This window comes from Lathyrus oleraceus, chromosome 7 (genome assembly GCF_024323335.1).
Source record: "Lathyrus oleraceus cultivar Zhongwan6 chromosome 7, CAAS_Psat_ZW6_1.0, whole genome shotgun sequence".
NCBI lineage: Eukaryota > Viridiplantae > Streptophyta > Magnoliopsida > Fabales > Fabaceae > Lathyrus > Lathyrus oleraceus.
In genome coordinates, this window is record NC_066585.1 from 247,624,986 (window position 1) to 247,697,074 (window position 72,089).

Genomic DNA, 72,089 nt, shown 5'->3' on the forward strand with positions numbered 1-72,089 from the left:
GTAGGAACTCTATCCACATTATTGACTCGATAGATCTTGGGTTTTGATCTCAATGCTACAACCATGTAATGGGAGCAAGGAGAAGACTCACTGAATAGTAGGGGATAGGTTGCTTATCCCTTTGATCTACCAATTGCCTTATTTGAAGGACTTTTCCTGCTTGGGACAAAAGTAAACACACACAAGCATTGCCTCTTAAGGAGGACTTCAGACAGTTTGCCCGGCCAAGTAACAGGCCGGGTCTCCAGACTACATGAAGAAAGAGGGATTACCTCAAAGCAAATTGCTAAATAGCAAAGCAAAGCAAGTTCAAAGAACTTAAGCAACTAATGGTACCTGAAATAGTCAAACAAAATCAGTACACCATTTAAAAGTCAAAGTAAAAGGAGGATAGAATTAACAGTCAACATAATCAGATGAATGTGCAAAGCACAAGACTCAAATCATATGAGTCAAGCCACCTACAAAACAAAGGTTAGCTCATGATAAACAATCAAGCTTAATCAACTTGCAAAAAGTTTCTTTGAAGCATTTGCAGCTCAATCCTGAAACAATGAACTCAAACATAAGCCAGGAGACCCCTAGGACAAGCCTAGGGTCAAAAATGAATGAGAAAGTCAAAACAGCAAAGGAAAGTCAACCCAAATCAAGTTCAAACATTTAAGAAGCAAACCCAATTGACTTCATGTTCATATCATGCATCATCATCATTTTATAGACAAAAGAAGTCAAAGCATGGCAAATGAGGGCTCATTGAAGTCAACAGAAAGACTTGCATCAAAAGTCAACTCAAACATTTTCAAAAATCACCAAATAATTCATGATCAATCCTAACACCTAGCATGGTAAGCATGTAAAATTTCAGCTCATTTGGATCATGGGAAGATAGTCAATTAAAATCAGGAAGTCAAAACAATTTCAAGTATGCACAAAGAAGTCAAACAAACATGTATCAACTTCAAAAAATCATAACTTCATGCCAACAGATGAGAAATGGATGGGATCAACACCAATGCAATGCTCAAGATGTCTAGTATGCACATGTAAAATTTCATGATCATCCAATAAGGTATGAGAATTTCACAAATGAAATGGCAAGATGTATCACACAAAGTCAACAATTGACTAGGCAGGGGAGAAAAATCTCAAACAATTAGGAAATGGCATAATTAATTCCAGGAAAAATCACAAGTCAACTAACATATAATAGAAGGATCATGCAAAATTTCACATTAATTGGGAGTCAGGAAGCATGTCAACAAAAATCATGAAATTTCATATCATTGGTGTGACACAAATTGTCACACCCTAGTTCAAAAATTCATATCTCACAAACCACATATGATAAATTCAAAAACTCTACATCAAAACAAGTATGAATGAGTGTAGATTAACCACAAAAAATTTCAGGGGCATTGGATACATCATCACAATTTCACAATGGTTTTGGCAAAAGGTACAAAATGAGCATACATGTCAAGAAACCTAAAACCATTAAAAATCCAGCCAACCAAAAATTCAGCAAAAATCATGATAAAATAATAGACATTCAACAGGACATGATGCAAAAAATTCCATGATTTTTGGAGTTGAAACGAGTGAGAAATGATTTTTAGAAGTTGAGTAACAATTTGGAATAACATGAGCAAAAGAACATGGTTCAATGGTCAAAGGTGGTTGACCGATGGCAATTTTGTGAATAAGGCCTCATTAACCAAAACGGTGCGCATCAGCAAAGGCAAATGAAATGTTCTGATTGGCTATCACCAATAGAACAGTAACAACACGTAAAAAACAGATTTTCTGGAAATAGCTAGGGTTTGCTACAGCAACAGCATTTCATCTTCATGCTCAATCAACATCAAACGAATTTCAAACAACATTACACCAACAGCATGGCAGTGGAACAAAGATATTCATGCAACATTAAACATCAGCAAACCAAACACGGTTGGGGAAGGAAAACTGGAAAAATGCTAGGGTTAGTAAACTACAGTAGAGCTTCATCATCCACATTCAAATCGAAATTTCCAACATGCCCAGAAATAAAAATCAAGCACACCATTCGAACAAGTGAAGCAAGTACATGCATAATCCAAGCATGGTTTTCATGAAATCATCATCATCAAAGCAAATCGACTGAAAACAAATTTGAGCATACAAATGAAAAACCAGATTTCTCATGCATGACACAACCATTTCAAGCAATCCATAGTTCATTAGAATCAGCAAAGAGTAAACTATCATAAGCATAGCATGGATTAGAGAAAGAAGGTGGTCGAAACATTACTTGTTTTTGAAAAAATGGAGGAAGCAGTTGTTATTTTGATGAAGCAGCTCGAAACAGATGAAGCTCTTGGTTTGAAATGATGGCTGGAGGGTGGCTTGAAGCTCAGCAATTCTTGGAAACACCAAAATCGAAAATCACCATTGTTGTGGCTTCATGTAGCAGCAGCATGAAATGATGTTACAGCAAGGAAACAGGGCCCCAAACAAGCTCAAGATTGTTGGTGAATGATGAAAATACCAAGGGTTGCTCGAGGGTTTTGAGAGTTTTGCTCAAAAAATGCAATATGTCAAAATGCAAATTTGAGAGAGAATGAGTTTTTCTGTTCGATAGAGGCTGCAGCTAGGGTTGGAACGTGCAGAAAATGTCTTTAAATATCTCTGTTTAAGCTTTGCTAAGTGGATGGTAATCATGCTTTGCTCATTTTAACCAATTTGCTAATCTTGCAATTTTGACCAAATGGTGGTATGTGGTAGCATGCTGCTCGAATTTTGGGCCATGGCAAGTCAGAAATCATGTTTTGAAACAATTCCAAATGGCTAATGTGGTAGGAAATGCTTAAAACAAAACTTCAAAAATACACCTCACTTGAAATTCAACCATGTTAGGTTCAAAAATGCCATTTTGATTGGCAATGTTTTGGCACATGAAATTTATATTTTTGGAAAGAGGAGGTAAAATGTGGTTTGTAGGAAAAAACCCCACCAAAATTGGCCAAATGGTGCATGAGATATGGCCTTTTGAAGTTCAAGAAATTGTGAAAATGAATTGATCATATCTTGCCAACCATTCATGGGATTTGAGAGTTCTTGGACTTTTTGGAAATGGGAAAACAAGATCTTCAACTTTCATGTTGGGCAAAAATTCATTTGAAGCTTGTATCGTCATGTAAGTTTAAGATCAAGAAGTTTCCATTTTTGGCAGTTGAAATTACAGGTCCAGTTTCTATTTCTGGAAATTTTCTGTTTGACCTCAAATTCTTCCATGATGAGGTTGGACATGATACATGAGGCTTATATGGACATGAATGAACTCCTTCAAATCAATTCCATCCATCAAATCACTGATTAAATCCACAGTTGACCAAGTTTGACTTTCTAGGGTTTTGGATGACTGAAGCATGTTCTGATGAATTCCAAACCCTAATTCCTTGAGAACTTGATTCCAAGTGATGTCCCAAGTCATATGAACTTTTGATTGTTGATCATGGTGCCCAGATTCTGCAAGAATGGCCACCAGGCACTGCAATGACTGACTTTGACTGACTTTGATCTAATTGCTGATGATTGCTTCAACTGCAAGCAACAAGGTTAAACTGACAATATTTTTGTACTTTTTGGTTAGTAAACATATGAAAAGCAAAGATATACAAATGCAAAACATGCTTGGTGATCAAGAATCAACTCACAAGGCAACCTACCCACTAGGAGGAAAACTAGGGCATGCAATGATCCTTGAGGCCATGATATGATATGATATGGGCCATGAGGGATCTTAGGGCCAAAATTGGGGTCTTACACCATTCGCTCATTTAATTTCATTTTATTTTCTAAATGTTTATTTCATTTCATGATTAAACTTCAAAAAATCATAAGTCATTCATGGATAATCCAAATTGAGTGGGAATTTTTGCATTGATCTCCATTTTTCCTCTAGTTTTTCATAGGCATGATAATAAAAGTTGTGCAAGGTCTGTTTTTATTTTTGTCTAATGGTTTTGATCATGTATGCTTTTTGCCTATGTTTTACCATTTTGATTGTGAAATCTTGATGCTTGCTCCAAAATGCTTGAAATTTTATATGCATGATCTAGACTCACTCCTGGTTATTTTGGTATATGGTTTGCTAATTTTGCATTTCTGGATTAAGAGATATGATGTGATCTTTGGAGGTGTGACAATGTATGTCACACCATGGCTTGTTCATGTTCTTGATTTTATTTTCCATGCCTATTGAACTTGAATTGCCCTGGATTTTTGCATGCTAATACTTATGGATGTCTAGTTTGCTTTTGAGTTTTCCTGGAATTTTTGAATGCATTTTCTATTTGTTTGAGAATTTTCCCTCTGTTTGACCAATTGTGAATATTTTGAGAGTCATGATATCATATGATTTGTGAAATCCTTGTGGTTTATTGGATGAACTTGAAATTTGGCATGTGTATTATAGACATCTTAAAGGTTGCCATGGTTTTGATCTCATTCATTTCTCATGTTTGATCACTGTTTTATGATTGCTTGAATTTGATACAGGATTTGTGGTCTTGTATGAGCTTGTATGAACATGCTTTGACTTAGGGATTTTGATTGACTTGCTTCCCTTTATCCAAATGCCATGAAATTTGGTGTGTTGCTCATTCAATGTGTTCTGTTTAAGCATGATTTTTCCTGGAATTTATTGAGCCATTTTGGTATTGATATGCTTGTGTTCATTCTGTTTACATCATTGAGTTCTTAATTTGCCTAGTTTGACATGATTTGCTTATGAAATGCAATTGATGAATAGTTGTGATATGAGACCAACTGGAATTTGTTCTTATTTGATTAATCTTGATTTTGATCAAGTTTCATGTTCTGTTTTAAATATTTTCTCCTCCTTTGACCCTAGGCTTTGGCCTAAGGGTTCACTTCTCACATTTGAATTTGTTTTCAGGTTAAAGAAGCAATTGCTTTAAGGAGATTAATTCAAGTTGATTGAGTTTGGTTTAGTTGATTGTGATGAACTAACTTGGTTTGTTTTGTAGGATGCTAACTCATTTGCTTTGAGTTTGTGCTTTGCACATGTGGTTGATTGTGTTGACTGTTGGTTCATATCTTGTCTGTTTTGACTTTGTGATTGGTATGCTGATTATATTTGATTGATTTCAGCTACCATAGTTGCTTTAGTTCCTTTGAGAACTTGCTATTGCTTTGCTTTGCTTAAGCATTGAGGTAGAATCTCTTGTCTCCATGTAGTCTGGAAGACCTGGCTTGTTACTTAGCCAGGCAACTGTCTGAAGTCCTCTTTAAGAGGCAATGTTTGTGATTGTTTAACTTTGTCCCCAAGCAGGAAAAGACCTCATATGAGGCAATTGGTAGACAAAAGAGATATGTAGCCTATCTCCTACTATTCTGTGAGTCACTCACCTTGCTCACACTACATGTGTTGATGCATAGTGAGTAAAAGCCCAAGATCTATCGAGTCATTAACTTGTGGAGAGAGTTCCATCTTTCTGAACTCCCACACCTTCTGATATTCAATACTCTCCCTGACCAGGGATAAGAGTGATGAGGTACACCCCTCATATCCTTTCATCTGCTTCACCTTGGCTCTCAATGTCAAGGTTAAGAGCACCATTTACCCTATTCCAGTTGACTTTTAAGTCTAACCCTTTGCTTGAGCCTAATTGCTTGGTTATAGTGTGTGCTAAATGACTTTGTCTGATTGATTGCTTGTTGCATTTGTACATGTTTGCTTGCATGCATTTATGCACTTATCATCATAAATTGTTCATTATTGCATGATCATCATTGCATATCTTTGTGATCCATGTTTGAGTTTACCCATTGAGGACAACTGTAAGTCCATTCATTGGCCATTGTTCCTATGATTTGGAAGGGATAGAGTGTAAGACCATTTCACTTGGCTACTCATGTCCATTGCTTAGTGCATTGTTTGTTTGTTGTATGTGAGGATGCAATTGTAAGACCATGTTGTTGGCATTTGTACTCCCATGATCATCCTTTGGAGGTTGGTATAAGTCCAGACAGATTGGCATCCGACATCCAGGTTTTGTTTTACTTTGAGGAGATTGGAGTAAGCCCATATATTAGCATCTGATATCCGGTATCATTGTTTTGTTTGAGGAGATTGGAGTAAGCCCATTTATTGGTATCCGATATCCGCTTTTGTTTGTGAGATTGGTATAAGTCCATTGATGGCATCCGGTATCACCTTGCTTTTGATTTGCTTACTTGTTTTGTTGCCTCATTCCAAAGGACACACTTGAATCATCTTCTATATGATTTCAAGAGGTGAACTTCTAGGAAGTTTTACACTCCATTATCTATACCCTCTTTGTCCTAAACCTTTTCACACGTTGCTTTCAAAAACTTTGACTTGTTGTGCAAACATCTTCATGTCTTTTCAAATAAGAAACCTGGACCCTAAGTCCTTGACTTTTCAACTCCATTTAATAACACTTCTTTGAATCAATCCTAATCATACCTTGACCATATTTTGTGAATACTCATAATCAATTAACTTCACCCATTCAAATGTTTTGTGGCTTTGTCCATTGTTAATATGTTTTCATGCATTAGCCTTAGGTTTTAATTACCATAGTGGTTGATGTAAATCTTACCTTATCCTTAGTGAGTTGATTGTAAGTCTTCCATACTTATTATAGGGTTAACCCCTCACTAGTATGTCGAAGCCATCCTCGCATGGTGGATTGTCGATTCAGGTTGAGTTTTCTCCCATTGGTAATGAAAAGCCTTAATGCTGTGTTTTAAAATGAACTCACTAATTTTTGGAAATCTTTTAGCCGAACTACGGCGTTTTGATCCTTACCTTTGATGGAAGGTACGTAGGCAACGGGTTCATCCGTTCAAACACAAAAATAATAAATCGTACATTCTTTTCTCATCATCCCATTCATGTTTGCACAATATGTCAAAAAACAAATAAACATTTTTTTTATACAACAAGTGTGAAAAGGGCTCCCTAGGAGTACCTAGGACGTGATGGGTGCCTAACACCTTCCCATTGCGTAATTTACCCCTTACCCAGTTTCTCTGATCTTTTTCATTAGTTTTCCACGTGTAAAACTTCTTAGGTTTTTGTTCGCTTTTTAACCAGTCCTTAGGATAAATAAAAGTGCGGTGGCGACTCGATTCTTTGTATACTTTGCTTATGGTTTAATCAATAAATCATAAAGCGACGAATACACCGCTACAAAAAAGTGGCGACTCTGCTGGGGATAACAAAAATAGACTTTCCCTGGTGGTATTGCCTACTTTTCACCCTTGTTGTATGATATCTGTTTATGTGTTATTTGACATATTTTTTGTACAATTTGGGATAACTGTATTGATTGTAATGTTTGAATTGCTTGATATACAATTGCTGTTTGCTTTGGTGATCTCTGTGAGATGAGTTCTATACCCGAACTCGAGTGCACTCTAGGATAGGAGAATGGCGTAGTCTTGTTGACTGGTGTGGAGTATTCCTTAGCCAGTTGACTTGCGAGTCCATTCACTTGGTGGAGGTCATGTTGGATTAATAATGTCACACAAGTTATTTGTGGTTAGGCATTATTCGTTCAATCATGTGCCTTAGAAGCCAAGGACCTTAGTTTACCAAACCCATCTTGGCCTTATTTAGGACGTAGTGCGGAGGTCGTTCAGATGTAAGATCTGATGCGATTGTTACGCGATACTACACTCATAAGAGTCTCTCTCGAGAATATTTTTGGAATACGAGTATTCGTTTCTCCGATAATATCCGAAAGATGGGACGATGATTATGGGAACCTCTGGTAGAACATGTCTGGCAGGTTTAAACCCTAGTACACTCCTTTTGGGTGGTTCTTAACCAGGACTCCATGCTCGTGACTCTCAGCAAACCCGTGATTCGTGGTTTAGTCGTTCAAACATCGTTAATATCAATGGAACTTGGGCGTTGATAAGGTGTAAACCATAATCCGCCAAAATGGATGATTGATATTAAGGATGTTAGAGCCGGTTCATGTACCGTTAATATCAATGGAACTTGGGTGTTGATAAGGTGAAAACCTAAATCCACCAAAATGGATGATTGATATTAGGGATACAATGAGATTTCCCATGACCTTTGTTTGGTGTGACTTGCTTGATCCTTGAGTGTGATTGTTGCATTCATGCATTCATGCATTCATCTGCACTTCATGTCATCAGAAAAAGAGAAAATTTTCAAGGAACTTAAAGGGTTTATTTGCAAAATTTTCAGACATGGAAAGACCAAAAAGGCATACAAAGAAGTACAGCTTTAGACAGCCCGATGTGAAAGAGTTAAGGAATCTGACATCTTATGTATTAGATCCCTTGGGTTTCAAAGCTCGTTATGGGAAGCTTCTACCTCTGTTGACTACTCAGGTTGATGAGGGACTGATGAGTACTCTGGCTCAGTTTTATGATCCTCTGTACCATTGCTTCTCTTTTCCGGACTTCCAGCTGTTGCCTACTTTGGAGGAGTATTCTCACCTTATTGGGATTCCTATTCTGGATCAGGTGCCGTTCAGTGGCTTAGAGAGTATTCCGACCGCTCGAGAGATTGCGGACTTCTTGCACATAGATGAATCTCTGATTAAAGCTAACCTGACTACCAAAGGTGGAATTCAGGGTCTCCCTTCTGAGTTCCTCATTGCTCAAGCTACCATCTATGGAAAGGCCATGAGTGAGGACGCCTTTGAGGCTTTATTTGTGCTGCTCATCTATGGATTGGTGTTACTTCCCAACTTCGACAAATTCGTGGACATGAACGCCATTAGGATCTTCTCAGATCTTAATCCCGTTCCGACTTTGTTGGGTGATGCCTATGTCTCTTTGCACCTGAGGAATGCAAAGGGTGGAGGAGTTATTGTGTGTTGTCTGCCTCTGCTGTACAAGTGGTTTATTTCGCACTTGCCGCAGACACTTGCCTTCAAGAAGAACAAGGGATGTCTACGGTGGTCTCAGAGACTTATGTCTCTCACTAATGATGATATCTCTTGGTATGATCGCGTGTATGATACTGTGCAGATCATTGATTATTGTGGTGAATTCCCTAATGTGCCTCTTCTTGGTACATGTGGTGGGATCAGCTACAATCCCATTCTAGCACGTCGTCAGCTTGGGTTCCCCCTAAAGGATAAACCTCATAACATTCTGTTAGAAGGTGTATTCTTTCAGGAGGGTAAAGATCCCCAAGGCCTGAAAGCCAGATTTGTCCGCGCTTGGCGCAAGATCTGCAAGAAGAGTAGGAATGAATTGGGTCCGAAGAATTGCATTGCTTTGGAGCCCTATACCTCTTGGGTTAGACAGAGAGTTGCTGTATACCTTATGCCATATGATCATCCGAGACCTACACCGTTGGATGTGGCTGGGCCTTCAACCCTCCCTAGCCAACGTGTAGAGGAGTTGAGAGAAGAAGACCTTTCACGTGCTTGGATCCGTGAAAGAGAAGAATTGCTGCAGCAGCTTAAGGAGAAGGACGCTCTGATTGAATTTCTCGAGCATCGAGTGATCGACGATCCCAACGACACTTGGACTTCTCTGCTTCCTCAGTCTTCCAAATTCTGGAAGAGGAAGTATGATCAGCTTGCTAAGGAGAAAGCGGATATGGAAGCTGCCTATGAGAGAGAGATCAAGAAGCCGTGTGCCTCTCGTCTTCCAGCATCCCGAGCTTCTAGGGATCCATAGGATGTCTATTTTCCTTTTCTCTTTGTACTGATCAAAAATGCTGTACTTCTTTGTCTCGAGTATATTTGATGAGATATTTTCCATATGAAATTTAAATGCTTAAAAATTCAAAATTTGCAAATAATACCCTAAGGGTTCCTTGAAAATAAAACAAAGCATATGCACAAGCATTTCATGCATCATTTTGCATAAGCAGGTACCTTGTTCTTGGTCTTCTTGTCTGTGGCCTAACTCTGTGTTCTTCATTTATTTTGAAGACAAGCTGACTCACCGGTACTATACTCGAGCCAATTCTGCAAGAGTCATGGATCAGCTAGAGCAAGAGAACCGTGAATTGAAGGAAGAGGTCGCCAGACTTGGCGCCTTGATGGAGCAACTTCTTGCTGCTCAGAATCAGCCTGCTCAACCGCCTGCAACTCCTATCCAGAGGACAGTTGTCTCAGAGATTGTAGCTTCGACAGTGCCAGTCAGTGCTCATTATGTGCCCAATGCTATGCCAGCCGGGTTCCCTTGGGGAATGCCTCCGGGTTTCATGCCTGATCTTCCTGCTCCAACCTTTGCTCACATGCCGGCATCTAGCCCGGTCCCTGTTGCTGCTCCTCCTGTCGTGCATACCATGCCGAGGGTAGACGACATCATCTATCATTCCGAGCCGTCTGAGGGCCCGGATGTTAATGAGAAGATGGAAGCAATGAACGACCAATTCCTTGAGCTGAGGAAGGAATTGAAGACCCTCAGAGGGAAAGATTTGTTCGGCAAGTCTGCTGCCGAGTTGTGCTTAGTTCCCGGTGTCAAGATACCGATCAAATTCAAAGTACTTGACTTTGAAAAATATAAAGGGAACACCTGCCCTCTTGCTCATCTGGTCATGTACGCCAGAAAGATGTCTACCCAAACTGATAATGATCAGCTTCTGATCCATTATTTTCAGGACAGTCTTTCCGGTGCTGCACTCAGATGGTACATGAGTTTGGACAGTGCTAATATCCGATCCTTCAACGATCTTGGCGAAGCCTTCGTCAAGCAATACAAGTACAACGTTGATATGGCTCCTGACCGTGATCAGCTCAGGGCCATGTCTCAGAAGGACAAGGAAACATTCAAGGAGTACGCCCAGAGGTGGCGAGAGCTGGCTGCTCAGATTACTCCACCGCTGGAGGAGAAAGAGATGACTAAGATCTTCTTAAAGACTCTTAGCTCATTCTATTATGAGCGGATGGTAGCAAGCGCTCCCTCTGATTTCACCGAGATGGTGAACATGGGGATGCGTCTCGAGGAAGGTGTCCGTGAAGGACGATTGGCAAAGGATGAGAGCTCTTCTTCTAAACGGTATGGGGCGTTTAAGAAGAAGGATGGGGAGGCACATGCTGTGCAATCCCATGCTAAGCCAAGAAGACCCTCTGGTTAGAGGAAGTCAGCACGGCACAACAGCAATCAGCACCAGGTGGCTCATATAGCACCTGTATTCAGAGATAGTGCTCAATACCAGCAACCTCAACATCAGCATCAGCAGCAACAGCCTCAGTATCAGCAACAGCAGCGTCCACAGCAACAGGCTTACCATCCTCGTGGAAGTACAACCAACCAAGCTAATTTAAATTATGATAGGAAAAAGATCAGCTTTGATCCAATTCCTATGTCATATGCAGAGCTTTATCCTTCCTTGTTGGAAAGGAAGTTGGTTAGTCCCAGGGATCCTCCTGCCGTTCCTGCAAATCCCCAATGGTGTTATAAACCAGACCAACACTGTGTTTATCATTCCGGTGCTCCGAGTCATAACATTGAGAATTGCTATCCACTCAAGACTAAGGTTCAAGACCTTATGAGATGTGGGATTCTGAGCTTTGAAGATTCAGGCTCGAACGTTACCAAGAACCCATTGCCCGCGCATGGGAAATCTGTGAATATGGTCCAGGGGTGCCCTGGGAAGTATAAGGTCAAATATGTAAGCCATATTAGACAATCGTTGGTCGAATTACATCGGTTGCTGTGTCAGTACAGCCACATGGAGCATGACCACGACAAGTGCCGTATTTGTTCGGTTAACCGTCTGGGTTGCAATCAGGTACAAAGAGAGCTTCAAGAATTGTTGGATGAAGGTACCATTGAGATCCTCCAGAATCGCAATGTTGATGAGGATGAACCGGAGGTCAATGTGATATCTCCTGTGTTCAATTTGCCCGAGCCTGTTGTTATCCGCTATGATAGCAGCAAGCCGAAGGTCTCTCCGTCTTTGGTGATCAAGCCTGCAGGCCCTGTGCCATATTCGTCAGATAGAGTTGTGCCGTTCAGGTACAATCCCGTTGCTGTGCAAGATGGGGTAGAAGTGCCTTTGCCTTCAACCTCTGTAACCAACATTGCTGATGTGAGCGGGTTGACCCGTAGTGGTCGAGTATTCTCTGCACCTCCCAAGGCTCCTGTTGCTTCTGATACCGTTGAGCGTCCTGTTGGGACAACTGTTAATATTCAGAATCCGGCACTTGCTGTTGCCGAACAACCCTCCTCCTCTGTACAAAAGGCTCCTACTTCTTCAGTTGGCCCGAGTGGCATTATGAATGAAGAATCTGATGAGATGCTGAAGCTCATCAAAAAGAGTGAGTACAATGTTGTAGACCAGCTTCTACAAACGCCATCCAAGATTTCCGTGTTATCGCTGCTGTTGAATTCAGAACCCCATAGGGAGGCTCTGCAGAAAGTATTGGATCTAGCGTATGTTGATCACGACGTCACTGTTGAACAGTTTGATGGTATAGTTGCAAACATCACTGCTTGCAACACTTTGAGTTTCTGTGATGCTGATCTCCCTGAGGAGGGAAGAGACCACAACATGGCTTTACACATCTCCCTGAATTGCAAATCAGATGCCATGTCCAATGTGCTGGTGGACACTGGATCATCCTTAAATGTATTGCCAAAATCCACTCTTTCTAAGTTGTCATATCAAGGTCCTCCTATGAGGCACAGTGGTGTTGTTGTGAAAGCATTCGATGGGTCACGTAAAACTGTGATTGGGGAAGTTGATCTCCCAATCAAAATTGGACCCAGTGACTTCCAAGTTACCTTCCAGGTAATGGATATCCACCCATCTTATAGCTGTCTCTTAGGCAGACCATGGATTCACGAGGCTGGCGCCGTGACATCCACCCTACACCAGAAGCTTAAATTTGTCAAGAACAAGAAACTGGTTGTGGTAGGGGGAGAAAAGGCTCTCCTGGTTAGCCATCTGTCTTCTTTCTCATATATTGACGCTGAGGATGAAGTTGGAACTCCTTTCCAAGCTTTATCTATTGATGAACCAATTGAGAAGAAGTCTCCTTCGTTCACTTCCTACCGAGATGCGAAACTGGCCATTGAATGTGGTGCAGTTGCTGGTTTAGGGAAGGTGATTAAGCTTGAAGACAATAGATCACGGGCTGGCGTTGGCTACTGTTCTGGGGCATATAATGAGCAAGGTTTGTTCACGAGTGGAGGATTCATCCATGACGATCAACCTGAAGAGGCTGCTGCTATCTTGGAAGAGGATGCAGAGGATCTGAACAATTTTGTCATTCCTGGTGGTGTCTGCCACAATTGGGTCACTGTAGATGTTCCTACAGTCATCCATAGATCAGAGTAATTGTTCACTTTGTTTAAAACCCTTCTCCCATGCCAAAAGGAGAAGTGATGACATTGTTGGCAGCATTTAATACAATGATATTTCATTCAATTAATGCATTGTTAAACATTTGCTTTTCCATTTGTTTTCACTTTTTGCTTTTGCATGAAATCAGTGATCACAAAAAACCCATAAAAACAAGAATAAAAGCAAACATTTTTCATCTGCATAATGATTTGCTTGTCTAAATTCTAAAGTTTTTCATTAACCAAAATCATTATGCAGGTTGATTCTAAAACCCATTGAACATAATGATCCAACGCCATCTCCCAATTTTGAATTCCCTGTATTCGAGGCAGAGGAAGATGACGTTGAAGGAATTCCTGATGAGATTTCCCGTCTCCTTGAGCACGAGAAGAAGATCATTTATCCGCACCTTGAAGATCTGGAAACAGTCAACTTGGGGTCTGAGGATTGTGTTCGTATGGTGAAGATTGGGGCACTTCTTGAAGAGTCTGTCAAGAAGGGGTTGATTGAGTTGCTACGAGAATATTCCGATATATTCGCTTGGTCATATGAAGACATGCCGGGTCTAGATACAGATATTGTGCAACATTTCCTGCCTTTAAAGCCTGAGTGCGTGCCTGTGAAGCAGAAGCTCAGAAGAACTCATCCTGATATGGCAGTGAAGATCAAAGAGGAAGTTCATAAGCAAATTGATGCGGGGTTTCTGGTGACTTCTACATATCCTCAATGGGTGGCCAATATTGTGCCTGTGCCTAAGAAGGACGGAAAAGTCCGCATGTGTGTTGATTACAGAGATTTGAATAAGGCTAGTCCGAAAGATGATTTTCCTCTACCACACATTGACATGTTGGTAGACAATACAGCTAAATTCAAAGTCTTTTCCTTTATGGACGGATTTTCCGGATATAATCAAATCAAAATGGCACCCGAAGATATGGAGAAGACATCATTCATCACACCTTGGGGAACATTCTGTTATCGAGTGATGCCCTTCGGTTTGAAGAACGCCGGAGCCACGTATCAACGAGCTATGACTACCTTGTTTCATGATATGATGCACAAGGAGATAGAGGTCTATGTTGATGATATGATTGCTAAGTCCCGAACGGAATTTGAACATGTTGAGCATTTGTTGAAGCTTTTTCAGCGTCTGAGGAAGTTTAGACTTCGCCTGAATCCGAACAAATGTACATTTGGAGTCCGTTCCGGCAAGTTATTGGGTTTCGTTGTCAGCGAAAGAGGTATTGAAGTTGATCCTGCCAAGGTCAAAGCAATACAAGAGATGCCTGCACCCAAAACTGAGAAGCAAGTCCGAGGTTTTCTTGGCCGCTTGAATTACATTTCCAGATTTATATCCCATATGACTGCCACATGTGCGCCGATATTCAAGCTCCTCCGGAAAGATCAGTCTCATGATTGGACCGAGGATTGCCAGAAAGCTTTCGACAATATCAAAGAGTATCTGTCTGAACCTCCGATCTTGTCTCCGCCGGTGGAAGGAAGACCTCTGATTATGTATTTGACTGTGCTTGAAGACTCGATGGGTTGTATCCTCGGTCAACAAGATGAATCAGGGAAGAAAGAATCTGCTATATACTACCTCAGTAAGAAGTTTACTGATTGTGAGCCTCGATACTTGTCATACCCCGATTTTGGTCTTGAATTTTTTATGTTTGTTTAGCATGCTTGGCCTAACCTTACTTTGGTTTTATATGAGGATTGGTCTTGGTCCAAAGTCATGGTGTTTGTTCATGTGATTGTTAATACACATATGGTCTTGGTCATCCAAACAACCAACCTTCTTGTGTCACAAGCCAATTGCCAATCATGCCACTTGATTCATAAATATCCCTTTCAAATCCTAATCTTATGCCTTCAGTTCATGGCCTTGTTAACACATACTACCAGTCAAGTCATGTTCTTTTCAAAGTCAAGCATTCAAGTCATAAAATAAACCAATTGTAAAACAAATTTCAAACCATTTCAATTCATCCCACATTATTTTAAGACATCACATTTGAGTCTAGACAAAAAATACAAGTCTTACCATTTTGACCAATTGTTGACTTTGGTCAACAGTTGACTTTTTGGTCAACTTTGACCAAAGTCAATCCAATAACCCAACCCTATTTTTTAAATCCATATCCAAAATTCATATCCATTTTTTATTATTCATTTGGAACCAATTTAAACCATTTCAATTCACATGTTCAAAACCACTGCTCAATTCCAAAGTTACAAACATTTTCACATATTACATAAACCATTCAAATTTTCACTCACTTTCAGTTACATATAATCTAATCATTTTACAAAAAAAAAACAAGCAAATGGAATGTCCAAAAGAATCCCCTTATGGTTGTGATCTTCCTAGGTTTAGTGCCAAGGACTTCTTGGCAAGACTGAGAGGTAAAAACCTAATGCTGGTAGGAGATTCTATGAACCGAGACCAATTTGAGTCCATTCTGTGCATACTTCGTGAAGGCCTACACAATAAGAGCAGAATGTATGAGACACAGAGGGATCCCTCATTATAGAAGGAGCTTGTGGTTACGGAGATCTTCACAAAGCTAGCTACGGAAAGCACAGTGTTGGATTAAGCACGACTTTGTTCAACAGAGGGACTACGTGTGGGGCTTGCTACGAGATCAGATGTGTTGACCATATCTTGTGGTGTGTGCTTGGAAGCCCTTCTGTAATTGTTACCGCCACTGATTTTTGTCCTCCTAATTGCGGTCTCTCAGTTGATTATGGTGGCTGGTGTAACTTTCCAAGACAACATTTTGAGTTGTCACAACCTGCATTTTCTGAAATTGCCAAAACAAAAGCCGATATTATTCCGGTTCAGTATAAAAGAGTGAAGTGTGAAAGAAGTGGTGGGATGAAGTTTACAATGAGTGGAAGTTCTCATTTCTATCAAGTTCTAATTACTAATGTGGGGCAAGAAGGTGAAGTGTTTACTGTGAAAGTGAAGGGATCTAGAACAGGATGGATACCAATGGCAAGGAATTGGGGAATGAATTGGCACTGCAATGTCAACCTACAACATCAGCCTTTGTCCTTTGAGGTAACCAGCAGCACTGGAAAAACACTCGCATCTTACAATGTAGCACCATCAAACTGGCAATTTGGACAGACATTTCAAGGAAAACAACCATTCCATTTGTCTTGCTGCCAGTACTCCAAACTTTTGTTAAAAATCAACAGAACCAACCATCATTAGCTTAACTCCACATGCCAAACAAATTAACCAACCTAAACCTGCAAATGGCATTGCAAATGACTGTACTAACAAGGCTAAAACAAATCACAACCATTCAAGTGTTTCCAAATTACAACCTTTCACCAATTAACCTCCATTTGCTCATGAACAAGCAACTTGGTCTTATTGAAAGCCCTGCATATTTTCAAACCATAAGACCAAGGTATAATAGAACCAATGCATCTATGAACCAATTCACCTGTTACCAAAATACAACAAACCAACTCCATGGTTATATACCAAAATTCTCATGGGAACGTGGTAACCTGCAGTGAACATACACAGACTCAACATCACTGAGAGATGAATATCCTATTCCTAAGAATGCATTACTTTGTGGTAGGGCTACCGGAAGACATACTCGTCCTCTTTGATGGAACTACCAACAAGAATCAATTCTACAAGCACCATACAACCTGTTCATCCCAAACCGTTTCGTTTTCGTTTCTACTCAATCGAAACTGCTCTTGAGTTTTCACAAAAAAAGTCACTGCAGTAAAAAGAATAAGGTAATTAGCAAAGGCAGTAATTCAAGAAAATATCCCAATTTGGCATAGAGACAAAAATGAAGAAGAAAGAGTGGGTTCAGAATACCGTTTCCGGTTTTAGCATTAAACAAGCCCATCCAAACTGAGAACATCAAAGAGGATTTTACAGAGATACGCTTTTGAACACAAGGGCACCAATTTGAAACCCTAGCTGCAGAAATATAAAAGGAGAAGAGAATCAAGAATTGAGGACAGAAAAAACTTGGAGGCGGAAAATCTCAAACAAAACCCTAAAATCCCAAAATCGATTACCTGGATTGGGAGGCCAGCTTCTTCACGCCTTTCACCACCGCCGTGACACTTTGTAAGAACTTCTCCTTTTTCCTTTTATCCTTTTCATATGCTTGTTGATGGAGATATCGTGAGAGTTGAGAGAGAGTGATTCTTTGAGTTTGAGAGCGTGAGAGGGTTCGTTGATGAGCGATTTTGAGGTAGAAAGACTTCGAGAGAGAGAGGCTTGAGAGATGATTGCGAGCGATTTCGTAAGAGGGACGAGAGAAGCGAGTTCGTACGAGGATTTCGTTGGGTGGAAAGAGTGAGTTTGTGAGATTGGGGAGAGTGAGGGAGAGAACGAGTCTGCTACTGTTCCAATTTTTCTTTCTTTTTTTAATTTATTTTAAACAAAATAGGTTTTTAAAAACATTAAAGGTTTTGCTTAGAATTCCTAGGTTTAGTTAATAATGGTGTTTATGTTTTCAACTTATTCCCCATTGAAAAACCCAACAGCCAGGCGGCTGGGTTTAACTACTGGTAGTCCAACAGACTTTTTTTTTTTATTTTAGTTTTTATTCTAATTTTTAATCTATTTTAGTTTATTTATCCAATCTAGCATCAAAATAACAACTAACCATGAGTGGTCTGGTGGAGAAGGGTAGTATCATAGTCTTGAGTGGGGTGGGTTCAATACCCCGGTATGTTGCCTTGGTTTTCCAACACTTTGATTTTTTTTTCCATATTTTCTTTAATTCTCACATTTAATTATCTAGCCTTATCATTTAACTAACATGTTTCTATCATTTATTCATTTTTTTATTATTTTATTTTTAATATGACTTATGTGATTATTCATTTTTTTGGGATTTATGTGAATTATTATATTTGTGTTTGTTCATTCATTTGTACAAATTATTTGCCTTTATGTGTGAGTTACGTTACAATCATGATAAATCATCACAATCTCATTGATAAAAAAACCCATTCAAAACCATTTTAAAATTATAAAAAATCATATTTTCTCGATTCAATGTCGAGCCCATTTTTCCACACCCTTGTAAGTCGATTGCTTTTTAAGCATCGCCATCAACCTCACATAGCTTACTCTTGGGATTTCTTACAATGAGCCGGTTCTCTTGCACTTACACTCATATTTCGAGTCATTTTGTTGTTTGGGCCCGATTTAATTATTTCATGATTTTTGACAACCCCCATTCATAACAAATGTATCCCTCTCCCATGAAATGTATAATATTTATCCTTTCATTCTTTATTCATCTGTTAATACAAGAATTAAAATGAACATTCGATAACCATTTCAAAGCAAGATCAAAACCTCGATCCAATGTCGAGTAATCATTTTTCAAAACCTAACAGAACTAGCACGTATTCATCCACCCTTTTGTAAGTCGATTGCTTTATGCATCGCCATCAACCTTGTAAGTCGATTTCTTTATGCATCGCCATCAACCTTGTAAGTCGATTGCTTCATGCATCGCCATCTACCTTTATCCCTAACACTTCTCCTTGCTCCACTCGTCAACTCTTGTTCCGATTAGGTAGCACCCATTAGATAGAACACTTTGTATGATAACATAGGTAAGATTCCCATATCCTTTTGTATGATAACATAGGTAAGATTCCCATATCCTTTTGTATGATAACATAGGTAGGATTCCCATATTCTTTTGTATGATAACGTTAGGTAGATATTCCCATTTGTAAATCCTAAACACCTAAGTACATATTGCATGACAACTCTAGGGCAGAGCTTCCCCACTTCTAGACCTTTCCGAGCGTCTCCGATCTTGTGGCATGTAGTCCGTTCTATTGCAAAGAGGTAACTGCCTAAGACTCGATTCAGCGAGCTGCGACACCTACTGCTAGGACGTGAACACATCGCCCACTCTCCTTTGACACAACTGGTGTCCTCCTTTGTAAGTCCATGTTCAGATGGCAATCCCTATGTAGCCGAACTACGGCAACTCTGATTCTCATGTTCATATGAGATACGTAGGCACAAGATGCGATGTCTTGCCGAGTTTGACTAACGACTAACAACTAATCTTTGTTTGCTTTCGCCCTTGTTGCGATCATTTCTCTCGCCCTCGTTGCGATCGAGACCTTCCCTTTCTCTTGCCCTAGTTGCAATCGAGACCTTTGTTCCCGTAGTTAGCCGAACTACATTATGCTCTGATTCTCATTCCAGATGAGATATGTAGGCATAAGACGCGATGTCTTGGCGAGCACACTTATCCTTCACCCATAGGTACCCGAGCTACGAAGACTCTGATTCTCATATTCAGATGAGATACGTATGCAGTGGATGCGACATCCGTGCGAGTCATTTTCTTTGACCCTTTCTTTTAGTAAATAGTACATTAGATAAACACACACCCTTTAGACAAGAACAACAAGAGTGGATCCCGTAGAGTACTACGGATGCGTAGGGGTGCTAATACCTTCCCTTCGCATAACCGACTCCCGAACCCAAGATTTGGTTGCGAGACCTTGTCTTTTCCTTTCCTCTCTTCAGGTTTACTTCGAGCGTTTCCTTTCCCTCCTTTGGGATAAATAACGCACGGTGGCGACTCTTCTGTCACTTCTTTTCTCGCCGGTTGTTTTTTTTCGCACCTCTGTATTTTTCAGGTTGCGACAATACTCCATGCTTGAGAAGACGTGATGTGCTTTAGCTTGGGCTGCTAAGCGTTTGCGCCAGTACATGATAAATCATACAACTTGGTTGATATCCAGAATGGATCCAATCAAGTATATTTTCGAGAAGCCTGCTTTAACCGGGAGGATTGCCCATTGGCAGATGTTGTTGTCTGAGTATGATATCGAGTATCGAGCTCAGAAAGCTATCAAAGGTAGTATCTTGGCTGACCATTTAGCGCACCAGCCGATTGAAGATCATCAGTCAGTTCAGTACGACTTCCCTGACGAGGAGATTCTGTATTTGAAAATGAAAGATTGTGATGAGCCTACGCTTGACGAAGGTCCGGAACCTGGTTCCAGATGGACGATGGTGTTTGATGGCGCTGTGAATCAATATGGAAATGGAATTGGGGCAGTAATCATTACTCCTCATGGCACGCATATTCCGCTTACAGCAAGGCTAACTTTCAAATGCACGAATAATATGGCTGAGTATGAGGCCTGTATTATGGGACTTGAAGAATGCATTGATTTGAGAATCAAACATCTTGATGTGTATGGTGATTCGGCCCCGGTTGTCAATCAAATCAAGGGTGAATGGGAGACGAATCAGCCAAGTCTCATTCCGTACAGAGATTATGCAAGAAGAATTTCAAATTTCTTCACAGAAGTTGACTTTCATCACATCCCTCGAGAGGATAATCGGATGGCAGATGCTCTTGCTACGCTCGCTTCCATGATAGTTGTCAAATATTGGAATGAAGTTCCCAATATTGTCGTGATGCGCTTGGATAAACCAGCTCACATATTCGCAGTCGAAGAAGTGAATGATGACAAGCCTTGGTATTTTGATATCAAGAATTTCCTCCAGAACCAGGTCTACCCGCCTGGGGCATCTGTGAAAGATAGGAAAACTTTGAGAAGGTTGTCAGGCAGTTTCTACCTCAGTGGTGAAGTGCTGTATAAGAGAAATTTTGACATGGTTTTGCTCAGATGCGTGGATAGACACGAAGCAAACCTGTTGATGACTGAGGTCCATGAGGGTTCATTTGGTGCTCATTCCAATGGACATGCCATGGCTAGAAAGATGTTGAGAGCAGGCTACTATTGGCTGACAATGGAGTCTGACTGCTGCAAATATATGAAGAAATGCCACAAGTGTCAGATTTATGCGGATAAGATTCATATTCCTCCGACACTTCTGAATGTGATTTCATCACCATGGCCTTTCTCTATGTGGGGAATTGACATGATCGGCATGATTGAACCGAAAGCGTCCAATGGACATAGGTTTATTCTCGTAGCAATTGACTACTTCACCAAATGGGTTGAAGCCGCGTCGTATGCGAATGTGACCAGACAGGTGGTTGTGAAGTTTATCAAGAACCAGCTGATTTGCCGTTATGGTGTGCCAGATAAGATCATTACTGATAATGGATCTAATTTGAATAATAAGATGATGGATGAGTTGTGCGCTGAATTCAAGATTGCACACCATAATTCCTCTCCCTACAGACCTAAGATGAATGGGGCTGTTGAAGCTGCTAATAAGAATATCAAGAAGATCATCCAGAAGATGACAGTTACGTACAAAGATTGGCATGAGATGCTGCCATTTGCTTTGCATGGATATCGTACATCTGTCCGCACTTCAACAAGGGCAACCCCTTTTTCTCTTGTTTACGGCATGGAGGTTGTTCTCCCAGTAGAGGCGGAGATCCCATCAATGCGAGTCTTGATGGAAGCTAAGTTGACTGATGCTGAATGGATTCAGAGTCGTTATGACCAACTGAATTTGATTGAAGAGAAGCGATTGACTGCCATGTTCCATGGTCAATTGTATCAGCAGAGAATGAAGAAAGCATTCGATAAGAAGGTCAAGCCTCGTGTGTTCCGAGAAGGTGACCTCGTGCTCAAGAAAGTCTTGTCTTTCGTGCCCGATTCCAGGGGCAAGTGGACTCCGAACTATGAGGGTCCATATGTTGTTAAGAGAGCCTTTTCAGGCGGAGCTTTGATGCTTACAACAATGGATGGGGAGGATTTCACTCGTCCTGTGAATTCAGATGTAGTCAAGAAATACTTTGCCTAAAAAAAAAGTATATGCAAATGAAAAACAGAATGGCTCGCTAAGTTGAAAACCCGAAAGGGCAGCTTAGGCAAAAATGAGCGTCTCGGTGGAGAACCTGCAAGGGTGATCTAGGCAAAAATTAGAGACTTGAAAAAAGGTATATTTGTATCCTGCTAGATTGAGTACTTCGCCCTGGGGCAATCTAGGCAAAAATTAGGGATTTGGCAAGTAACTGCGTCCTGACAAGACTTTCTGTTCTACAGCCGTCTTTTCGTCAGAGATTTTCGATTCGTCGTCGACTGAAGCTTCGCATACATCGAGATTCACATTGGTAGAGAAAGGATCATTATGGTCAATGTAGCCCTCTTCCAATATATATCACTGATTTCAAATTTGTACAGATCTATGGAGTCTTGCCATTTGCAGGCTACCATTCCATCAAATCAATTTGAGCTTTTATCCAATTATTTGCACTCTTATTTGTTTCAATTTAACAAATGTTTTGCATGTTTTAATTGATAAAATATCATTGTTTTAAACAAAGAATTTTCAAAATTATTGTTTTTAACAAAGTGAACATTCACAATGATGAAAGGATACTTAAGAATGTCTCAGTGCTCTCCCGAGGGTGGCATGATTTCCAACAGGTAAGACATTTGTTCATATTCCTGGTTTGGTTGTATCCTCTTTCTCCTGCTTTATTGTTGGGGTTGTTCCCCAGGCAGAGTTGTTGGTGGGTTTGTTCCCCAGTATAGTCGCAAGCAGAGATGTTGTTGAAGGCTTTGTTTTCTTCTCCAGCAGTAGTCTCTCCCCAGTGCAGTCGCCAGCGGAGTTGTTGTGTCTCTCCTTAGCATGGTTGCTTTCCATTTTCCCCAGCTTAGTCTGCAGAATGGTTGTTGTGGCAGTTTCTGCCTGTTGAAAACTCTCTCAATCCCCAGTAAGGGTCGGTTGGTGGCTCTAGCATCCCAAAGGTTGGAGTGATTTCCTGATTTGCTTGTGATCCCAGTAGAGTAGCTTATTCTACTTGCGCGATCCGTCGGATGTATGTTCTCCCCGAGTAGAGTGGCGTGTCGCAGAATCTACTTGTGTGGTGCTTTCTCCTTCAATGGTTTGTTCCCTAGAAGGATAGTTGACAACTTTCCCCAGTAGAGTTGATTGTGCAGTTAGATTCTACTCGGATGATTCTCCTGCCGTGGGTTGTTCCCCGGTGGAGTTATGTGGAGTCGCTTTCATAGCAGTGAGCTCTTGTTCCCCTGCAGATATTTTGGGACTCCTCCCGCTTCCCCAACAGATTTGTCTTTGTGGCCGTTGTTGCCTGTTATGACTTTCTGCTCCAGTTGGGTGATTGTTGATCCATTACTCAGAGATTCTGTGATATCTCTTGTTTTGCCTCCCGCGGATCTTTGCTTTTTAGCATGTGGATCTCCGCAGATTGGCGTTTCCAGTTGGTTTTTTCCCCTGGAAGTATAGTATCGGGCGTGCGATTCCTGGGCCTGTTGTGTTAGATATGTCTGTTTTGTCAGCATTCATCAAACATAAATTACGCATATTCATGCACATTCATAAAACATTCAGATATTCATGTTGAATTTTTTTGCCATATATCTCTTGATTGTTGTTCTCCTGCTATGGGTGATATAGATCTCTTTATAGATCTCCTTAAGCAGATGTCGGGTGTTGGAATCTCTCCATATAGAGTCAGCCCCACAAGCAGAAAGTGTCTGTCTTTTCCTTCTGCAGTTCCCCACTGAGATTATCCTCGTGGATGACGGTTTCTTCTGTTTCCTCCCAACACATATATTGGGATGAATTGTTCCTTTTGAGTTATATCCTCATAGGACGAGTCTTGATTCAGTCTGTCTTTTCGGATTAATCCCGAATTGGCATTTGTCAACCTGTTCTTGTACTTCCCTATGGAATAAATGAATGAACTGCCCAGTAACCGGCAATAATTCTTTTATCCCCCAGCGGAATTTTTCGAGCCTCTACCCTTATACCGGTAGTTGTAAGTCCTATGTTCCTTGCGTCTTGGCGGAATTTGTGGTTATATACCTTTTATTCCTTGGCAAGAGTTGTTGGTTTTCTACCCAGTAGTCGGTAGTCGTAAATCCTGTTTTCCTGCTCTCCAGCAGTTTGTGGTTTGTTATAAACCCTATTATTTGTTTCCCGTGCAGATTTGTGATTTTTCCCATCCCCACGTGGAATTGTTGGTTTTCTACCCAGTATTCGGTAGATGTAAACCCTAATTCGTGTGTATTCCCACCAGAGTATGGCTACTACCCCGTATTCGGTAGTTTGTAAGTCCTATCTCTTTTCCCCTAGCAGAGGTAACCTTTGTGGTTCATTCTGGTTGATGGCGGAATTTTTGTGCTGTTGTGGTTTTATCCCCAACAGAGTTGGTGTCTCCCTGTGGTATAAGTTGAATAAGTGCTCAATATTTGGCCTTCATTCACCCTGTCCCAGTGGAGTCTGCGGTCTTCTACCCCGTATTCGGTAGTTGTAAATCCCATGTTTTGTTGTTCTCCCCAACGGAGTTTTGTACCTTGTGGTACAGTCGGATAATTGCCGGATGCTTGCAATTTTATCCCAGCTGAGTCTCTGGTTGTCTACCCAGTAGTCGGTAGCAGTAAAACCTCTTGTTTCCTCAGCCAGATTTTTGGTATTCTACCCCGTATTCGGTAGTTGTAATCCCTAATTTCTCTCCTTTGCAGAGTTAACCTTGTTGTTCATCCTAACCGATGATGGTTACTCTTTGTGGTTATCTTCATTCAATATTTGATGTTGATATTCCTCCCTTTGCTTGTGGATGATTGTCGGTTGCTAGCAATTGTATCCCCAGCAAGTTGTCTTCTGGATAATTGCCGTATGCTTGCAATTTTATCCTTTGAAGTCGCCAGTGGGTCCTTTCACCGTTTTCTAGTGATTTGTTCCCCGGATTATTAATTGATTCTCAATATATCCCCAGCTAGTGTTTTGGATAATTGCCGGATGCTTGCAATTCATCCTTAGCAGATCGCCTTTCATTTACCCGTTTGCTTGGTAATGATTGTTGCTCCCTTTGATAGGTCATCATTATATACCTAGTTTTGGTATCCCGATGCCTTTCTTTTCGGTCGATTTATCCTTTGTTAACCCAGTAACCGGTTGTGGATAATCTTCCATGCGAGTGTGTTATCCACGTTCTGACGGTAATGGATAATATATCTCATGCACTCTTCAGTCGAAGCCTTTTGTGTTTCCCTAGTCGAGTAAGATTCGTTATTTCCCTTTGCGGGATCGAATATTTGTTGTTTCGGATAATTGCCGGATGCTTGCAATTTATCCCCTTTGAGTTGTCTTTCGTTTACCCGGATGCTTGGTATCGATTGTCTCTCTTTTTGGTTAGTCACCTATTATATACTTCGGTATCTCTGGTGTCTTTTCCTTTCGAGTATATTATTCACGATCTGCCGGTAATGAATAATATATCTCTTTCGCTCTTTGGTTGGAATCCTTTGTTGATCTTCCCCCAGTAGAGTAAGATTCGTATTCTTTGTAGAATCGAATATCCATCCTCTAACCAGTTTGTGTTTTGGATGATGAGTGTTTTGGCATATATACCAATCCACATTTTCGGTAGATCACCTATTATATACCTCGGTATCTCTGGTGTTCCCTACCATGCGAGAATATTATCTACGTTCTGACGGTAATAGATAATATATCTCATGCGAGTATTCTATCCACGTTCTGACGGTAATGGATATTGTATCTCATGCACTCTTCGGGTTTGTGTCCCCAGTTGAGTAGGATTCGTTTTCCCGTTGTGGATTCGGATGTCCATCCTGTAAGTCGATTTGCTTTTTCAAGCCCTCCTTTCGGATGATGAGTGTTTTGGCATATATACCAATTCACGTTTCGGTCGGTCACCTATTATATACCTCGGTATCCCTGGTGTTCCTTCCTTTCTGCTCCCTATTATGACCTTGGTCCCCTGTGGAGTCAGATTTGCCTAAGTTGATGTACCTTTTTTAGGTCTTTCTCAGATGTTTGGATTGATTGATATCTCTCACCCTTATACCGGTCTTAGATATTCATTCTTCCTGAGTTTGTTGCCCTTATACCGGTAACATCTCATCCTTGGCTTCCCCTAGAGAGTTTTTTTCTAGATTTCCCCAGCGGAGTTGTATTGCCATTTGTGTTGCCGTATTGGCGTTCTCCCCAGTACGTGCATTGTGTGAGTCAGCTTGAGTCATTCCAATGGATGTGTTTCCTTTGGAATCGATTCTTATCCCCAGTGTGAGTCCTTTACTTCCCCAGTAAGGTCTCCAGTCTGTTTTCTGTGTTCCCCAAATCAAAGTCATGTCCTGCTCACGCATTTTTTTTCTTTTATTATCCTCAATAAGAGTCCTGTTAGAGTCTCGGTGCCTGGTGAGTGTATTACTCCGATGGATCATCTTTTCTTCTGTGTGAACTATATCCCCACAGAGTTTGTGTCTTTTGCATGCATACATTTGCATCATGAGGTCTCTTAGGGACCAAAATTTGTCTCATTACTGTTATTTAAGCCCATTCTACCGCGTCGATATGAAGATTTCTAAACTTCACTTCTCCGGCTAGAATGACCTTAAATAGGGGCATCTGTAAGACCCCAATTTTTGCCCTAAGATCCCTCATGGCATCATATCATATCATATCATTGCCTCAAGGATCATTGTGCACCTTTGCTTCTTTCCTAGTGGGTGGGTTATCATTGTGAGTGTGATTCTTGATCACCAAGCATGTTTAGCATTTGTATATCATTGCTTTTCATTTGTTTATTAACCCAAAAGTACAAAAATATTGTCATCTAACATTGTTACTTGTAGATGAAGCAATTAGGTCAAGACAGTCAAAACAAGTTATTAAGCCATAGATGGTGGCCATTCTTGAAGAATTTGGGCACCATGATCATTCATAAGAAGTTCATATGAGTTGTGACATCATTTGGAATCAAGATCTCAAGTGGAAGAGGCTTGAAATTCATCAAAGCATGGCTCAGTCAACCAAAACCCTAGCAAAGTCAACTGTGGTCAACTGTGCATTTAATCAGGGATTTGAGGGTGTGAGATGGTTGGAAAGGTCTCATTCATGTCCATATAAGCCTCATATAACATGTCAAACATCGTCATTGAGGAATTGGAGGTCAGACAAAAAGTTTCCCAAAATAGCAAGGACTTGTAATTTTCAACTGCCAAAAATGGAAAAGTCTTATCCTCTACTTTACATCATCAAGCAAGCTTCAAATCAAAATTTGTCCAACATGAAAGTTGAATATCTTGCTCTTGCCTTTCCAAAAAGTCCAAGAACACTCATTTCTCATTTGTGGTTGGCAAGTTATGATCAAATCATTTTCAAGAAATCTTGAACTTCAAGGAGGCATAACTCTTGAACCAAAAGGCCAATTCTTGTGATTCTTTTTTGAGCAAATTCCATTTGACATGAGCTATCATAATGCATCATTACATTTCATCAAAAATCATCACATAAAAAGGTCATTTTTCAAGTGAACCATTTCAATTTTGGTGGGAAAAAAGGTGATTTTCAAAAGTACATGCAATTTTCATGCCAAACCATTTCCAATCACTTCAAAACAGGTTTTGTGACTTGCTTCAACTGGTTTTCTACTGTTCCATTGGTTCAATTGGAAAAAGGGCATTTTGGCCAAATGACATAACATGAGCATTCACTAATCCAATCTATTGTTGCTAATCTTGATTAGGGAAGTGGATTAACAGGGACTATAAAGTGTTAATCATAACAGAAAATCGAAATCCACAATCACAATCTCAGATCCAAATCAAAAATCTCCAAAATTCTCTCAATTTTGCTCAAACTTTTTCAACTTTCTTTCATCAAATTTCATCATTCTTTTTGTTTTCTCTTGTGATAATCATCATCTGCAGATGCTATTGAAGATCTGTTGAAGCAAAACGTGGACAAATTCGTGCTAGATCGCAGCTGTTGAACCTTGAGCATTCACATGGCATTTTGAGTTTTCTTCGAATCTGAGCATTGTTGAGCCAAAGCACATCATCCATTCATCTTCCTTAGCATCATTGAGCACCTGTTTTCACCATTGAATCCTTGAGGAGCACAAATCAAGATCTGCACTTCAAACCAGGTCAGAATTCGATGTTCTTGATTCATGAAATTAATGCATGATTCGTGTAGATCTTTGAATGTAGGTTGTAATGAACTTTGAATCGTGTTAAACCATGCTATATCGAGTGAGATCCATTGATTTAAAGTTTCATGTTCATAGGTTGATTTGCTCGATTCATGATTATGATGTTGTTATTTGATGAAATGCATGTTGATTTGTGTTATGTGATGTTAGATCTTCATGAATGTGTGATCAATTCGTGTTTCTGGAACCGTTTCATTGTTCTGGAAAAATCCGTGCATGAAGATCATGAAGATCTTCATGTGTTCTTGATTCTAGGATTTTTCCTGCGGATTTATCCGCAACCTTCATCGCTGTAGCCGCGTCTTTTCCTGCGGATTCTTTTGTGTTACCTGCGGATTTCGCTTGTTTAGGGTTTGCATGTGCTTCCCATGCGCCGTTTCTGATTGGCTGAGCCAATCCACTTAATGAAACGCACCGTTTGGTGCTTGGCGCCTGTTTTGAATTTTCAAATTAATTACCAGATTTCCATTCGCTCATTTAATTTCATTTTATTTTCTAAATGTTTATTTCATTTCATGATTAAACTTCAAAAAATCATAAGTCATTCATGGATAATCCAAATTGAGTGGGAATTTTTGCATTGATCTCCATTTTTCCTCTAGTTTTTCATAGGCATGATAACAAAAGTTGTGCATGGTCTGTTTTTATTTTTGTCTAATGGTTTTGATCATGTATGCTTTTTGCCTATGTTTTACCATTTTGATTGTGAAATCTTGATGCTTGCTCCAAAATGCTTGAAATTTTATATGCATGATCTAGACTCACTCCTGGTTATTTTGGTATATGGTTTGCTAATTTTGCATTTCTGGATTAAGAGATATGATGTGATCTTTGGAGGTGTGACAATGTATGTCACACCATGGCTTGTTCATGTTCTTGATTTTATTTTCCATGCCTATTGAACTTGAATTGCCCTGGATTTTTGCATGCTAATACTTATGGATGTCTAGTTTGCTTGTGATTTTTCCTGGAATTTTTGAATGCATTTTCTATTTGTTTGAGAATTTTCCCTCTGTTTGACCAATTGTGAATATTTTGAGAGTCATGATATCATATGATTTGTGAAATCCTTGTGGTTTATTGGATGAACTTGAAATTTGGCATGTGTATTATAGAAATCTTAAAGGTTGCCATGGTTTTAATCTTATTCATTTCTCATGTTTGATCACTGTTTTATGATTGCTTGAATTTGATACATGATTTGTGGTCTTGTATGAGCTTGTATGAACATGCTTTGACTTAGGGATTTTGATTGACTTGCTTCCCTTTATCCAAATGCCATGAAATTTGGTGTGTTGCTCATTCAATGTGTTCTGTTTAAGAATGATTTTTCCTGGAATTTATTGAGCCATTTTGGTATTGATATGCTTGTGTTCATTCTGTTTACATCATTGAGTTCTTAACTTGCCTAGTTTGACATGATTTGCTTATGAAATGCAATTGATGAATAGTTGTGATATGAGACCAACTGGAATTTGTTCTTATTTGATTAATCTTGATTTTGATCAAGTTTCATGTTCTGTTTTAAATATTTTCTCCTCCTTTGACCCTAGGCTTTGGCCTAAGGGTTCACTTCTCACATTTGAATTTGTTTTCAGGTTAAAGAAGCAATTGCTTTAAGGAGATTAATTCAAGTTGATTGAGTTTGGTTTAGTTGATTGTGATGAACTAACTTGGTTTGTTTTGTAGGATGCTAACTCATTTGCTTTGAGTTTGTGCTTTGCACATGTGGTTGATTGTGTTGACTGTTGGTTCATATCTTGTCTGTTTTGACTTTGTGATTGGTATGCTGATTATATTTGATTGATTTCAGGTACCATAGTTGCTTTAGTTCCTTTGAGAACTTGCTATTGCTTTGCTTTGCTTAAGCATTGAGGTAGAATCTCTTGTCTCCATGTAGTCTGGAAGACCTGGCTTGTTACTTAGCCAGGCAACTGTCCGAAGTCCTCTTTAAGAGGCAATGTTTGTGATTGTTTAACTTTGTCCCCAAGCAGGAAAAGACCTCATATGAGGCAATTGGTAGACAAAAAAGATATGTAGCCTATCTCCTACTATTCTGTGAGTCACTCACCTTGCTCACACCACATGTGTTGATGCATAGTGAGTAAAAGCCCAAGATCTATCGAGTCATTAACTTGTGGAGAGAGTTCCATCTTTCTGAACTCCCACACCTTCTGATATTCAATGCTCTCCCTGACCAGGGATAAGAGTGATGAGGTACACCCCTCATATCCTTTCATCTGCTTCACCTTGGCTCTCAATGTCAAGGTTAAGAGCACCATTTACCCTATTCCAGTTGACTTTTAAGTCTAACCCTTTGCTTGAGCCTAATTGCTTGGTTATAGTGTGTGCTAAATGACTTTGTCTGATTGATTGCTTGTTGCATTTGTACATGTTTGTTTGCATGCCTTTGTGCACTTATCATCATAAATTGTTCATTATTGCATGATCATCATTGCATATCTTTGTGATCCATGTTTGAGTTTACCCATTGAGGACAACTGTAAGTCCATTCATTGGCCATTGTTCCTATGATTTGGAAGGGATAGAGTGTAAGACCATTTCACTTGGCTACTCATGTCCATTGCTTAGTGCATTGTTTGTTTGTTGTATGTGAGGATGCAATTGTAAGACCATGTTGTTGGCATTTGTACTCCCATGATCATCCTTTGGAGGTTGGTATAAGTCCAGACAGATTGGCATCCGACATCCAGGTTTTGTTTTACTTTGAGGAGATTGGAGTAAGCCCATATATTGGCATCTGATATCCGGTATCATTGTTTTGTTTGAGGAGATTGGAGTAAGCCCATTTATTGGTATCCGATATCCGCTTTTGTTTGTGAGATTGGTATAAGTCCATTGATGGCATCCGGTATCACCTTGCTTTTGATTTGCTTACTTGTTTTGTTGCCTCATTCCAAAGGACACACTTGAATCATCTTCTATATGATTTCAAGAGGTGAACTTCTAGGAAGTTTTACACTCCATTATCCATACCCTCTTTGTCCTAAACCTTTTCACACGTTGCTTTCAAAAACTTTGACTTGTTGTGCAAACATCTTCATGTCTTTTCAAATAAGAAACCTGGACCCTAAGTCCTTGACTTTTCAACTCCATTTCATAACACTTCTTTGAATCAATCCTAATCATACCTTGACCATATTTTGTGAATACTCATAATCAATTAACTTCACCCATTCAAATGTTTTGTGGCTTTGTCCATTCTTAATATGTTTTCATGCATTAGCCTTAGGTTTTAATTACCATAGTGGTTGATGTAAATCTTACCTTATCCTTAGTGAGTTGATTGTAAGTCTTCCATACTTATTATAGGGTTAACCCCTCACTAGTATGTTGAAGCCATCCTCGCATGGTAGATTATCGATTCAGGTTGAGTTTTCTCCCATTGGTAATGAAAAGCCGTAATGCTGTGTTTTAAAATGAACTCACTAATTTTTGGAAATCTTTTAGCCGAACTACGGCGTTTTGATCCTTACCTTTGATGGAAGGTACGTAGGCAACGGGTTCATCCGTTCAAACACAAAAATAATAAATCGTACATTCTTTTCTCATCATCCCATTCATGTTTGCACAATATGTCAAAAAACAAATAAACATTTTTTTTATACAACAAGTGTGAAAAGGGCTCCCTAGGAGTACCTAGGACGTGATGGGTGCCTAACACCTTCCCATTGCGTAATTTACCCCTTACCCAGTTTCTCTGATCTTTTTCATTAGTTTTCTACGTGTAAAACTTCTTAGGTTTTTGTTCGCTTTTTTAACCAGTCCTTAGGATAAATAAAAGTGCGGTGGCGACTCGATTCTTTGTATACTTTGCTTATGGTTTAATCAATAAATCATATAGCGACGAATACACCGCTACACACATAAACTTCGCAACCCCAAATCTTCATGTAAGACATATGTGGTTTCTTACCACTCCATATCTCATATGGTGTCTTCTCAACCTTTTTGGATGGAACACGGTTAAGTGTGTAAGCTGCTGTTAATAGTGCATGTCCCCAAAAGGAGTTTGGAAGATCGGCGTGACTCATCATGGATCAGACCATGTCTAACAGGGTTCGATTTCTTCTCTCGGATACACCATTCCATTGGGGTGTTCCAGGAGGAGTAAGTTGGGATAGGATCCCACACTCTTTCGGATGGTCATCAAACTCTAGGCTTAAATACTCACCACCTCGATCTGATCGAAGAGTTTTAATATTCTTACCTAGTTGGTTTTGTACTTCATTCTTGAATTCCTTAAACTTTTCAAAGGACTCTGATTTGTGTTTCATTAAATACACATAACCATATCTACTGAAATCATCAGTAAATGTGATGAAGTACTAAAAACCTCCTCTGGCTGGTATGTTCAGTGGTCCACATACATCAGTATGTATGAGGGCCAAAAGATAATTAGCTCTTTCACATTTTCCTGTGAATGGAGACTTTGTCATCTTTTCAATTAAACAAGATCTGCATGTCTCATATGATTCATAATCAAAAGAGTCCAAGAGTCCATATTTATGGAGTTTGGAAATGCTTTTCTCATTTATGTGGCCTAATCAACAATGCCAAAGGTAAGTTGGATTTAACTCATTAGGTTTCATCCTTTTAGTATTAGTTTTATAAATAGGCATTTCAAGATCAAGGACATATAGTCCATTGTTCATTTGCGCAGTAGCATAGAATATATCATTCAAATAAATTGAGCAACAATTGTTCTTTATTATAAATGAAAAACCAAACTTGTCCAAACAAGAAACAGAAATAATATTCCTGCTAATTGCAGGTACATAATAACAGTTCTCTAACTAAATTATTAAACCACTAGGTAAAGTCAATATATAAGTTCCTACGGCTAAAACATCAACCTTTGCTCCATTGCCAACTCGTAGGTCAACTTCACCTTTTGCCAAATCTCTACTCCTTTTTAGCCTCTGCACATTGGTACAAATGTGAGAACCGCATCCAATATCTAATACCCATGATGCAGAAGTAGATAAATTAATTTCAATAACAAAAATACCTGAAGTTGAAGTCTCTACTCCATTCTTCTTATCTTCCAGGTACTTTGGGCAGTTTCTCCTCCAGTGTCCGATCTTACCGCAATGGAAGCAGGTGCCTTCCTTTGCTATGCCTCCACTAGGCTTCAAAGCAGCAATAGTGGGTTTGGGTTTGGCAACTTCCTTGCCTTTCCCTTTATCACCCTGCTTGGTGGGTCTTTTGTTCTGTCTCTTTCCATTTCCGATCATCAGAATGGACTTCCCTTTTGACTTCAGATTCTGCTCAGCAGTTCTTAACATGGCTAGCAGTTCAGAAAGATATTTGTCCATATCATTCATATTGAAATTTAGGACAAATTGACTGAATCTATCTGGAAACGATTGCAAGATCAAATCAGTCGCAAGTTCCTTTTCGAGGGGAAAACCCAACCTCTCAAGGTTTTCCACATGCCCAATCATCTTGAGCACATGGGGACCTACAGGGGCTCCCTCAACTAACTTGCCTTGAAAAAGGGCTTTTGAAACTTCAAATCTTTCATGCCTGCTTGCTCTTGATAGAGCATCTTCAGGTGTTCGATCATATCGAACGCTGCCATGTTGTCATGTTGCTTTTGCACCTCTGAGTTCATGGTAGCTAGTATGAGACAACCAGTTTCATTGGCATCATCGACATGCTTCTTATAAGCATCTCTTTCTGCCTTAGGTGCAGAACTAGGAGGTTCCTCTTCAGGAACAGGTTTCTCCAAGACATACAATTTTCTATCATGTTTGAGGACAATCCTTAGATTTCGGTGTCAATCCAGAAAATTTGTCCCAAACAATTTTTCCTTGTCAATGATTGATCGCAAAATGTTGTTAGAGGTGTTTGTTGTCATGTTAATCTACATGAAAATAATGAAAATATAAGTATCAATAACATATTTAATTAGGCCTTTAATTAAATATGCTCCCACTATTTTATTCAAAATAAATGACCCTCACCATTTGATTTAGAAAATCCCGTTGGAAGATTTTCTAGTGGGTCGAGATCTACATTTCACTTTGTTTTAAGTCCGCGTAGGCGGATTACACAAAACTAGGTTATTTAGGTAGGAACTCCTTCCAATTATAAATAATACAAATCTCGAATATTTTAGTTGGGTGAATAACTCCTTATTCCAATCCATCACATGGATCATTTCCAACTCTTGCTTCTAAACATATATAATCTTATTATAATTTATTTAGTTAAGTTTGACCCATTGTTTTAGCAATTGGATATTACAATTATCCAATCACACCTTAATAATATAGAACATGCACCTCGCGTAGGCGAAACCTACATTATTCGATACTAGTCTTGATGAGTGCTAAAACTTGGAAAGCATAAACTTAATATTTAATTTGAGGGAATTTGCAATTATTCTGAAACAGTTATGGCCCCTAGCGCAATTGTTCTCCCAAGCCAATGAGAGAACCTAAGTTAACCTAATAACGATCTAAGCTTCTCCAAGCAAGATCTTCAAGGTTGTCCTCCTTTGATATTGAATTCTTCTCTTTCTTCATAATATTACATTACAATAAAGAAACTCATTTTACATACGAGGGAGTGAGATGAGAAAAGAAGTTACATTAAGAGATTAAAAGAGAGGCACGACACGCAGGTCGTATTTTAAAAACCCAAAATAAAATAAAGGAAAACTAAGGCCATAACCGATCACCACAAGACAATAATAATAAACACATTATTATTATTAATTTTAATTAATTAAAACCAAATTAAATTTCGGCGACCGATCACACTACGCAGAGTTAGTCGGGGGTTCGCTGCCCGGTCAGTGGGACGGTGGTTCCACTGACCGATCAGCCGAAATTTTTAATGAACAATTCATTTGAAGTCGACGTTGTTTTTCGCATCAACACTTGATACTTTAAAGCACAACTCTTGCGCAGTGACAACCCTAATCGCATAACTCTTTGACAACACAACCTTTGTGCTGTCATTAACCTTAATGAACCAATTTCAGACCGTCAAACACACCTCGATTGTTGATTCAGTATGATTGATCAACACGTCATTGCTTCACCATACTAATGTCGGATCAAGAAGCAAACGACCATTGATCACCCAAAGGAAAACAACCATTAAGTGTTTGAATGAACGAAACAGAAACAGTATATCATATATACCGTATTTTGCATCAAGATTACTTATATCATATATATAACTTGATCCATCTCAATTGCATAACCTATGGACGATCGATGTATCGCTGCTTAACCATACTAATGTCGGATTCCGAAGCATAGTCAACATCAATCATCCAAATCGTACACACATGATGCCAAATTTAATTACTCGTTTATTCTTTGATTCATTTTGTCTTTTAATAGTATTAATACAGAAAATACAGAAAATAAACAGCTATCAGATGCATGGTTTCGTAAGTGGTTCTAATACCACTGAAGGTGAAGAGCGATCCAAAACGCAGCGGAATTTAAAATTTCTCCTTTAGTGATCCTTACGAATGGGCATGATCAGTGATATAATTGTTACTTCTTGTGGCGATTGTAACCTTTGATGCAGATCTACAGAACGATCACGAACGTTGAACGATGACAATGCCTCTACTCAGTCCACACGAACGGATTTCTTCAATCTCAATGTTAGCTGCTACGAATGAAGGCTTTGAGTGTGAGAGAGAGAGAGAGAGAAACGAAACTACAACTGCACAAATGCTTCTAGACAAGGGTTCTATTTATAGAACCACTTATGTGGGCTGCAAGCTAAAAATCCCACTCAGGTGTATGTGGCCCATATCTTATAATATGCCAAAATCACTTAAGCGCGTGGTACCTTACCATATTTTGTATTCTACTTAAGTACATCGTACCTTACGATGTTCTACAATTCACTTAAGTGCACCGTACATTACGGTATTCCTTAGTTACTCTATCTCTCATCAATCCGTCCTTTTGTGTGTGACCCTGTAGGTTTTCGCGGCGTTGGCAATTATATTAAATCACGTATTTAACATAATAAACAATGAGCGGTATCTAGCAACACATCACTGCTACCCAAGACACGAAAATGTCATGTGATTTGACAAATCCTTTTGTGATAATACTTATATGTACAATTACCCTTTTGCCCTTATGTCTGTATTGAACACAAGGCATAAACCGTGTCATTCTTGTCCAGTTCAATATTGAGCCCATAAACATTTATCCTGTTACGCAGGATGGGCAAATTCCATCTAGGTCACTCATGTCCCTTAACATGCTTCGTGGAGTACCCATCAATTGTCTTTATGGTCATCCAGTTACGGACACTGTTTGATCAGCAATAAGGCACTCGACTCTACATCTAGGGTCCATAGTGGTTTCAGGTCGAAGGGTGGTATACACCATTATCACCATGAGAATAACTTATGACACTTTGCATAACATTCTATATAGTATTCTCATAGTGGGTTCAATCCAGTATAAATATTACTCTTAATATTCATACGTATGTTTAAGACTTGATAACTCCTTATCCATGATCCATGAGATGTGATCATCAGTCTATATACATAATAGTCTTAATGCTTTAATGTTATCCCACTTCACAATAAAGCTCGACTACGGATACTTTAAGAATAGTGTCCTTATGTTTAATGTGATCTCATGATTAAGTCACACTTGATACATTAAACAGACTAGCTATTCTAGGGACTTTATTAAACAAACATAATAAAGGAAAAGCCTTTTATTAATAATAAATAATTTGATACAAGTACCAAAAATACTGGCGTCTAAGGCTTACACCAACACAAAATGCAAGCAAAATTATAATTCTAAGCTTTAAGAATTTGGCGTTAGTGAGTAACTAATTATGACTTTCAAAGTAGATAAAAGGGGAGTTTACAAAGGAGTACATCATAAGCAGCAAGATCATCATAAGATAAAATTCACTCAACTCTCAGATGTTTAAGTTGACTATTTACACTCAAAGCACAACATAAAAATTAGCACTACCATAAGCTTGAAAAGATTATAACATCCATAATTGAATTACATGGACACAAAGATCAAAATGACTTTTATTTGGTTGTAACTTGGCCAGGGTACAAGCGAGATAAATCCTAAGGTGAACTAGGCTAATATTCAGGGGGAGAAAAGAAACATAAAATAACTTGTGGGAGTTGAACTACATTGATCCACTTTCAAACAAAACTTTTCCTCTATTTTTCTTCTCTTTTATCTTTTTATTCTTTTTATTCTTAATTTTTTTTCTTTTTCAGAAGAAATATGATAAAGGACAAAACTTTTCTTCCTTCTTTCTTTTCTAATTTTTTTCTTCTAAACCTTGAAACATCATTGTTATATCAATTTTATTTCAACCCCACACAATTCCAACAAGCTCTTTCAACCCTTTAAATAAGGTGATAAAAATTGTTTCTCACTTTATGGCTTGTAATGAGTTTAAAGCTATCTTGCTGAAATCTTTTATGAAGCGTCTGTAAGAACCTGCATGACCAAGAAAAGAACGAATCTCACAAATGCAAGATGGGTAAGGCAGGGTTAAAATTACATTAATCTTAGCAGGATCTACTGCAATTCCTTCTTCCGAAATTATGTGACCTAAAACAATTCTCTGTTCAACCATAAAATGACATTTTTCATAATTCGAGACAAGGTTAGTTTCGATGCATTCTCAAAACCATATTTAAACTATTCAAGCATGTATCAAATGAAGAACCATAAACAGTGAAATCATCCATAAACACTTCCATGCAATTTTCAATAAATTCAGAAAAAATACTAATCATGCATCACTGGAATGTGCCAGGAGCATTGCAAAGACCAAATGACATCCTCCTGTAAGAAAATGTACCAAAAGTGCACGTAAAAGTAGTCTTTTCCCGAACCTCTAGTGCAATATGGATCTGAAAGTAACCTGAAAAAGCATCAAGAAAACAATAGTGTGATTTACCAACTAGTCATTCAAGCATTTGATCAATTAACGGTAAATGGAAGTGATTCTTTCTAGTAGCCTAGTTCAATCTCATGTAATCAATACAGACTCTCAAGCTATTCTGAAATCTAGTGGGAACAAGTTAATTATTTTCATTTTTTACCACTACGAGTCAAGATTTCTTAGATACAACCGGCACTGGACTTACCCAATTACTGTCAGAGATAGGATATATGATACCTGCTTACAAGAGTTTGGTTACCTCTTTTTTTACAACATCAAGGATCAAAGGATTAAGCCTCCTTTGGGGATGAATCACTACTTTAGCTCCCTCTTCAAGCAAAATACTATGCATACACATGAAGGGGCTAATAATTGGTATGTCGTCCAAGGTCCACCCAATCGTCTTCTTATACTTCATCAAAACCTGTAAAATATTATTTTCTTAATCAAGATCAAGGTTAGACAGAATAATAACCGAAAGTTTTTCAATCCTATCTAAATAAGCATATTTCAGATTTTTAGGAAGTGGATTCAGCTCTAAGGAAAGTGGTTGTTCAATGGATGGTATATTTGGGGAAGTCGGGTTGTCAAGAGCTTCAACTTCATAAACAACTTCACTTACATTGTCACCCTACAAGGCAACATCAATCTCAGCATAAATTACACAAAGGTTAGTGTTAGTATAATAATCACATGAGTAAATATCATTAAAACCAGATAAAGTTGAAAAATCAGTTGAAAACAAATCAAAATAAGATTCATCAACAACATCAGAAAGTAACTCTATTTGAAAAATAGAATTCTCTTTCAAGGGATGTTTCATAGCATCAAAAATGTTAAATTTCACGACAACGTCACCAAATTTCATGGACATGATTCCATCATCAACATCAACTTTTGTTTTCTCTATTTTCATGAAGGGTTATGTGGTGGTGGCAGGGGTAGCATCAATTGTTGTTGGATAGGTTGTGGATTCCCATACCAAAGGTTTGGATGGTTTCTCCAGTTGGGATGGTACCTGTTAGTGGATAGGTCATGAGTGTTGTACTTGTTCTGATTGTTGCCTTGATTGTAAAAGGCTGATGCGTATGCTTGAGGAAACTGACTGACCAAATCATCTTACAGAATAAGACATGTATCGGTCGGGTGTTCAGGAAAAGTACAAATACCACACAAATTTGTTGTTTGAGTTTGTCGCACCTCGAAAAATGAGAACACGACTTAAGCGAAGCGCAATCGCACGCTCGCAATGATGGACTGAATAGAGTCACCACCGAAATTTATTTATTCCTAAAAAGGGAAAGGGGAAATATCGATAAAACCCAAGAAAGAACGACAATGATTATGGTCATCGCAACCAATATCAGGGTTTAGGAGTTGATTTCGCAAGGGGAAGGTATTAGCACCCCTCACGTCCGTTGTACTCAACGGGAACCATTAAGTTAGTTATGCGCGTTAGTGTTAGCTTGAAATGTTAGGCTCCTCAAGTTATTATGAGGGAAAGAATAATAGGATCAAAAGAAAAGAGAAGATGTTTTTTTGGATTTTGCAACGAAGGGGACTAAACCTAAGTTTTTTATTAATAGGCCTGACAAGATTTACAAATCCTGCTCCTACGTATCTCCGGGTGCAATAGAGAACTCAAGCCTTACGTAGTTCTGGGTTGAAAATGTTTGTTTGTTGGGCAATTTTAGCGAAATCTATATTGTATCAATCGACGAAAACATTGTTTTACCCAAAACAGATGAGGAGCGGACGTATACCACACATCGAATGGATTTACAAATCAACATTCGGAAAAATGTCACTTATATCAACTCAACAATTGTGACTGAAGCATTGATTTACATCATCTTAAGACAAGACGTCTTTCGTTTATGAAAAGGTTTTAAAGACCGCATGACGGCAAATAGAGGAGTTTGATTGGTTGGATGTATTTTTGGACTTGAAAGACGAATATTTATGACTCATAGGCTCTTACAACTTGGGTCTAATACTCGGGACTACGTCTGGACCTTTCACCCAGGTAATCTTTTTCTTTCAATTTTATTGAGAAAAGATGTTTGAATATTTACAAATATTTTGAAGAGAAGACAAATACATATGGTTTACAAGCTCTTACGACTTGGGCCTAATATTAGAGATTACGACTAGATATTCCACCCAAATTAATCTTTTTCTTCAAATTCACTTATGAAAATGATTTGAATATTGGAGTGTTTTAAAGAGAAGACGAATACATATGGCTTACAAGCTCTTACAAGTTGGGCCTAATATTCGGGATTACGACTAGATATTTCATCCAGGTAATCTTTTTCTTCACATTCACTTATAAAAATGACTTGAATATTGGGTACTTTATCCCCATACAAATTTGGTGTCTCTCCTCCCTCAATTGTAGAGTGTCTGCCCCTTAGCAGAAAAACTTTAACCTTTCTCCCTTCCCCACTGAGTTATCTCCTCGTGGATGATTGTTATTTCAGTTTCCTCCCCAGTTGATTATCTGGATGGAATCACTCTCCTTGAGTTATATCCTTATTGGTTTGAGTCTTGATTGACCGTTTCTTTCTAGATCTTACCTAGATAGATGCTTTGGGTCCCCTAAGAGTTTATTACCCAGTAACTGGTAATATGCTTCTTAGTTTGCAGTTTGTTACTTTTTGCCCAATACCCGGCAAAAGTACCCTTGTTTTTCTCCTCAGTAGAGTCCCTAGTGGATTCATTTCTATGTTTCCCCGGAAGTATATCCTTGATATGTTCATCCTAACCGATGACGGATATTTTCTTCCCCTTTTGAGTTTATCCTTGATATGTTCATCCTAACCGATGACGGATACTCTCACCTTTGGTATTCTACCCAATAAAAAGGTAGTTGTAATCCCTATGTTTTTCCCCCAGAGAGTTAATCCTTGATATGTTCATCCTAACCGGTGATGGATTTTCTCTTTGATGGTAGTCTATCTAGTAACTGATAGATGTAATTCCTATTTCTCCTTGCAGAGTCTATCCTTGATATGTTCATCTTAACCGGTGAGGGATTTTCTCTTTGATGGTATTCTATCCAGCATTCGATAGATGTAATTCCTACTCTCTGTTAGATCTTTATTATCTCATTACCCAGTAACCGGCAGTGGATAATAAATTTCTTCTCCTCCTGTGTTGAAGTCTATTTATTCCCAAGTTGAGTTGAGTGTGTATTTCCTTAGTGAAATCACTTTTCCTGCATGATCCAAGTACGCCAGCTTTACACTGATCTACTTGTTTCCCCTGCAGATGTTTTTTTTCCCCCAACTGAGTCTTTCCAATTTTTATGGAATTCCTCTAAGTCCCCCAGCAGTTTTTAAGTTGTAGCCTGGCCTACACATAACCCCCCCCTAGAGTCTTTGTTTCCCCAGTGAGCTTTCCTTACGGAATGCATTGCGCTCCTGCGGGCTTTCGATCGCTCTGATTTCTTTTCCTTTGTGGAAACATTTCCCCACAGAAATTTTGCTTTCATATTAATATCATATGCATCATTAGGTCTCTTAGGGATCAAATTTTTTTTATAGATGTTGTTATTTAAGCCCATTCTAATGAGTCAATATGAAGATTTTAACCTTCACCTCCTTAGTTAGAATGTCCTTAAATAGGGGCAGCTGTAAGACCCCAATTTTGACCCTAAGATCCCTCATGCAATTTCATCATATGAATTGGTATTGGGATCATACCTTGGCATCCTCCTTACCCCTCTTTCATTGGGTTTGCTTTGGGAGAGATCACCAAGCACTATGTGATTGTATCCTACTTATATATTATCATTTTACTAACCAAAATACCAAAAAGTCAATATCAAATTTCTCAAGGGACACTTCAAATTTCATCATCTTATGCATATATGATCTACCATGAGCCAAAAAGTCAATAGAATTGGAAGTTAGCAAGTTGGTTGGTGGTGGTTGGCCAGATGAACTCATCTGATCAAAATTGGGTCTCCCTAGACCCTATCTCCTACAATTTTCACCATATGAAAATTATTCCAAGAGAAAAGTTACTATAAATGACACTCCAAACAACTTTAATGTTTAAGTCTAGAGCTAATTTTGCTTGGAAAGTCATTTTACATGTTGAAACATTATAGGTCATTTTGTCTAAACCCTAATTTTAAAGTCAACTTCCCAAGACCATAACTTGCTAAATTTTTATGATATGAAATATTTCCAAGTTGAAAAATCAAATTAAAGGTGTCTACTTTAACTTTTATGTTTGGAGTTATATCTAAATCAACTTTTATGACCATGTGATATGAGGATACATTATAGGTCATTTTTTCCCTATACCATTGAACAAGTGATTTTCCTCAACTTCAAAAATGCATAACTCTATCATTATAAATCCAAATGACATGAAATTGGTGACCATTTTGAATTACTTTGAAAGAGATACAACTTTTATGAAGACACTTTTCTCATTTGGATCTCACATAAAAAGTTAAGTAAGGTGGAATATTGAGATATATGACTTAACACTTAGAAAATTTTATAACATGTTGAAACTTCCAAACTTCCACCTCAAAATTCACCATGATCCAAGTCCCAAATGGAAAAGTGTCCAACATCAAATTTGTTCCCCTTGATCTAAGCTTTCCAAATAGTCATATTTCATGCATTTTAGATGAGGTTTGCTAGGGTTGTACATGGTCTTAACAGGTCTGCATCAAGTGGAAGAATCAAATGTCCAAAACTCCATTTCACATTGCCTTGCCATTCAAGCATCATTTGAACTTAAGTACAGTTGCAATTGGATCAAAATGGATTGCTTTATGGGCATGTACGCGCCCACGCAAGCTTGTGCATCACATTGCCAAATTTAGCAAATTTTCAAGTGTGCAATTATCAATCCCAAATGCTATAAATACGAGGCATTTGAGCTCATTTCAAAGACACCTTGTGCGCTAGCTTTGCCCCCCAATTGAAACCCTCACAATTCAAAGGAAAACCTGAGAATTTTCAACTTGAAAATTGAGTTTGAATCTCACTGTTTGGAGATTCAAAAACTCCAGGATCCAAAGCTTTGTTACATTGCCAAACCACTTCTGCAAGCTCCTCGAGTGTGATCAAGTCAAGTTTGAAGCAAGCAAGATCTAGTTCTGCACATCATTGAAGGTAATTTTCAGAAATCTTCTTCTCTTCGATTCTCACTCAATTCTCACCAATTCTCTTGGATCTTTGGTTGTCTGAAGTCCTACCAATGTAGGCAAGAAGATTGAGTTGCTTTGAGGTCAAATCGAAACAACTCAGTTGACACACCTCAAAATTCAACTCCTCATATCTTTCTATATATTTGGAGTTAGTTGAAATTGAGGTCAGATTCGTTCTCTACGCCATTTTTTCTTTCAGATCATGTCCTCCTTTTTCATTTTTTTTATGGTGATGACTGAACTACTCCGATGAGCCTCGCCTGAGAAGGTGACCAGAGTTCCAGCCCCGGTGGTGTGCTGGACAGGTTCTAAGTCATTGATCTCATTTGAAATGTTTTAATCTCACACGTTGGTTCTGATTACCATTGGTGTGGCGCGCTGACTCAAGTGTACGATGGAGCGCGCATTTTCATCCACTTGATCTGCCACCTTAATTAATGAGGGAGATCAAGTGGTCCACGTTTTTTCTGATTATTTGAATTTCATTTAATTTGTTTTATTTTCATTAATTCATATTAATTTTAATATTGATCCAAAAAATATGAGAGTTTCACCAAAAAAATTTAAATAAAATCCTCTTTCATATTTTGAATTAAAATCATTTTTTGGATCATTATTAATATTTTTCATGATTTAATTGATTTTGTAAATATTTTTAATTGTTTAAAAATACTTTTAAGTTTCCAAAAATTCTGAAATTTTTTCTCCAAAGTCCTTTGACCTTGTTTGACCTATGATAAATCTCATGGCCATTTCTTTGATGTTTTGATGAGATTTTAGGAATTTGATAAACCATATTTAATTTAATGCATTATTTTTAGTATTTTTAAATTGAATAAATGCCAAATAATTGTGTTGAGCCATTTTAATTGTTTGTATAAGTTTGACTTGTGTTGTTGGGCCTTGGTCAAGGTTGATTTGACTTTGTTAGGTTAAGATCATTGGATTTAGGGGATTGATGGAATGTACATTCTATCTCCCAATATGAATTAATGATCTTAATTTGGTAAAAGTCCTCCTTTATCCAATTTGAGTTTTGATCTATTCCCCTCCCTCTTCATCTAATTCCCCTTCTTTATGCATCCATTTCATTTGGCCTATGATATCTCAAGGTCGTAAGGCTAGTTGATTGTAAAACCAACATAAGTATGGATGAGATTAGGCCACATCTTTTGCATATTCTTTTTGTGTGTGGTATGTTTCATGAGCATAGTCCATTATACTATGTCTCTAACATGCATTAACACCAAAATTCTATTGCACGACCTCAAATAGTTGTGACTTCTACATAAGTCCAATTACGATTGCTTAACATAGCGCTAAATTTTTGACACAAAAAGGCATAACATTCTAGTTATGAGACTGTACGTCTCCCCCCTTTCATGGTATTGTGTGGAAACTTGGCCTTTTTTCCTTCCTTTGGAAGATGTCTTGGTTTAAGGATTCATGCTTGTGATAAGTGGGTTGAGTGTTCTCTAAAGAATGACTTAAAAAATAAAAAAGCAAAAGCAATACTAACTTCTAATTCATTAACAACTAACATTTATTTCAAGCCATTTACTTTTAATGCCCTTTAACTTTAAGCTCTATTCATTTGTCATTATTCATACCATTCTAATTGTTTACATTAATGCCATTTTCACTTTGTCCACTTGGACCATATTGTGTGATATATCTTATTTGTGCATATTTTGTTTGCTTGTGTGGTCTTTGACCATAAATGTACATAATAAGAACAAAAACCCTAAAAAACTATTGTGTGGACTGTTGGTTTGATCTTGGATAACTGGACTTAGAATTTAGACAACATCCTTATGCAAAAGGACTTGGCCAATGCCAATTTTTTATGTAACCAAGTGCTTGCAATTTGAAACTTCATATGATACACCATTGAAGATCCATCTGAGTTCACCTGTCACATGATCACTGTGAAGTTGTTGTTTTGAACCTGTGACTTGTGGAATTCATCTGCTACATAGGCCAGTTTGAAGAAGATTATGGAATGGATAAAGCTTGGATGTGGCTATCTTTATTTGATGCCCTGCTCTTCAATTTAATATGTTATGCATTGTTTATTGCTTGATTCTAATGTCCAAGGGAATTTGGGTTTCTATATGGCATTCTTGCCTATTGGATTGTAGTCCATTGGTCAGATCTTTTCAACTCTTAACTTTTAAATTTATGCTTAGGATTAGTCTCTTCATCTCCTCCCCATCTCTTTAATTTCAAAATCTCTCTCTCCTTTTAAAAACTTCTTTTCTTGTGCTGGTCTTTTTTAACTTAGACTCTTTGCAAATTAGAAACTTTGGCCTTATGTCATTGCATTTTAGAACTTCCTTTTTTAAATAAAACTTGTAAATATACTTAACTATACTTAACTATACAAGACATAAAACATAAAATTGAAAGGGAAAGGAAATTTGATCAAAAATTATAAAATCTCAAAGTATCGGCAGAAACCAAATACAACAGATTAATCGTGTGAACTTTAGTTTTCCATGAAATTGGTATCCTAGCCTCTAATTTTCGTGGATGCAGAATAGGGTTACTGTAGCAGAAAATTAGAGGCCCGAATTTCCCTTTTCTGCTATAGTAACCCTATTATGAAGATAAACTTATGTCCATAATGAGTTGATATCTTTACAAAATCCCATGCTGAAGATAGATTTGTTTTCATTATGAAAATGGACTTATGTCCAGATTGAAACAAAATGTGTATCTCAAAATGTTTAATTTATCACAATGATTAAATGAGACTCTGGGATATTGAATAGTTTCTATATTAATGAGTCATCTAAAGTGAGAAGGTTTCATGGTTTAGAAGTGTCCAGTAAGAACCTCTTTGTAAACATTCTACCTTTTGGATATTGAATAGTTTCTATATTAATTAGCTATTAATCAACCTAGGTTTGTGGATCAGATTAAAGACATATGTCTTCAACTGAACCTAAGACCTCAAAGTCAAATGTTCTGAAGAAGATATAACCTAAGACATCCAGTTACAAAGTTTTGAAAGGTCCAGAACATGAGAATAAAGCTCATTTAAGACAACAGACTTTTAAATCTAAATTCTTGAATAATCCAAAGCCTTATTATAAAACAAATGCTCAAAATAAGTGGAAGCCCGGTAAAATTAACCTCATAGAACCCATACAAGTATGAGTGCCAAAGTGAAATTATTATTGCTGCAGATATGTTAAAATGGAAAAACAAAGCAATAATCTCAGCTCAGGAGAACACATGCTTACATCTTATAGCAACAGAAAAACCTATGTTCCAAATCCTAACTCAGAAGAAGGAAGAAAATGCGGAGTGTGAAAGAAATCGGTAAGAAAAGATCACGGGTACTAGGAGGATTGAAACTGATCAATCAAAAACTGGTACTTCAAATGCTTAATCAATCCATGAAGTTTATCCAGTTGATATGGGGTATGAAAAGACTCTTAATGGTTATCAGAAGAGCATTGTTGGAACAATGTAGTTCCTTAAGAACAATCTCAATAGGATATCACACAAAGAAAAGTACTACTATCTCTTTGTTTTTATTCAACAGTTTCTAATTCTGATATTCAAAGTTCAATCTGAGGAGCTTCATATTTATGAAAGTAAAATTACACTTCACTATGATAATACTACTTCTATCATAATTGCAAATAATTTTATTCTATATCCGAGTCAAGCATCTTAAAAGTCTTTTAAAATTTGTACCGACATTTGATTGAAGAAGCAAAGTCTGGTGATGTTTAGAAACTACTATGATAAGAAGCTCTGAACCAACTTCTAGAGAAAATTGTAAATAGAGAGAGTAATTGAGGGCGAGAAATTGCATTAACATTGATAACAATACCTCCAAAGTATTCAAACGGTTACAAGTGGATTGGGATACAAACAATAAATAAAAATAACAAAAAACAAAAAAATCTTGTACATGTAAACGGTTACACTAGACCTGTAACATTTTACAGCGGTTACATAACAGAAAAATGCTAATAGTGGTAACCAGTTACACCCTATACAAAATCACTTATTTTTAGTTTATTTGACTTATTCTCACAAGTGGGTTTAGACATTTGAATTTTGTGATAGTAATTTCATGTAAAGAAGAATAAAGAATAAGATTTACCCTTAATAATTTCATTGTATTTATAAATGCACAAGTAGATGTATATAATATACATTGATAGATGTAGCTAATAGCAGATAAATGCATAAATGCATAGTCATTCACATTTTAGCTTGATTTACATAAATATCAAGTCAGGAACTTAAGCAGTAGGGTAAGATGCTTGCATTGCAATGCCACATAGTCCTTCAGCAGCATCGACTCCCCTTTGCATCCTAATGTATCCTTCTTCTCCCCAATCAGCTCCCCATGAGTTCTTAACCAACCAATACTTGCTTCCATCACTATCGATACCAAAACCCACAGCAGTGACACCGTGATCGAGCTCAGTTCCACATGAACCAGTAAAAACACCGCTTTTATAAAATTGAAAGTCGGATCCACTAGCATCAATGGCTACAGAAATTGGTTGATTTGCAACAGCTTTTTGTAGTGCCTGCTCATTGTTTGCCGGGACATCTTCATACCCAGTAATGGTAGCCGCTTGGGTGGATGCTTGGTTTGCACTGCAGGTTCCATCAACGCCTTGATAGGGGTATTGAGCTTCCGTGCTGAGTCCATGATTTTGAATGATGAATTTGAAAGCATCATCCATAAGACCACCCTCACAACCTTGGTCCACACCTTTTGTGTCGCAATCAACAAGTTCTTGTTCTGATAAAGAGATCAATTTTCCTGTACTCAACTGATGAATTCCTTCTGTTGCCGCAACAGCAGAAAAGGCCCAACAACATCCTACAAAAGGTAAAGTTATATTAGCTAGAATTTGACAAAAATTCAATTTTTTACCACATAAACCTCAATTGAATGCATTACTTGTTAGATAGACACTTACCGCATTGGCCTTGATTCTTCACTGGCGTCACAGCTCCTTTCTTCCTCCAATCAACTGAGGATGAAATTACACTTATATTTTCATACTTAAAAGTAGTTGTCCTTGTGATTGAGGAGCACATATGTCCTTTGAACTTGTTTCTAGATGTTGTGAACTCCTCATTGGTGAGGTCTGCAAATTGGTTAATGCCTAATTTGTATGATTTCTTATTTTCAGCATTGTTGGATGCTTCAATGTAGTTTACATTTTCAGTGAATATCTTAAGACGTTTCTCCATTTCTTGAGGATCCTTATAGACTTTGCCATAGTGACTCATCCATTGTTGATGCCTCTCATATATAGACTTGTCTCCAAGAGTGCGAGAAGTGACTTGAATAGCCAACAATCCCAAGGAGAAAAGCAACAATGCAATACTATGATATACTTGATTTTTGGCAGCCATTATAGCTAGTCAAGTGTGACAAACAACTGCTTCTTAAGTTGATTAGTTAGCAGTTAAATGTGAGAAAGATTTGTGGTGCTTATACTTAATAATCTTTCTGGTATTTATACTTTAGAAATTGAATAGTAACATTCTTTCTAGTTTTTAACTTAAGCTTAAAACAAATTTATATTAAATAAGTAGTTACGTATTCGGGAGAATTTTCTGAATGAGACCTTTGTTTGAATAGGTTGGCTAAAAAACTGATCCAAACGACACTTTGTCCGTTGCTATTATTTAGGATTATAAAAATAAAGGTTTGCCAATCACCAATTTGCGCATGAACGGTCGTTTGTTTTTGAGAAAATAGTTTGAAAATGAACAGGTATCTACTTGAAGTCTTACGTTCTAATAACTATAAACCAATAAGCCAAAGGAAAAACGGATTGTCTTAACGAAGAAGAAGAAGACCAACAACACGAGTGAAGCAATTAATTTTGTTCGGAGACGTATCTCCGGATGCACCTAAATCATATAAGTCCTTCGTAATTCGGCCGCACATTTCATATTTTTCAAAAATGGATCCAGAGATACATCTTCCAATATTATTTGGATGTATCCGGAGATGGATATCCGTAACACCTCATGAATTCTTTCTTAGCCGCTACATTGTCCTAAATTTGATAATTTTTTTAGGTCAACATATTTTAGATCATTTAAGGCCATAATTTAGAAGGAAAACACAAAAATTAATTGCTTCAATTATACTATACAATTATGAAAAGAGACATACAATTATCATAACGTACCAACCATACATAATTTGTTCCCAAAATACAAAAAAAAAATAATACAACCAAACATAAACTACTGGGTATGTCTAATTCCCCGACTTCTCATCCGTCTATACTGCAAGGCATTCCTTGTCTTGACAATCATGTCTTCTACGAGGGTCAACTGAGGACTACCTTCCTAAAAAAATCCAGACTCTATGTTTGATCTCCTCATATCCACAAAATGCCGACAAACCACCGCGATGTCCTCGATGTCGTCATCCCTAGCCTATAGTTTCTTCGGATTCAGAAGAGAAGGATAACATGGCAGCACCACAACCCCCCGCTATGGGGGACTATTGCAAACAGACTGATGAAGGACAGGTTTCTAGAGGGTTTGTACCAGAAGACCCTTCTAACTTTGATATTAAGAATTTTGTGCTTTCAGGTCTAACAGACAATCCATTCGACGGGAACGCTATCAGAGATCCACAGGCTCATCTTGCACGCTTATACGAAACAACTTTAATGTGCAAACCTGATGGTGTCTCAAACAACCAAGTAAGGTTACAGTTGTTTGGTTTCTCACTCATTGGAAGGACTAAAGATTGGTTATTATTCCTTCCAAAAGGAACCATTTGAACATGGAAGGAGCTAGAGGATAAGTTCTTTGAACGATTTTTACCAATAGCCAGTTTACTGAGAGGAGAGTTGAGATTGTCAATTTTGAGAAACAAGACTCTGAGTCACTATATGACTCCTGGGAGAGATTCAAGTTACTACTAAATCAGGATCGCAACCAAATCAGAGTCAAAACGACAATGATTATGGTCGTCGCAACCAAATCAGGGTTCGGGAGTCGATTACGCAAGGGGAAGGTATTAGCACCCCTCACATCCGTTGTACTCAACGGGAACCATTAGGTTAGTTGTGTGCGTTAGTGTTAGTTTAAATCTTAGGCTTTAAGTTATTAGATGGGAAAGAAAGAATAGAAGAGAGGAGAATGTTTTTGGATTTTTGACGAAGGACTAAACCTAAGTTTTTTATTAGTGGGCCTGACAAGATTTACAAATCCTGCTCCTACGTATCTCAACAGAGAAATCAAGGCTTACGTAGTTCTGGGTAGAAAATGTTTGTTTGTTGGTCGATTTTAGCGAAAACTACTTTGTGTCAAATCGATGAAAACATTGTTGGACTACCCAAAACAGATGGAAAAACATTGCATTGCATTGTTTTGAAACAAAGTACCTTTCGTTTGAGAAAAGGTTTAAGAGGGTCAATCGCACGGCGGCGAGAAAAGAAAATGATTGGTTTGATGTGTTTTGAGTAATGGCGAGAACTTGGATGAGCGAGATATCCATCTCGAATCTTAGTCTCAGGAATGCGTGGTATCCACCACGTTCCATTTCCATCTTATTTACAAAAATGTTTAATAAGAATTAAGTGTTTTTGAGGTTTGATTGAGATAGGGTATGAAGAAACCGCATTGATAATTTTGGACGATGGCGAGAGCTAAGATAGGCGAGGCATCCACCTCGAATCTTAATCCCAGGAGTGCGTGGTATCCACCACGTTTCATTTCCATCTTTATTGAAAAGTGATTAGATAGGAATTAAGTATTTTGAGTTTTGTTGTGAAAATGACTTGACATTTGATCAAGCATTGATGGACGTTTAAGAGAAATATTTGAATGAGTGTTTGAGAGAAACAAAATAGATAAATTTGGATGATGGCGAGAACTAAGATAGGCGAGACATCCATCTCGAACCCTAGCCTCAGGAGTGCGTGATATCCACCACGTTCCATTTCCACCTTTATTGAAAAAGGTCTCAATTATGAATTAATATTTTTTGAGTTTTTATTATGAAAAATGGCTTGACGTTGGATCAAGCATTTGATGAAGGTTTGGAAGGAATGGAATAGAATGGGAGGAAGAAATGGATTGATTTGTTTATTGAGAAAATACTCGACGTTGGATCGAGTCTTATTTTTTATCTTTTGGAAATGGTTGATTTTATTCTTGTGTTAGTAGCTAACTAAACAATCAAACAAATAAAGAAATGAAAAACAGTAAAATTATTACACATCGGGGGAGTGGGGTACATTTTGTCAAATGGGAATTCAAAGTACTGCAATAATTAAATCGGGCCCAAACAACAAATAATGCAATGTATGAGTGTAAGTGCAAGAGAATTGTCTCATTGTAAGAAGGCCCAAGAGTAAGCCATGTGAAGGAAATAACACAACAAGTTATATTTACAACACACTTAAACATTAAATCGAAAGAAATAACATCGGGACGTGCACGGATAAAAATCGGGATGCGAGGATGCGAATCAAAGTCGCATAACGCAATGACGTGCAAGGCAGATGAAAATTGAAAAGCAAACAAGAAATCTAGATAATGTGCTCAAAGTCGGTTTGCGCATATTGACAATAATTGAAATGTCATATGTGATTAATCAAAACGCGGCGAAATACTATCGATGTATCGATAAAAATAATCATGGATAAACAACATGGGAATTGTTGAATCCATAAATTAAAATCGATGTTTAACAATTAAAATAAATAAAAGGGGTAAAAATTTTAAAAATAAGTATAAGAGCAATTAGGTTAAGACATAAACATGAAAAAGTAACAAGCAAATGCTAAGAAAAAACAAAATGCCATAAGTGGGAATCAAACCCAACACTAAGAAGGAGATGAGCTGACTCCATCTCCACTCGGCCATGACTTGTCTACTGTTAGACTTGCAGTGGCCCAAACATATAAACAAAGAATTAAAATGAATAAATAGAAAAAAAATAAAATAACCAAATAACAAAAGGCCAGCATGGGGCGAGCATTTGGGCCCGAAGGCACCTCCAACCATTCCTGGTACCGTTTTAGGTCGTCTGTGTTTGGTTCAGAGAAGGCCCGTTCCATTTTTTATATCGGCCCATATATGAAGCCACCTAGGGAGACGAAGAGTCAATACTCTAGCCTCCATATTAACGGGAATGAACCTAGGGAAGTGTCGTCATAATGGCTGGCCAACAACAATGAATGACAAGTGGCAGAAACGAACAGCCAAATGTGTTGGGATAGTGAAATCTGGTATGCGTATCATTTTAAACGGAAAGGTTTTTTTTAATAGCAATAAAAGGAAATCAGCATGAGAAATTGGAAAAATCGAAAGGGGAAAGACCATAAACTACTCGTATCCTTTCCTAAAAGACAACAAAATTTGTTTTTTTTTCTTTAAAGGAACGATTTCTAAAGGAAATCCAAAAACCGAAGCTAACACAAATTCCTCTCCTTCTTCATTCACAATCAAGAAGAGACTAGGATAAAAACTCACCAGTTGCGACGAGATTGACGAGACTGGAAAGATAACGTGGAATCCTTACTCCCGGATGCTCTTCTTCCGTCGTCTCGAATTCGGACGCGCGTTCGCCGGCTCTACTTTCAGTATCAGCTTGGTCCAAACGGCGTTAAGGTGAACCTCCTCTTTCTTTTCGTTAAGGTTTTTGTGTTCTCCTCGCTGTCTTCAAAAATGGTTTTTAGGGTTTTTTGGCTGATCTTCTTTTTATGAACAGTGACCGCTCAATTCTAGGGTTTTTGTGAATAGTAATTCCCCTTTTATATGCGACTAATCTCTTTCCTCTGTTGTGTAGTGGAGCCTGTTCGTACGGAGGATGCTTGGGAATTTTTGTCTTCATCCCAACTTGTGGTCCCTCCCTGAATTCTCTTCATTTCCAAAACTTCACTGTTGGTAAGAAAAATTTCACCACTGTAACTCACTTAATTGAAAAATTTGTTTTGGAATTAACTGATTTTGGGTGTTTGTGTTGTTTGGATCATGGATTGAAAATGGTGGTGAAGGTGCAGCGATTTGTTAGGAGAGAAAGTGTTGTTCGCCGGATATTATGGTGTTTTTGTGGTTGTTGTGTTTAAAGTGATGATGAGACGAGTTTCATGGTGTTCATTAGGAGGAGTTCGTATGGTTATGAATGGCTTTGAGTTGGTGTGTGGATATATGTTGATTTGAGAAGCCACCACTACTGTTGTGAGGCGAATTCTGCATAGAGCCTGGGATTATAGCAGCAATGTTAATTTCTACTTCCTCTTCTAAGGCTTCATTCTTTTTCTGATCTATGACACTGTACCTAACAGTTTCTATTGCTCGGATATTGACTGCTTGCGAAGGTAATTTCTTAGGACCAATGTAGTTCCAAATTCTAGAAGAATCAGACAGATTAGGACATAAGTATCCTCTATCTTTTAGAGAATTCAAAACACTCTCTAAGCAAGCACCAAAATACTCCTCATCATACTGCACACTCAGAGGGTGTTCATGAGCTGCGCAAACCAAATGTTGTTCAAGAACCTGTTTGTTTTGAGTATCTATATGATGGGATACACTCGGTTCTGTTTTTTCAAGTTCAACATTGTCTAGTGGTGGAGGCAAACCTTGTGATAAATTGAGTCTGTATTGTTGAATAGCTTGTGTTTGGACACAATATATCTGCACCAGATGGTCTCTATCCGATAAACTATCACTAGTTTCGATAAGGCTTAATATAGGCATTGTGACTATGAACTCGGAAATATAATCCATGCTAGTAGCAGTTGGATTCGGTCCATACTCTATATGCACAACATATATTGTGTTTTTCTTGGAATTTGCTAGCAGAACCAAACCAGCGCGAGGCAACGCTACAACTTGATTGAAGAATTCATCATCAGGGTTGGTTTCAGAAGAACTTCTTATATCCAAAGTCTGAACACAAATCCATGATTCAGAATCACTAGGCAATAACCAGCCTTCCTCGTAACCAGATACCCATATCTTCACTTTCTGATTTAGTGGCCCCGCTGTCTGCAAAATACAATTATGATTGGTCCCGTCTTGCTAGCATGTCTGGATGGCCCTTCATATTCTTGATGCATCTTCATTATCCCACACCTCTGAAGCATAAGGCTTTTGTGCTGGTCCAGAACCAGAATGAACGATATTGTGTCGTCCTCGAACTCCTACGATTTGTGCTGATTCTGAAGTTTATTTTGTGAATAGTTTGGAAAAACTTTCTCATGCTTCCATGGTTTATTATGAGCGAAGTTGGCATTTTCCTCCTTGAAATTAAAACTTAAGTGCCACTTTTGTAAATCATGTATGTTTTGGACAAACTATTGATTTGTAATGAATATGACATTGATGTGAATGAAAAATTGGTGTTTCTCGTAGCAAGTCAAAAATATTTCTTTGTATCTTAGAGACTTCATGTATTCATGTGGTGATATTTTAAGGTTATGAATTAATCACTTGCCATGAAAATGACGGTTGTGAGTGAATGGATGTGATAAAAATGAATGAAGTAATTGAAATATGAATGAGTATGCGTATGAATGAATGGAAGCTTTCCAATGTGAATGAAGAAATGTGAACGCAAATTTGAATATGACATATAGAAATATGAGATGGTGAACATGGATGGAATCTCTTTGAATTAAGATCGAAGGGGGAAATGATGTCCTATGAGAGAAACAAAACATGGATTGAATCTAGACATGAGAATGAAAGTCATGAGATTCCAACTGATTCTATCAAAAGATATCAAACATCTAAAGCCAAATAGAAAGGTAAAAATCTAATAGTTATGGAATGGCAAGTAGTGGCAATGTCTAAACAACCAATGTAGGTGGATAGTCTTACGACCCGATGAAAGGGCCATGAGGAGAAATGCAAATGAATGATTGATGGGAAAAAAAATTTCAGGGCCAAAATCGGGGTATGACAGTATATTGCTAGATGCTTTCGCAGGAGACACCATTAGACAAATGACCGAACCACAGGTAAAGGACCTCATTGAAAAGATGTGCATGAATGATTACTATTCTAAAAGTGAAAGGTCAGTTAAGCTCGAAACTAGTGGAACGCCCAAAGGTATGTTAACTGTTGATACTTATACTGCATTATTAGCTCAGATTGAATTATTAAATAAGCATCTAGCTGAAGGCAACTTAAATAAATCTAATGTGAGCTGGTACAAGCACTTAAGTGTGAATTTTGTGTAGGAGGACATGAAAACAGAAGGTGTTCATTTTAACAGGTAATTGAAGAGGCCCAATTTGCAAATTTTCAGAAAAACAACCCATATTCCAATACCTACAATTTGGGATGGAAGGATCATCCGAATTTTCGTTGGAGCAACAACCAAAACCAAATTGGTAACCAAGCTATACAAAAAAAATGACAAGCTTACAACTTCTAAAAGAAGCCTTAATAGTTGGAAGAGACTTTATAAAATTTCATCAAGGCCACTCAGATTGCTTTAGAGAAGGAAAATAGGAACCATGCAATCTTGGCTAGAAACCATGATGCGTCAATCAAGAATTAGGAGACTCATACTGGTCAATTATCTAGACAAATAAAAACTTTACCTACCTCAAGTGGAGGATTCACCGGGAACACCATTGATAATCCCTATAATGAAACTTGCAAACTTATGGAAGCGGATTTTGGGTTGGTTACTAGAAAGGAGAAAGTAGAAAAATTTCAAGAGGACGAAATTAAGGAAAAGGTAGGTGAAAGTGAAAATGAGGAAAATAGAAATCAAGGTGACGAATAGGAAATAGGAGTCACCCTTGATTACTTCATTGATAAAAATTATCCTTAGAAGAGAACCAAAGATCAAATTCTGAATGAACTAAACCCACCTTTACCAGATTATCTGAAACTACCATATCCCATCATTAAGAAGAAACTGGTAAAAGAGGATGAGGCCGAAATGTTTGAGAAATTTAAAGAAATGTTAAAACAACTTCAGGTAAGTCTCTCTTTTCATGAAATTTTAGAAATAATTCCCAAGTTTGCTAAGTTTATGCATGTATTGCTTAAAGGTGGAAAACATAAGCTGAATCAAGAACATGCTAACATGGTTGAAAAAGAGGAGATGATAGAACGAGAGGAAGCTCCACCAAAGATGAATGATCCCGAAGAGTTCAACATTACTTGCACATGAAAATCCCACATGCTTTATGTGACTTAGGATCAAGCATCAATATCATGCCTATGAGAAAATTTAGTAGTTTCCTAAGTACAATAGTAGAAGAAAGTGCATCAAAAAGCACTGCTCAAATTCCCCAACGCTTGAACTTTTACACTCCGAGAAAAACTAGAAATTCAAATTTTCTAACAAGAGCAAAAAAAAACATATTTCATACCCCAAAATTTACACTCCCTTTTCCTATCTTTTGCTTAATTTCATTTGCATACATGGAATCATATCATGCATCATCATAACTTTAGCATGACCTTTTGCATTTGGTCATTGGCTCACAAGTATGGCCACGTTCTTTGTTTAATCTTAACATTATGGGTTTTTCACTTTTATTTAATGATTAACTAACCAAAGCATCAATAAGAGATATTACTCGTTTGTTCCTTTGTTCATATAGGTGATCATGCATTAATTCAAGACAAAACAAAAGTCATTTTCGTCAAGATAAATGCAAGTGTGGTTCATTGCTTCGAGGGTGGTTCATGTGCTTATGCCACATCACTAAATATTTAAGCCATCCTCAAGACCATTCAAAAATTTAATCAAGTTCTCTTCAAGGTATGCTCATTCCATCATCATTTTAGCTTGGGATGCAAGAGAACTTCAAGTTTGCACAAGTTGGAACAAGTTTGCTTGACCTAATTTGCAAGTATGGTTTACTTTTGGTCCAAACCCCATAACTTCTTGAATTTTCAACCAACTGACAAGTTTATTTTATCCAAATATTCATAATGAGTTCCTCTACAACTTTTCTTCAAGGCTCAAGAATCAATTCAACCTCTAAGGACCTCAATTTTGGAAAGGACTGAGTTGTTAAATTGGGCCAAAACCTTGTCATGACCCCCACTTGGAAGTCATGCCATTTTCAGCTAAAGCATCCTTTTGATCTCATTCTTTTTGCCTTTTGTTAAGCTTAATGTCAAAGTTCATTTGGCCCAAGTTTGACTCAAAATTTACGAGGGAATAAAAAGTTATTCAAGTATGAACATGAGGTCTCAAACTGCCAAAATATGCAAGAAGTTGCTTCACCTAATGCCTGGCTAAAGAACCTTGGCACGACCTCAAATTTACCACCATGCCATTTTCAGCTCAAAGCTCCTTTTGATGTGATTCCTTTTGCACTGAAATCCTTGCAATGAAGTGAACAAAATGCACGAAGCTCAGAGTTTTCACCTCTATTCATAGACTTTAGTATAATTCAAGTCAATTCACTATCAAGTCTGCAACTAGCCTTGTGGCTCTCATCCCAAGCTCCTTTTGGTTTAAACACCACATTTTGCTTCTTTTCCGGTTTAAACATCAATATTTGGTTTAAACATCACTCTTTTGGTTTAAACACCATTTTTGCTTATTTTCTGGTTTAAACACCACTCCTTTGGTTTAAACACCACTATTTTTTATTTAAACACCATTTTTGCTGCTTTTCCGGTTTACACACCACTCATTTTGTTTAAACACCACTCGTTTGGTTTTAACACCACTTTTTGCTTCTTTTCTGACTTAAACATCGACATTTGGTTTAAACATCACTCTTATGGTTTAAACAACACTTTTGCTTTTTTTCCTATTTAAACACCGACCTTTGGTTTAAACACCAGTCTTTTTGTTTAAACACCATTTTTGCTTCTTTTTTGGTTTAAACACCGATTTTTGATTTAAACACCACTCCTTTGGTTTAAACACCACCCTTTTTTAACTTCTGGTTTAAACACCACAATCATTTTCCTTTGGTTTAAACATCTCTTTAGCCAATTTCTAGCCTTTTCCGGTTTAAACACCACCCTTGATCATATCTTTCTTTCAGTCTTAGTGCTCCGAGCTACGGAGTTGTGACTTCCTTATTGCACTATGAGGATACTTAAGCACGGGGATGCGAATCCTTGGCGAGCACTTTTCTTGTTTTCCCCCCATTGCACTATGAGAATACGTAGGCATGAGGGTCCCAATCCTCTTCGAGAACTCTTTTTCTAACCCATTTTCTGTATTGCAGGTAAATGAAGATAGTAACACCCATCTAAGCAAAGAGAAATCAAAACGGTTCCCATGGACTATCATGGATGTCAAAGGTGTTAATACCTTCCCCTTACATAATCGACCTCCTTACCCGTTTCTCATTTCCCTTGGGATTTATCGATATTTTCCCTTCTCTCTTTTTGGATAAATAAAGTTAGGTGGAGACTCTGTTGTATCTTCGAGTGTGCGATGACTTCGAGTATATTTCCGCTAGCTTCAACATGCAATTCCAAAAGTTCTCAGGATACAAAGTGCAAGCAAAATTATAATTCTAAGCTTCAAGAATTTGGTGTTAGTGAGTAACTAACTGTGACTTTCAAAGTAGACAAAAGGGGAGTTTACAAAGGAGTACATCATAAGCAGCAAGATCATCATAAGATAAAATTCACTCAACTCTCAGATGTTTAAGTTGACTATTTACACTCAAAGCACAACATAAAAATTAGCACTACCATAAGCTTGAAAAGATTATAACATCCACAATTGAATTACATGTACACAAAGATCAAAATGAGTTTTATTCGGTTGTAACTTGGCCAGGGTACAAGTGAGATAAATCCTAAGGGGGACTAGGCTAATATTCAGGGGGAGAAAAGAGACATGAAATAACTTGTGGGAGTTGAACTACATTGATCCACTTTCAAACAAAACTTTTCCTCTATTCTTCTTCTCTTTTATCTTTTTATTCTTTTTTTTCTTCATTTTTTTCTTTTTCTGAAGAAATATGATAAAGGACAAAAAAAATCTTCCTTCTTTCTTTTCTTCTTTTTTTTTTCTAATTTTTTTTCTTCCAAACCTTGAAACATCATAGCTATATCAATTTTATTTCAACCCCACACAACTCCAACAAGCTCTTTCAACCCTTTAAATAAGGTGATAAAAATCGTTTCTCACTTTATGGCTTGTAATGAGTTTAAAGAAAGAATGGGATAAATAGGCTCTATGGATTTTCAAACAATGGGTGATATAATTCAGGGTTGACTTTTTGGCTAAGTGACTAAAAATAAAACAAAAATAAGTTGCCTTTATCAGATCAGTGAGCACAAGTAATCAACAATTCCAAAAAGAGTAAATTCAAGTTCTAGAGACTAACAGACATGTGTGAATTCACACAAAAAAGAAAGAGATGAATTTTTTAATGTTATCCATTAAAAGACTTAAAAATTCACAAGGTTATTGATCTACCACAAATGTTGTACAATTTAGGGTTTAGTCTTACATATCATACTTAGAATGCACAAAGAGAATCAGTCACATCACACCACAAGTCTTTAATCAAGAGAATAGAGAAAATACTCACAATTGTAACTCAAAATCCACACAAAAAACATGCATTTTTTTTCATGTAAGAAAAAAAAGAAATTGAATGAAATAAAACAAAGTAAATGGTTCCCTCCCCCACACTTAAAACACACATTGTCCTTAATGAAAGAACATAAATATAAAATAAGAGTGAGAGAAAGGAAGCGGTGCTCCCTGATCAAGTTGTAGTGTAGGTGGACTTTTCTAAGGAAAGCTCTTATATGGTTGCATCTTCATGTACCAAACTTTCATGGAATAACTTCAAGTGATGCCCATTGATATTAAAGGCTTTGTAAGTACCTATACATTTAATTTCTATTGCACCATGAGGGAAAACATTGGTAACAACAAAATGGTCAATTCACTTCGATCGAAGTTTCCCAACCACAATTTTAAGGCGGGAATTAAACAATAAAACTTTTTGGCCTATGGAGAGTTCCTTCCTAGAAATCATCTTATCATGGAAGTGCTTAGTTTTCTCCTGATAGATCATAGATATTTCATAAGCTTATAGCCTAAGCTCTTCAAGCTTTTGTAATTGGAGTTTTCTTTCCACTCCTGCTTGTTGCATCTCCAAATTAAAACTTTTTACCGCCCAGTAAGCACGATTCTCTATCTATACAGGGAGGTGACATGCCTTACCAAATACAAATCTATAGGGAGACATTGAAAGTTGTTCTTTGAGCCCAAAGTGCGTCTTCTAGACAGCGGATCCAGTATTTTTTATTTGGCTGCGCCATTTTTTCCAAGATCTGCTTAATCTTCCTATTTGAGATCTTATCTTGCCCATTAGTTTGTGCGTGATATGTAGTAGAGACCCTGTGCACAACTCCATACTTTCAGAGCAAAGCTTCCATGGTGCGGTTACAAAAATGAGTTCCTTGGTCACTTATTATAGCTCAAGTATTCCAAACCTGTAAAAAATATTGGACCTGACAAAATATGCAACAACTCTAGAATCATTAGTCCTAGTGGGGATAGGTTCCACCCACTTTGAAACATAATCAATAACAAGTAAAATGTAGAGAAAACCAAAAGATACAAAAAAATTACCCCTAAAGTCAAATCCCCGTGCATCAAACAAGCATAGGCTGCTGAGGCATTTCACTATTATGAGTGATGGTTGTACCTGTTATCTTATGAGTGATGGTTGTACCTTCTATCTAAGTCTAGGACTTTTCTTCCAGTCCTTTGAGGACCGAAGTGTCCCCCTACTTTAGAAGCATGAGAAAGAGGCAAAATAGATCCAATCTCATAGTCGGGGACACACCTCATAATAACATGATCACTACCAAATTTCCATAAATATGGATCATCCCACACATAAAATTTTGCATCACTCTTGAGTTTGTGAATTTGTGTCCTAGATGCACCTTTAGGAAAAACACCAGCAACCAGATAATTAACAATATCAGCAACCAAGAGTTACCCCATGTAACTATAAAAGCTATTCATCTGGAAAATCATTCTGAATGGGAGAAGGATTTTCATCCGACTCTGTTCTGCTTAAGTGATCATCTACTAAATTCTCAGCTCCACTTTTATCTTTAGTATCTACATTAAACTCTTAGAGTAACAATATCCACCAAATTAATATTGACTTTGCTTCTGGTTTCTTTAAAAGATACTTCAAAGTTGCATGATCAGTAAAAACAACAACCTTGGAACCTAGCAAATATGATCTAATTTTTCAAGAGCAAAAATAATAGCTAAAAGTTCTTTTTCAATAGTGGTGTAATTAGACTGTGCATAATCTAGAGTCCTAGAAGTATAATAAATAACATTTCTTTGTGCATAATTAGACTGTGCAGGATCTACTGCAATTCCCTCTTCCGAAATTATGTGACCTAAAACAATTCTTTGTTCAACCATAAAATGACATTTTTCATAATTCGAAGCAAGGTTAGTTTCGATGCATTCTCAAAACCATATTTAAACTATTTAAGCATGTATCAAATGAAGAACCATAAACAGTGAAATCATCCATAAACACTTCCATGCAATTTTCAATAAATTAAGAAAAAATACTAATCATGCATCACTGGAATGTGCCAAGAGCATTGCAAAGACCAAATGACATCCTCCTGTAAGCAAATGTACCAAAAGTGCACGTAAAAGAAGTCTTTTCCCGATCCTCTGGTGCAATATGGATCTGAAAGTAACCTGAAAAAGCATCAAGAAAAAAATATTGTGATTTACCAACTAGTCATTCAAGCATTTGATCAATTAATGGTAAATGGAAGTGATCCTTTTTAGTAGCCTGGTTCAATCTCATGTAATCAATACAAACTCTCAAGCTATTCTGAAATCTAGTGGGAACAAGTTAATTATTTTCATTTTCTACCACTACGAGTCAAGATTTCTTAGGTACAACCGGCACTGAACTTCCCAATTACTGTCAGAGATAGGATATATGATACCTGCTTGCAAGAGTTTGGTTACCTCTTTTTTCACAACATCAAGGATCAAAGGATTAAGCCTCCTTTGGGGCTGAATCACTACTTTAGCTCCCTCTTCAAGCAAAATACTATGCATACACATGGAGGGGCTAATAATTGGTATGTCGTCCAAGGTCCACCCAATCGTCTTCTTATACTTCTTCAAAACCTGTAAAATATTATTTTCTTAATCAAGATCAAGGTTAGACAGAATAATAACCGAAAGTTTTTCAATCCTATCTAAATAAGAATACTTTAGATTTTTAGGAAGTGGATTCAACTCTAAGGAAGGTGGTTGTTCAATGGATGGTATATTTGGGGAAGTCGGGTTGTCAAGAGCTTCAGTTTCATAAACAACTTAATTTACACTGTCACCCTACAAGGCAACATCAATCTCAACATAAATTACACAAAGGTTAGTGTTAGTATAATAATCACATGAGTAAATATCATCAAAACCAGATAAAGTTGAAAAATCAGCTGAAAACAAATCAAAATAAGATTCATCAACAACATCAGAAAGTAGCTCTATTTGAAAAATAGAATTCTCTTTCAAGGGATGTTTCATAGCATCAAAAATGTTAAATTTCACGACAATGTCACCAAATTCCACGGACATGATTCCATCATCAACATCAACTTTTGTTTTCGCTATTTTCATGAAGGGTTATGTGGTGGTGGCAGGGTGTCATACCCCAATTTTGTCCCTACCCCGATACAATTTTCATTTGATCCATGACCCTACTGCACATGCATACATTCATTATTTCTAAAAAAAAATTTTAAAAAAAATTGGGTAACCGGTTACGCAGACCCAAAATTGATTTTTTGGCCATTTTGGACTGTGTAACCGGTTACCCTAATTAGAGTAACCGATTACACCTGCGTAGGCAGCCGTAGTAGGTCTGTTTTTTACACAAAGTGCTTTTTGGATCACCCCCTCTTTCCACCAACTTTCCCTATAAATAGAGGTACTATTTCCCCTCATTTTTCATGCTTCCTAGCCCCCAAAAGTTCTGTCCAAGTACCATTTACTCACCTCTCTAAACCTAAGCCAAAACAAAAAAAAATTCTCTCTTAGAAAAGTCACCCTACCAACTTTTTGTCCACTTTCATATTTTCTTCAAAACTTCTTACTCTCTAACACTCATAACTCAGCTCCTTCACTATACTTCCACCATAAATACTTTCATCCCAAACCCATTGCTCTATATCCAAGCTCAACACCACTTCAACCTACCCTTTTTCAACATTTTTGGGTAATGATTTTAGCTTAATCTTTGTTAACTTTTTGGTTTTGTTTTTGTGTTGAAAATGTTTGTTCATTCTTGGTTGATCTTTTGAGAGGTTTTAGACTCAAGCTTGTAAAAAAATAACTAACTTTGGTTTACAACTTTTTTTTTTAGGATTTCTTGCTCTTGCTACTTTTATCCACTATCTTTAATTAAACTTAGTATGTTGTTTCATTTTCTATTTATTGTGGACTTGTTTTCACATCCATTTGGTTGATGAGATCTATTATGTCATGGCTATGGTTGTTTAGAGTGGATAAAACCTTCAATGTTTCAAACCTATTAATGATTGATCAATAGATCCTTCATGATACTTTGAGGCATTGATAGGTTGCCTCTATTTCAACCATGTTTGGGCCATTTGATACATAGATGAAACCATTTTCTTTACATTAACTTGTTGTTCTATTTGCTTATTGTTGTCCTACTAACTACTAACTACTAACATTTATATTATTGCACTTTACCTCCTTGCAATTTATTTTATTGTTCACTTTATTTCAAGTACCTTATGTTTATGTTTATGTTTATGTTTATGTTTATTGTTATCTAACCATATCATTTACATTATGCTAATCTATTTACTCTCTCACTATCTTGCTAAATAAAAGAGGAGTAAAAACAAAAATAAAAAGAACAAATCATAATATTGATAGATGGACTTAGGGTTGCATAACTTTCTTTGTTACAAATCTATTGTTAGTTTATTTTTCAATCATCTTCAATACTTTGTATCAATGATAAGCTATCCCTTAATGTGTCATATTTTAAGTCTTTTGGACCTATAAAAAATAAACCTCAAGATGTTCATTGTGTACATATTACTAACCACTAATTATACTCCATTAACCTTTGTTTATCATTAACCTTTGTTATTGTGATTTTTGGTTTCCATTAACTTGTGGTTTATTTTGTGTCATTTACATTCACTAACCATTATTATTGTGATATTGTCATTCTTTATCTTGTGATTTACTTTTATGTCATTACTTTGTAATTTATATTCAAGTACTCATTATCATCATCATTGTACAAACTCATCATGCATGTTTATTTGCTTGTTATTTATTTTATTGTCATCATATATTAAAAATAACCAAAACATGATAAAATGGTAAGACCAAAAATATTCTCTCAACTCTTAACCAACTTGGACTTAGAGGATTTCATTTTAGGACCTTTTCTTGGAAACCTTCCTTTACTCTTTGTGATACTATATAAACACTTGGATTTTCACCCATAAATTACATGCATGTTTGTAAGACAATTATCCTTTGTTTAGTTTAGGTCACTTTAGCACACAAAAGGCTTTCTCTTTGGCTACCTTACAATGAGACTCTTTATTTTCGTGTTGGTTAATTTGAATTCACGTTGCATAAGCTAAAATTCATAACCAATCTCATTTTGAGACCATTGTCATAATTCAATTCATATCCACATGTAAATATAAACCTCGGTCAATATCGAGTGCGCCTTTTCCAAATCAATTCAAAACACCCTTGTAAGTTGATCGCTTTTAAAGCATCACCATCAACCTCACATAGCTTACTCTTGGGCTTTCTTACAATGAGACCTATTCGATTTTTATCGAGTAGAAGAGAAATACACTAAATAAATTCACTTCATCCAAAACACAAATCTAAAACCTCGATCCAACGTCGAGTATTTTCTCTCAAACTCAATTGAAATACCCCGATTAAATCAAAATAAGTTGAATGAAAAAAGGAGTTGACTTTGAAAAAAGGAGTTTTCTTACTCGGTCATTCGAACAATTGTCATTTTCCGCCAAACATACAACTTAATAAAATCATTTCCTTAAAAAAAACTATACGAAATAGGAGATGGTTTTAAGCTTTCAATTCCTCTTCTCAAATGCTTGGATATGAGTTGTCTTACTCAGTCATTCGAGTATTTGTCGTTCATTCTAAAATACGTCAACCATGTACAACCTTATTTTCACAAATATTCAGATGAAACAGAAAGCGGTCTACAGTCTTCTATTCCTTTTCCTGATTATTAGGATACGAGTTGTCTTACTCGATTATCCGAGTATTCGTCATCCATTCAAAACACCCTAACTATTATCAAATCCTTTCTCTAATTAAGGATGAAAAAGAAAGTGGTCTAGAGTCTTCTATTCCCTTTCCCGATTGTTAGGATACGAGTTGTCTTACTCGACTATCCGAGTAATCGTCATCCAACCAAAAACATCTCAACCAATCAAAACATCCAACATATTAATCCAACTTGTCACCTCCGTGTGATCAAAACTCTTTTAAAAAAAGAACACTATTTAATCCTTTCTGATGCGCACAACAAACTAATGCTTAAGCCTCCGCCGAGAGTAGACAAGCCAACGTTTAGCCTTTAGGATGCAATCCAAACAGTTGTTCATTAAAAAACACCCACCAACCATAGTTTCCCGAACTATGAATGCTCTGATTTCCTTATTTAAGGATACGTAGGCAGAAGATTGATGTATCTTCGCGAGCACACTAATAAAAAACCTCCCCTTTCCCTTTCTAAGATTCCCATCCATTTCTATTTTTAATAACTTTATAACCCAAAGATAACAAACAAACATAAATTAACACACGAAACGCCCATTAGAACTAAAAGGTTCCCGTTGAGTACAACGGACGCAAGGGGTGCTAATACCTTCCTCTTGCGTAATCCACTCCCGGACCTGAATATGGTTGCGACGACCATTATTCCGTTTCCTAAAGGTTTTATCGATATTTTCCTATCCCTTCATTGGGGTAAATAAAGTTCGGTGGCGACTCTGTTCGAACACTAAATATTTTCCGCGACCATCGCGAGGAATCGTATTTTTCGAGATGCGACAGATGGCGACTCTGCTGGGGACTAGCTCCAAGCAAAAGAGAGTGAAGCCTAATTTAGTTCAGCTTTTTGTATTGATGTGTTAATCTTGTTCGTTTGTTTGTTATTTTTATTATGTTACTATTCTGTTGTAATTATTGTGTTGTGAATTATTGACTGTGTCTTATTTGGGGCTCTCTGTTGGTGGTACTTTGTGAGATAGACTCTCTACCCGAGTCTGAGAAAAACCATAAGATTAAGTTGGTGGTTGCATAGTGGGCGCCCACAAGGAGTCTTCCTTGTTGGGAAGAAACGAAGACCCCGACTAGAGGAGATTCTCTTGAAATATTATTGCCCGACGAGTTTTCGTCACGATGATAGTATTCTCAAGTTGGATCAATGACTCTAGGGACCTTTCAACCCATTATATCCGGTGGTTATGTAGTATTTACCTGAAGAGTCTCAAGACTTATTGGGTTAATACGAAAGCCCCAATCAGATGAGATCCCTTGTGCGTATTACTACCTTACAGTGGTATTCCCAACCTTGATCTATGACTCTGAGAACCTTATTAGAACCTTGAACTCGAGAGTTGTGTAGTATGGGCCCACTAGGAGTTTTCCTCTTTGGGACCATACGAAGGCCTCACCCAGATGAAACTTTGTTTGGGGATGTTATTTGCAGATGAGTTTTCATCATGACAATAACTTTCCTAAATATTGATTGATGAATTTGGGAACCTTTTAACTTTAGCATCCTCCCAAAAGGGTTTTGTTTAGTAACCAAGAATACCCTCTCTCACGACCTGTATATTAACCTACATGTGGTATGCATAATATCATTCATAGCATAACATTCATATTATTTTATTTCCAAGGAATCTGAGTATCATGAGTTGCAGGAATTCAAGAAACATGGAATCAGGACAAATAAATATTTACTCATTCAAGTTCAAAGATCTCGATCTAAGGAGCTTATGTGACTTGGTCTCTCAGATGCACCCAGTATACATAATCAACTTTGGAAAGAATTATGGCAATCTGCTCAGCATCCTCAATCAACAAGTGGACTATACAGCCTTAATCACTTTAGCCCAATTCTATGACCTACCTTTAAGATGCTTCATGTAACACCCCGATAAAACAAGATAATTATTTAATTTAAGTTAATAATATATTTATTAATTTAATTAAATAATTGGAATTTTTATTATTGGATTATTATTTTATTGGAATAAAAGTTGGAATTTAGAAAAGGTCCCATTTAGTAAAAAGGTTTATTTTTTCACGTGAAAAGGAAAAAGGGGCAGAAAAGTGGAAAAAGGGCAAAGAGAACCAGAGAACAAGGGTTGGAGAGAGGAAGAGCTTGATGCTGCAGGATTTGCCGGATTAACTCAGGTAAGGGGGGTTTATCGTCGATTAATGGGTATTATGGGATAACATGTAGTGGGTAGTGATAGACCATTGATTTGACTCTATTCGGAATGATGCATGATGAAATTGTGAACTTTTGGATGAACGAAATTGGATTATGATTGAGAGGAATTCGTAGGAATTAGATGTAAAAATGTTAGAATTGGTGAAATTGAATAGGGTATGATTCGTGTTAGATGATATGAACGATTACTGTGAAAAATTGGATTGTAGGAGGTTGGAATTGGTAGATCTCGTAGCAGAGAAGACCATAGCAGATCTGGAAATCTGGTTTCTGGTCATACGCGTATGGCACTAGGCAATACGCGTATGAGATGGTCTGGTACGCGTATGGCACTAGGCAATACGCGTATGGATGAGGAAGATGATGTTTTTGAACGTGGTTTGGTCTCTGTTGGTACGCGTATGGGGAAGTGGTACGCGTAGCATACGCGTATGAGATAGGTGGTACGCGTATGGAATTGGCTGAGAATTGGGCCATACGCGTATGGGACTAGGCAATACGCGTATGGGCAGGATTGTGATTTTTCTGTGCTGTTGTTGTGCAGTTTTTGGTTGTTCAGCTGAGTAATGTAAATTAGCTGATGTATGATAGAGTAGGGATCATTTCCCGTTGTTTTGAGTAGTATAGGTATTAGTAGAGTGTGCTAATACTGTGATTGATTATGTGGTATGACATGATATGATTATGTGGTGAATATGTTGATGATGTATGATGATATGCATAATGTTGTGAATGTATCTATCATGTCTGAAATTATGAATGGACTGTTTATGGCTTAGAGTGTGAGCATATGTCCATTGTGGATGATTGTTGATGTTTGCATGACTGAGTGATTTAGCTTGCATATTGTGGCCTTTATGGTGGTAGCTAATTCCCATGGTGAGGAATTAGTGAGTTAGTATTGTGGATCGTTGTTGATGTTTGCATGCTAGGTGATTAGCGTGCATATCATAGCCCTTGGGGTGGTAGCTAATTCCCATGGTGAGGAATTAGTGAGTGAGTCACTAGGTCTCAAATGAGTGGGACTAGTGAGCTTGGTAGCCGTATCTGGATTTGATCGGTGAGATTGAACTATATGTTCACGAATAGTCAGTACCGCATGCATGGAGTCTCATTGCATAATGTATGTATGTATGACGTATAATATGAATGGATGTATTCCAATATTATACGTGTGTTTTATGGTTGTGTTGAGTTCGAGTATGATGATGAGGATGATTATGAGTTGATATTGCCGTTGCTGAATATGTGAGATCTGATTAGGGTGGTGATATGTGTTAAATTACTTAGCATTACATGATATTTTATAATGCTTATTACATCGATTGAGGAACTCACCCTTACAACTATGTTTCAGGTAACGAGCAATGATTGAGTAGGAGCTAGTGCTTGGAGTCTAGTGTAGTTCCTTAGTGGGTCATGCTCTGATAGATGTAACATCGGGATGGGATGTTTTTAATTGTCTTATTATTGGTTGTTGAACCATTTTACATGTAATGTGTTACATGTTTTACAATGATTGATGAGATTTCTATCCGCTGCGTATTATGCAAATGCTTATGTTTTGAATTAATAAAAGAGCATGACAGTTATTTTGGTGAATGGTGTGAAGTGATTGTGTGACACCCTTAATTGCATATCTACTCTGATATATATAATTGTTGTTTTAATTAAATACTTGGGGTATTTTAGAAGGGTGTTACATTAGTGGTATCAGAGCATAGTCGGTCGAGTCGAGTCGTAATTATTCTGTTTCCCCTGTACGTGATAGGTGTTGTGTAACCCTATCAGTACTTATTGTTTTAGCTTGATTGGGTTTTCAGATTAGAAGATGGCTGGAAGAGGTAGAGATGATGCTGCGATTGCTGAGGCTCTGGGTATGCTAGCTGGAGTACTTGGAGGAAATCCGAATGTTGTGGGACTGGGAGCTGCTCGTCAACTGAGTGAGTTCCAGAAGAACAATCCTCCAATGTTCAAGGGGGCATACGATCCAGATGGTGCTCAGAAGTGGTTGAAGGAGATCGAGTGGATCTTCCGAGTGACTGAGTGTGCCGATAACCAGAAGGTCAGGTTCGGTACGCATATGCTGTCAGAGGAAGCAGATGATTGGTGGGTTGCTACCCGCACTGAGTTGGAATCTGCTGGGAATGCTGAGATCACTTGGGCTGTGTTCAGAGAGAGATTCCTGAGGAAGTACTTTCCAGAAGATGTCAGAGGAAAGAAAGAGATAGAGTTCTTAGAATTGAAGCAGGGTAACAGGTCTGTTACTGAGTATGCTGCTAAGTTCACAGAGCTGTCGAAGTATTACACTCCCTATAACGAGGCTACTGGGGAATTTTCGAAATGTGTGAAGTTTGAGAACGGGTTACGTCCCGAGATCAAGCAGGCTATTGGGTATCAGCGGATTAGAGTGTTTTCCGATTTGGTTGACTGTTGCAGGATTTTTGAACAGGATACCAAGGCTAGAGCAGAGAGCTATCAGCAAAGGGTTGATAGGAAAGGCAAGAATCAGAATGATCGTGGGAAACCGTATGCAGCTGGCAAAGGTTTCCAGCGACAGAGTGGGATGAAGAGGCCTAGTGGGGGAGACTCTAGTGCCCCTGCTAAATGTTTCAGATGTGGTCAGGCTGGACATCGTATCCATGAGTGTACCAGTAATGAGAAGAAGTGTTTTAAGTGTGGCAAAGGTGGTCACTTGGCTGCAGAGTGCCGGTTGAAGACTGTGACTTGTTTCAACTGTGGAGAAGTGGGTCATATCAGTCCACAGTGTCCTAAGCCGAAGAGAGAGAATCAGTCGGGAGGCAAGGTCTTTGCTTTATCGGGTTCTGAGACTTCTGCAGATGATCGTTTGATCCGAGGTACGTGTTATATTAATGGCTTTCCTCTTGTAGCTATTGTTGACACAGGTGCGACTCATTCCTTTATATCTTTGGATTGTGCTGTGAAACTTAATTTAGAGATATCGGAGATGCATGGAAGTATGGTGATTGATACTCCTGCGAAGGGTTCAGTGACTACTACTTCAGTTTGTTTAAATTGTCCTTTGAGTATTTTTGGTAGGGACTTTGGGATGGACCTAGTGTGTCTTCCACTAGTGCAGGTTGATGTTATCCTGGGTATGAACTGGTTGGTGTTTAACCGAGTCTATATCAATTGTTTTGATAAGACTGTGATTTTTCCTGAGATTGAGGAAGGAAAGAGTTTGTTTCTATCAGCGAGGCAGGTGAATGAGGCGGTAGCAGATGGGGCAGAGTTGTTTATGCTGTTAGCGACTTTGGAGGCTAAAGATAAACTGGTGATTTGCGATCTAGCTGTGGTGTGTGATTTTCCTGATGTGTTTCCTGAAGAAGTGAATGAATTACCGCCAGAACGTGAAGTTGAGTTCTCGATTGATTTGGTACCTGGTACTAGGCCGATATCGATGGCTCCGTACCGTATGTCTGCTGTTGAGTTAACTGAATTGAAGAGTCAGCTGGAAGATCTGTTGGATAAGAAATTTATTCGTCCGAGTGTGTCACCGTGGGGTGCACCAGTGTTATTGGTTAAGAAGAAAGAAGGTACTATGAGGTTGTGTGTGGACTACAGGCAACTGAATAAAGTGACGATCAAGAATAGGTATCCTTTGCCGAGGATTGATGATTTGATGGATCAGTTGGTTGGTGCGAGTGTGTTCAGTAAAATAGACTTGAGATCTGGGTATCATCAGATACGTGTGAAAACTGAGGATATTCAGAAGACTGCTTTCAGAACAAGGTATGGACATTATGAGTATTCTGTAATGCCTTTTGGTGTGACTAATGCGCCTGGAGTATTTATGGAGTATATGAATAGGATTTTCCATCCGTATCTAGACAAGTTTGTTGTGGTGTTTATTGACGATATTTTGGTGTATTCGAACTCGGAAGAAGAGCATACTGAGCATTTGAGAATGGTTTTAGGAGTTCTACGAGAAAAGAAGTTATTTGCTAAACTGTCCAAGTGTGAATTTTGGTTAGAAGAGGTTAGTTTTCTTGGTCATGTGGTTTTAAGAGGTGGTGTTGCTGTTGATCCTTCTAAGATAGAAGCGGTATCTAAGTGGGAAGCTCCGAAGTCAGTTTCTGAGATAAGGAGTTTTCTTGGACTTGCAGGTTATTATAGGAAATTCATTGAGGGATTTTCTAAGTTGGCGTTACCATTGA

At 37.9% G+C, this 72,089-nt stretch overlaps 2 protein-coding genes and 1 long non-coding RNA gene across 3 annotated transcripts; 1 reads left to right on the forward strand and 2 right to left on the reverse strand.

Moving 5' to 3' along the window:
* Positions 1–15,657: 15,657 nt before the first annotated feature.
* Positions 15,658–16,580, forward strand: LOC127103245 (expansin-A20). Its single transcript, XM_051040509.1, has 2 exons — positions 15,658–15,736; positions 15,841–16,580. The coding sequence occupies exons 1-2, from the start codon at positions 15,658–15,660 to the stop codon at positions 16,548–16,550; spliced, it is 789 nt and encodes a 262-aa protein (XP_050896466.1). The 3' UTR covers positions 16,551–16,580.
* Positions 16,581–16,883: 303 nt separating this feature from the next.
* LOC127108365 (uncharacterized) lies at positions 16,884–17,671 on the reverse strand. Its single transcript, XR_007796031.1, has 3 exons — positions 17,390–17,671; positions 17,184–17,288; positions 16,884–17,079 (listed from the first exon to the last, which is right to left on the reverse strand). It is a non-coding gene; the product is annotated as an uncharacterized LOC127108365 (long non-coding RNA).
* A 29,964-nt stretch (positions 17,672–47,635) lies between these two features.
* Positions 47,636–48,895, reverse strand: LOC127102334 (senescence-specific cysteine protease SAG39). The gene is made up of 2 exons (XM_051039712.1): positions 48,370–48,895; positions 47,636–48,269 (listed from the first exon to the last, which is right to left on the reverse strand). The coding sequence occupies exons 1-2, from the start codon at positions 48,809–48,811 to the stop codon at positions 47,677–47,679; spliced, it is 1,035 nt and encodes a 344-aa protein (XP_050895669.1). The 5' UTR covers positions 48,812–48,895; the 3' UTR covers positions 47,636–47,676.
* Between the last annotated feature and the right edge of the window lie 23,194 nt (positions 48,896–72,089).

Bases quoted from the DNA above. Each gene is read 5' to 3' on its own strand.
- LOC127103245 (XM_051040509.1), top strand. From the start codon at position 15,658: ATGGAATGTCCAAAAGAATCCCCTTATGGTTGTGATCTTCCTAGGTTT. The intron at 15,737-15,840 runs GTAAAAACCTAA...AGAATGTATGAG, and splicing joins CTTCTTGGCAAGACTGAGAG to ACACAGAGGGATCCCTCATT.
- LOC127102334 (XM_051039712.1), bottom strand. From the start codon at position 48,811: ATGGCTGCCAAAAATCAAGTATATCATAGTATTGCATTGTTGCTTTTC. The intron at 48,270-48,369 runs GTAAGTGTCTAT...TACCTTTTGTAG, and splicing joins GAAGAATCAAGGCCAATGCG to GATGTTGTTGGGCCTTTTCT.